The sequence below is a fragment of the Miscanthus floridulus genome, chromosome 11, assembly GCF_019320115.1.
Source record: "Miscanthus floridulus cultivar M001 chromosome 11, ASM1932011v1, whole genome shotgun sequence".
In the NCBI taxonomy this organism is placed as follows: Eukaryota; Viridiplantae; Streptophyta; class Magnoliopsida; order Poales; family Poaceae; genus Miscanthus; species Miscanthus floridulus.
In genome coordinates, this window is record NC_089590.1 from 68,969,816 (window position 1) to 69,041,904 (window position 72,089).

Consider the following 72,089-nt stretch of genomic DNA (forward strand, 5'->3'; position numbering starts at 1 on the left):
GGGCTGCACCGACGCTAGGATCCACGAGCACCGCCTTGCCGCCTCGCCCGATCCCTAAACTAACTAACTAATTGCCTCGGCTGCGCGGGCTGCACCGACGCTAGGATCCGCGAGCACCGCCTTGCCGCCTCGCTCGATCCCTAAACTAATTAAACTATCTGCCTCGGCTGCGCGGGCTGCACCGACGCCAGGATCCGCGAGCACCGCCTTGCCGCCTCGCCCGATCCCAAAAAATAACTGCCTCGGCTCCACGGCGCGCATCGACGCCAGGATCTACGAGCTCTACCTCGTCTGATCCCTAAGACTAACTGCCTCACCCGGTCTCACGTCGCGCACCGACACCAGGACCTGCAAGCTCCGTCTCACACAATCTCTCGAAACTAACCGCCTCGGCTGCGCAACGATGCCTTGGTCGACGACTCCGTCTCGACTGAAAAACACGCACACACGGCCGCTAAACAAACACCCCCAGACGGTTCTGCCCTGAACCACCGGGGGCTCGACGGCTACACCCATGGGTACGCTCGCTTGTTGGTCTGTACTGCCGCCTTCATGCCTGTCGTTTAGGTGTTCGATTAAATGTCTATTCATGTTGTGATCCTAATCCATGGTAATTTAGGTGTCTGTTCAGAGCTACATTGGACCGACTTTACAAGACAAGGAAGGCTTCGGAAGGGTGGGTTTGCACTTTTACCTGACTAGATACTGCTGCTTCATCTACAAAGCTAGCTTTTCCCAGTTTTTTTTCGATGCTAACTGTTAATGTTGTCCTCAGCTTTGCGTCACCAAATTGGCTTACATGAAGTATTATTGGAGTACAAGTCCTGTGTAAGTAGGGCCATGAGGCCATCGTCATTATGTGTGCCATGGAAACATATGCTACCCTGTGCACAGCCATCTTATTTATTACTTCATGACCTCCTACATTAATTTCAGCTGAGGACATTGTCAGCATGTGGCTTGATGCATCATATATATACATAGTGCACAAATCCATTTGCCCATATTTTTTTTGTATCTCCTGGCGCCTACCTGGAGGCTTCTGCTCACAATGATCAACTTCAATCCATGACATCACTTAAGCTTTTCCTCTGGATAGATTTTTATGTTGCGCGAAGAATGTTTATATCGAGCCTCACTGTTTCTTATTCGTGCCAAGTACCACACCTAGGCTTGTATGCTGCATGGATTTTTTCCCTCTTCGAACTAATGGTGGATATTGTTCTTTGCAGCTGAATAACAATATTGGTCAATGTTCTGAATATTTCCATTGGTGCCATATTGGCTGCTCTAACGCACCAGCTGCTCGTGAGGTGGAAATCTTAATTTTTCTTTTTGGCTTACCTCTGTCTCCAAAGCTCAAATTTTATTCTTGTAGTAACTGCTATATTTTCCCCATCTGAAATGTAATTAGAGATTCACATTTGGGCTATCCTAGCTTTCTCTAGGTTCCACTACGTTGTTCTGTCTACTGTGAAAATGCAAAACTGTCTTTCCTTCAGGTATGATGAGGAGTCTTCTAATTCTGCTGTTAACTTAGTGTTTAAGGCAGTTTTCACTTAGGGTCTGTTTCATAGAGCTCTTAGAGCTGTTTCCGGGCTTAATTATAAATTATATGCTCATTATGCCAAGCAACTTTGAATATGTAGTCACATAATTCGTGGATAGGAATTTTCAATATCACGCATATTTAGCCGTGAAACCTGGCTGTCTTTTTAACAATCCCCTTTACAGGCTTATCTGCATATAGCAGGAATTTATCTCTTTTCCATATTTATTTCCTCATTGTAGGATGATAAGAGGTGATATATGCATCGGAAGTGAAGTATAAATCAACTTAATGATTGGTCTTTTATTTATCGGTGTCCATTGATGGTCTGATTTTAAGATATGAGTCTGCAGTAGCTAGGTACAAATTTTGCACTATAATTTACCTCTATACTATCTAACCTGTAAGAAACCTTTATTTCCCGCTTCCAAATTTGAATACCTTATCTTGTCACTTCATATATACCACTTTACAAATGTCCCATCCTTGGATAGTTCGCAGGAATCTATCATGTATTTTGTTTCATGTGCATCAATATTACCCCCACAATAGTTGAAGCTAAGCTAAGCTCTTAACTCTGTTCGACAGACACGAAGATGATAGGACGGCGGTTCTTTACCTTGATAATCTTTGACATGTATCTTTGTCTACTAATGTTGGTAGATGATTGCACTATTTTTGGCAGTAAAGCAGCTATGGTTGACTTTTAATCATGGCACAACAAAGAAATTGAATGATCTCTCTGTGTATCATTAATACTATTTTACATCTTCCTGCTAACTACATTACCTTTTTGTTAAATAATGTTCAGGGATTGATAGTCCTATAACTAAGCATGGCCATGCTTTCAGAAGTATATTTTCTTTTTTTGTCATGAACCCCATCCACAGAAGTGATAGCTGTACAATATATTAATTACACACAATCATTCACAAATTCCTGATTCTGTATAGCCCAGTAATTGGTGTTGATTTACATGTAAGTTTTACATGATTTAGTTTCGAATTAGAAATATTTACCGAAATAAATGTTCTAATTACTGCAACATAGATGATTGAATGGGTTTATCTGAATCAATTGGGTTTTCTTTGTAGCTATCTGTCGGGTTCATAAACCCGGGGTCCCTCAGGGACCGGCTTCCGCGCCAAGGCTCGGTCCAAGAGTCTAAATATAACAGGCCGGAAGGACGGCCCAGTCGCCGACCTGAAGGTCTGGACCGAAAGGAGCGGCGCCCACTCGTCGACCCCTTGGGCCCACCACTCCGATCGGAGCACTCGCTTCGGCCTCCAGCCGCCTCCAGACGCCCTCTCCAATCGGAAGGCCTGACCCAAAGCGCTACTTTCGACTCTGACCCCGCGTCCCTCCGACCGGGGCTCGTAGGAACCCTGCTCACCGCTCTTCTCCGACCGGCGCACTCAGAGCCGACTGGAGCTGTCGGGTTCATAAACCCGGGGTCCCTCGGGGACCGGCTTCCGCGTCAAGACTCGGCCTAAGAGTCTAAATACAACAGGCCGGAAGGACGGCCCAGTCGCCGACCTGAAGGTCTAGACCGAAAGGAGCGGCGCCCGCTCGTCGACCCCTTGGGCCCACCACTCCGATCGGAGCACTCGCTTCGGCCTCTAGCCGCCTCTGGACACCCTCTCCGATCAGAAGGCCTAGCCCAAAGCGCTACTTCTGACTCCGACCCCGCGTCCCTCCGACCGGGGCTCGTAGAAACCCTGCTCACCGCTCTTCTCCGACCGGTGCGCTCAGTGCCGACCGAAGCCATCTGACCAGGGACGCCCGCTCGGTAGGAACCAGAAGACGTGCGGAGAAAGGCAAGGCAAGGCTCATAAGTCAAAACCACTGTACTAGGGACCATACCCTACACGAAACAGTACTCTGCAGCCACCTGACACAAATAGTATTGTAGAAGCCGCTAAAACTCCCATACGATAAGGCCCTCCACGTGCCTCTAGCATCAATAGCGGTATGGACGTCAGGATTTACCGTACCGGGTGAACATAGCGAGACCCCTCACATGCCTCTAAGCATCGAACAATATTTGTAGGTACCGACGTCCACCATCCCTGAAAAAGGCAGCACGACCTCCCGTATGCATCTGACATTCATCAACATTGTTGTAGGCACCCACCATTATCTGGTACCCGCCGGTGTGGGCAACAAGGCTCGGTAGGTGTGGACAACAAGGCTCGGTAGCATACGCACCCTTTCCCTCTCACTTGTAAAGCCATGCCCTTCATCTATAAAAGGGGGTGTGCTTCCTCCAACAAAGGAAGACCGATTCCAGTTGATCAGAGTTCCTTAGATCGATAGCTCTCAACCACAGAACCGCCCGGTTCGAACCTCAAGCACCCACTTGAATACTTAGCCCATAGCGAAGTTCCTGTCACTCTCGGCCCTTCCGACAGGACCTCTTGTACACCCCATCTTTCTCCTTCTCGTTTGTAACCCCACTGCAAACTTTGAGCACCTGGGCTCAGGAATAAAGCCATCGACCGACCCCGACTGGATGTAGGGCACATTGCCCAAACCAGTATAAATCTTGTGTCATTGAGTGCTAGACCACCTTCGATCACAACGTACAGCAAAACTACAAATATTCACTAGTTGGTCACTTTCTGCACCGACAGTTGGCGCCGTCCGTGGGGAAGACGTTGTACGTTCAACACTTTTTGGTCATCGGATGGCCCACTTTTCTGCCACCCTCGCCGTGGCGGGCTTGGGCGATACGATTCGCTTCGGCTCGCTGGAGTTTCCCGCACTCTCACCCGCTGGGATGCAGGTTCCACCCGTCTTCGAGCCATCTTAGGCCTTCCTCTTCGGAAGCCTGAACTTCGTCGCCGATTGGCTCGGCGTGCTACATCTCCACGAGGAGGCTCACATCCCGGCTCCCATCAGAGGAGCACCCTCCATCAACTCCGGGACGCGTGGCTTTGACAACGCGGCATCTGCGCTTCTTTCTGAGCAAACTCTCTGCTCAAACCCCGCTATAAGTAATATACATGTTGTTATTTACTTACTATTCTCTATCTTCTGTCGATTACTCGGCGAAACCCCATTGTCCCCAACGTAACTGCCGTACGGCCGGTTCCCCTATGGCCTCGCGTCTTCCGTGAACGCATACGCCCGGGTGCTCCAAAGGATGCCTGCACCGCCCCCTCTCACATCTGAATTCGTGGGAATGGCGAGCTATGCTCCCACCTGTTTCCTCGACCTCATGGATGACGGTGGTGAGAGTGACGGCTCCAGCATCGACGACATGGCACCTAGCCACCGTCCGTCCTGGGAGTGCGCCATGGCGGATCCTCCGGGACACCCACCGGCGGAAGCGGAGTCCTCACGGACTCACACCTCTTCGGACCCTCATGCAGAGACCCCCCGAGCTCACACATGAGCATGGGGAGGATCTACGATGACAGTGGCCGCATCAGCCACCGACCGCACCAGCGCGCTCGGCGCACCACACTGCGCTCCATGAGCATAGATCGGCGAACGGCGCTCGGGTCGCGCCCACTAGGTCCAGCGCAACACCCTGGTTAGGCGGACCGATCCCCCGTAGTTCGCTCGGGCCAGTCAGAACATTGCCACCGCGACAATGCTTCTGCGCGGCCTATCTGAGCCGAACGACCCTCGCGAACGGGCGATCCACCGGAACCTCCAGACACTGCTGGAGACCGCCACCATTCAACAAGCGGAGTGCTCCGTATCACGACAACGACTCGCGACCTCGCTCCCTGTCCAGGGAACAGGGACGCAGCAGATGGGGCACTACACCCTATCACCGCAACAACCATAGAGTGCGGCATAGGAAGCCGCAATGGCACCTCACCTCGACTTGACGACCGCTCCGTGCGGACCGCCTGTCTACGCGTGGCTTGGGCCAAACCAAGACACGCGCAGCGTCGACCGGAGTCCCAACCCTGACAGCCTGGGACCACGGACCTTTGTCCAACACCTCCAGCAAGCGCCGTTCGCACCACGCTTCAACAGAGGCCGCGGCAAAGGTAAGGCCAAGCGCCAGGATCAAGACGAGGGCCCCTCCACGCAGAGGGGAAAAAGAACAAAAAGGATCACCGCCAACCGACCAACTCTACGTTGGTCGCCGTGGTGGATCACGCGGGCACTCAGCCCCAGCAAGACCCTTCGGACCACTTTCACAAGCTCATGGAGAGCCCGTGCGCCAACCACGACTATCCCGTCAATCATCTCTACAAGGACTGCCAGCTCCTCAAGCGCCTGCTGAGGTAGACTGGCATGCCAAGGAACGAAAAAGGCGGAGAGGCAGCAACCGAAGAAGGGGGCACAATGGGCAAGGATCCAGATGACTAAAGGATGAAGTGATCCAACCAGACGCCTACCAACTAAAGGACAACAATGACGATGCTCTCTCCGAGCACCTTGGAACAACTATGTCATTTTTTCCTAAGTTTCAGTCTTACCTTTGCTTACTTAGCAAACACACCTATAAAAGCACCTCGACCCGAACACTTTTCGGCTCGAGGCACTCAGGGGCTCCACTAAGGGGCTCTACTACCCCTCTGTTTTGTTTTTACTTTGAGTACTCTTTTACTTTCATAGGGTGAAGTTGTTCAACTCTTTATGCATGGCGTTTATCCAATCCGAATCTTGAAGAGCTTCTTCTACCTTAGTAGGCTCAAAGCAAGAGACAAAAGAGTGATGCTCAATAAATAAAGTAAGCTTTTGTGAGCGTGTCATTACTCTCTTTGATGGACTCCCTATGATGAGATCTTGTGGATGAGCTTGAAGTAGAGGTGAATTTCTTCTATCAACCACTTGAGGGGAAGGTTGTGGAGCATCAACATCTTATGCTTGTACCACCATTTGCTCATGGGAGACATGAGTATCTTTATTTTCTACTCTCCTATCTTTTTCACCATCTTGTGGTACACTTGATGAAAAAGGTGGATTGATCACTTGTACATCATCTTCATCATCATTAGGCTTGATGTCTCCAACTCGAATATTCTTTATGGCCTCCCTCAATGGTTCATCACCTACATCATCAGGATTCTCATGTGTTTCTTGGGAGCCGTTAGATTCATCAAATTCCACATCATATGTTTCTTCAACCAAGCCGGTGGTATGATTAAATACTCTATATGCTTTGGACTTTGATGAGTAACCAACAAGAAAACCAATATCACAACGTCTTTGGAACTTCCCTAGGTGTTGCCGCTTCTTGTAGATGTAGCATTTGCAACCAAACACCCTAAAGAAAGAGACGTCTGGCTTCTTCCCATTGAGCAACTCATAAGGTGTCTTACCAAGAAACTTTTAAAGGAATAGACGGTTGAATGCATAGCAAGCGGTGTTGATAGCTTCTGCCCATAGAGCTTTGGGAGTGTTGTACTCATCAAGCATTGTTCTTGTAAGAGTGATCAATGTTCGATTCTTTCTCTCAACTACACCATTTTGTTGAGGAGTATATGTTGTGGAGACCTCATGCTTGATCCCAACTTCATCACAATAGGCTTCTATGTTTGTGTTGTCAAACTCTTTACCGTTGTCACTTCTAATCTTTTTGAGCTTCACTTCAAACTCATTTTGTGCTCTCTTGGCAAACTTCTTGAAGCATGATCCAACTTTGAATTTGTCATGAAGGAAGAATATCCATGTATATCTTGAATAGTCATCAACAATCACAAGACAATAAAGATTTCCTCCCGAACTCTTGTATGTTGTTGGTCCAAATAAGTCCACGTGAAGGAGTTCTAGCACTCTTATGGTTGACATGAAAGCTTTTGTTGGATGAGTTTTTGCAACTTGCTTACTAGCTTGACATGCACTACAAAGCTTGTCCTTCTCAAACTTTACATTCTTCAACCCTCTCATCAAATCATTCTTCACTAGCTTCTTGAGTGAGCTCATCTAAACATGAGCAAGTCTTCTATGCCATAGCCACCCAAGTGCTGTTTGGGTGAATAGGCAAGTCTTCAAATTAGCATTTTCAGAGGTGAAGTCCACTAGACATAGGTTGTTGTATCTAAATCCTTTGAATATCACTTGATCATCATCCTTCTTAGATACAACAACTTCCTTCTCGGTAAACAAGCATTGGAAGCCAAGATCACACAATTGTCCAATAGATAGCAAGTTGAAACTCAATGAAGCAACATATAACATATTTGAGATAGAATGATCATTTGAAATTACCACTTTACCCAATCCTTTAACCTTGCCCTTTGAATTATCTCCAAATGTGATTCTTTCTTATCCATCTACTTCTTCATCTAGTGAGGCGAACATACGAGGATCATCGGTCATATGTTATGTGCAACCACTATCAATAACCCAATGATTTCACCGGTCTTGTAGTTCACCTACACATAAGAGATCAAGCTTTAGGAACCCAAACTTGTTGAGGGCCCTTCACCTTCTCAACAAGTGACTTTGCTACCCAAATTTTGTTAGGCCTATTCTTGTTGGGAGGTCCTAAGAACATGACTTTCATCTTCTCACTAGAATCCTTTCTAAGCATGTAATAAGCATTGAAAGCAAAAGGTCTAGCATGCTTAGGCAAGAGTTGTGGTGGTAGAGTTTGGCACTCATGGGCAAAGTGGCCCTCTTGTCCACACTCAAAACATCTCTTTGGCTTTGGCTTTGACTTGTGTTGTTGTTGAGCTTGAGCCTTCTTCTCTTGGTTTGTCAAGTACCCAATGCCACTTCTATCCATCTTCATGACGGTGTTCATTAGTAGCTCACTTTGAAGATGCTTGCCTCTTGTGAACTTGCTCAATCCAATCTTAAGATGCTCTTTCTCCAACTTGAGCTTCTTGTTCTCTTCCTTGAGAGCATCATTATTTTTCTCTTCCTTGAGCTTCTTGTTCTCTTCTTTGATCTTCTTATTCTCAAGAATCAAATCACTATCATGATCACGAGTTTCTAGTACAATAGTATTGTGGCTTTTGATCTCTTCAAGATCTTTCTTGAGCTTTTCATTGTCATCCTTGAGCTTGACAAACTCATCATAATCTTCGGTCTCAACCACTTGCTTGCCCTTGCTACTAAAACTTTGCTCAATGCTCTCAATGATCAAATCATCACATGATGTAGCTATATCAATCTTAACAACATCGTTAGTAGCATCATGTGGGTCATTGGATAAATATTCTTGAGCAATGACAAGATCATCATGATTAATCTTTAGAGTAGTATATTCTTCTTTTAGCATGTTGTGGCCAGTGATGAGCTCATTGTGGATCATCTCAAGTTTATCATGTTTATCTTTAAGCTCTTTCTTAGAAAATTTGAGCTCCTTGAGTTTGGATGTTATAGCATCATTTGCTTCTTTAAGCTCAACACTAGCCTTTTCCGCTACATCACATTTAGCTAAAAGAGAATTATTCTTAGCTTCTAGCTTGTCATTCTTAGCTCAAGTCTTTCTAATGATCTTAGTATATTGATTTAGCAATTTGACAAGATCATCATAAGAAGGTGATTTATATTCATCATCATCACTATCACTATCATCATTGCTAACATTTTCATCACCACTACTATCATCATCATTTGGTACCTTGCGTTCACCTTTGGCCATAAGGCATAGGTGTGTAGAGGATGATGGAGGTGGTGTCAGTGAAGATGATGAAGAGTCAATCACAATGGCGGCCACTTTCTCATTATCACTATTATCATTGGATGAGCAACTAGATGAATCAATGTCCGTGAGCTAATCACCGATGATGTATGCCTTCCCATTCTTCTTCTTATGGAAGTTCTTCTTCTTGCCATCTTTCTTCTTCTATGGCTTATTCTTCTTCTTCTCATCTTCATCTTCATTGCTAGAATCATCTTTCTTGCCCTTGTACTTGTTCTTGAACCTGTCTTTCTTGGGCTTGGTGCATTGGTGTGCTAGATGACCAAGTTCTCCACAATTGTAACAATCCATCTCCAAGATTGGCTTTCTTCTAGAGCTAGTGAAGAACTTTTTTTCTTGCCATCAAACTTGATGCCACTCTTGTTAAGCTTCTTTAGCATCTTGGCGGTTCTTCTCACCATGAGAGTAATACTTGCATCATCAATTTTATCATCACTTGAGCTCTCATACTCAAGCCTTGATTTGCCCTTCTCTTGGCTAGCTTTGAATGCTAAGTCTTTTTCTTTTTTCTTAGTAGAGGATGAGCCATCTTGTGGCGTGATGTGCATGTACATCTCATGAGCATTGATCTTTCCCAAGATTTATGTCGGTGTAGCGATGGAAAGATCATCTTGATGAAGCATGGTCACAATATGCCCATATTTATCAATGGTGAGGACACTCAAGATCTTTCTTATAACATCAGATGGTTGCATTTGAGTGAGTCTAAACCCATTGACTTCCTCTACAAGAACATTCAAGCGTGGGTATATTTCATTAGCACTCTCTTTAGGAAGCATTTCAAATAAATTTAGCTTTTTCATGACAAGATGATAGCGTTCCTCATGCTTGCTCTTTGTTTCCTCATGGAGCGCACAAATATCCGACCATAGTGCATGGGTGTCTTTGTGGTTCCTCACCCGGTTGAACACATCTTTGCAAAGGCCTCTAAAGATGGTGTTTCGAGCATTTGCATTCCATTTCTCATAATTCACCTCATCGCCTTGTAGGTGTGTGGCATCCCAAGGTTTTGGGAAACCTTGTGAGGTGGCTCTAAGTATTCCAACATCTAGAGCTTCTAGATACGCCTCCATGCGGATTTTCCAATATGGAAAATCATCCCCCTCAAAGATAGGAGGAAGTCTATCCCCGTGAGACATCTTTCTCTAGGCGGTTAAGCCTAAAAATATGAGCACGAGGCTCTGATACCAATTGAAAGGATCAAGATGCCCAATAGGGAGGGTGAATTGGGCTAATTCCAAAATTCTTTGCAATAATTAAATCCTACGGTTAACCCAATTAACCCCTTGTGCCTAGAAAGTGTTTCTATTAATCTACTGCATAAAAGTTTAGCAACCTATGTTCCAATCCTACTCTAGCATGACAATTCTATGAATGTAAATGATAAGAATTGAATTGCTCAAAGTAAAAAGAGAAGGAGGAACACGGCGATGTTTTACCAAGGTATCAGAGAGTCATCACTCCCCACTAATCCTCGTTGGAGCACCCATGCAAGGGTGTAAATCCTCCTTCATCCATGCAAGGATCAAGTGCTCTCTATGGGTTGATTCTTTGATACTCCATCGCGGTGAATCACCCACAACCACTCACAACTCGAGTTGGGTCATCCACAATCTCCGACGGATGATCACCAAACTCCCAATCACCACCAAACCGTTTAGATGATGGCGATCACCAAGAGTAACAAGCACGGACTCTCACTTGACCATGATAAGCCTAATGAGAAGGGTGGATGCACACTTTGCTACTCTTGCTTTCACTAATAAGGGCTCTCTTTAGGATTCACAAATCTCAATCACCTCACTAGGACCTTGCTCTTTTTGGCACTCTCAAGGGTATTTCTCAGCTGTTGGAATGAGCAAAAGTACCCCCTCACATGAATGGAGGAAGTATTTATAACTTTGGTTGAAAAACAAACCGTTATGTGCCTCTGCGGGGTGACTGGACGCTCCGGTCATGTTGACCGGACGCTCCGGTCAGTTCTCCCCAAACTCCAGTGACTAAGTTGTGACCGGACGCTGGACAGCGTCCGATCATGATTTTCTCTCTCTGGAACCTTACTGGAGTCGACCGGACGCTGGGACTCAGCGTCCGGTCACTCACCTCTCAGCATCTGGTCGCACCAGACTAAATCACCTTGATCAAATGAACTGATCGGACTCTGCGCCAGCGTCCAGTCAGCATTTGACCCCCATTCACTTCCAACTCTCGATCATACGTGAATGAAGTTTGCTCCAATGGATCTAAGGGCTTTTTAGGAGCTACCTAGTGCTAAATTTAGCAAGTGTGCACCACACCTAACTCACTAGACTCACCTAGGTCAAGCTACCCGTCCATACCCCCTTAATAGTACGGCCAAAGGAAAAATAAAGTCCTAAACTACTCTAAGTGTCTCTTCAACTCTAATCGACACTTAGAACTAGTCCATCCTTAACCTTGTCGTCCATCCTTTGAAAACTGAAATGAATTCCTTCGTAGGGGCATGACCACCATGATAGCCCAATCGATCTCCATTACCGTGACCTAACTTAATTGCCTCTGTAAAACATACGTTAGTCACAGTAATCACGTATTGTCATTAATCACCGAAACCCTTCTAGGGGCCTAGATACTTTCACACCTATGTCGTGCACCCGAGCCGTTGCCTTCACATATGTAGACCGATTGACGTCGCCTGTCCTCCATCACTCGCCGTTCATGATGTTACACAACCATAGTTCATGATGCTGCAGACGTTCTTGTTATATTGTTAATCATCTATTTTTTCGATATTGTGTGCCTGCACATTTGGATGCCATTGTTTTTAGCATAGTTAGTCCTTTGTTTGTACCAATCTCGTTTCAAGTATCTCGAGCCTTATTTATTTACTGATAGTCTTAATTCATGAGCTTGGTGTACCAATGTTAGATACTTTACTGGTAAAATATATTAGATACTTTTCTCTTGTCAACTTTTTTTATGGCCACTGAATTTTTAGCTTGCTAATTTTTTATTACACTGGATTGTATTCAGATGTTTGGCATCAGGCCTTTGCACCTCTAGACCTCGCTCGCTGAATTGGTGTTCCCGTAACAGCAACACCAAGCCAAGTCACAAAGTTATCTCTGCATTGCAAAATGTCTGTGGATTGATCTTTGTTTATTTTTGAACAATCTGATAGAGGCAGGCAAGAAAAAGAATGGTGATTTCTCACTGAAGTTAAACCTTAAAAAATAGGGATTTCTCACTGAACTTGCCCTGAATTGTTGCAATTTATTGCCATGGCTTACATTTGTAAACTCTAGAGGATGAGTCAATGGTTGATATTGATACATTGATGCTTGATGCAGAGCACAATCAGCTGCCATGTTATTGAGCTTAATATAATGATATTGTAACTAAGGTAACTTTTTATGTCTTGGCATGGCCATGTTGAGTCCAGGTTATAAATATGAAGCTCAGATAATTTTAGTGGCAAAAATAGAAAGATGATAAGCAGTTCAGTTTTCAGGTTATACATATAAAGCTCAGATAATTTTACTGGCAAAAATAGGAAGATGACAACCAGTTCAGTTTTCTGAGAATGTGACAATTCATTAAGGATGGCAACGGATCGGGTTTGGGGCGGATATCCGCGGGTTTCGGGTTCTGCGGGTTCGGGTTTGGGGATGGTTTTTCACCCATGGTTTTCGGGTTCGGGGCCCCGAAACCAATCAGGTTCGGTTTCGGATTTGGTTTTCCACCCGTGGATATCCAATGGATATCCGAAATAAATCATTTGGAATTAAAACTCATGTTTTATAATATACTAATAATAATTTGTTTACTTAGATTATTAAATTTATTTAAAGTTGACTCATAAAAATATTTATTATTTGTTGCCTCTTGTTTATACATGTGAATATGTGTATATATATCCGCGGGTTTCGGGTATCCATTTGGGTTTCGGGTATCCGTTCGGGTTTCGGGTATCCGCGGGTTTGGTTTTGGTGATAAATTTCCACCCGAATTGGTTTTCGGGGCGGATTCGGGTTTCGATTTTGGGTTTCGGTTTTGGGTGCACGGAGACTCCACCCGATCCGAACCCGACCCGTTGCCATCCTTAATTCATAGACATTGTTTTCTTAAAAAAATTATGGTCCTCTCTCTTCAATTGGATTAGTGATGATGTAAAAAAAGTTAAAAACCAACAATGTCTCTCCATCACATGTTTTCTTAAAAAAACACAATGAATAGTCAACAAAAATATGGCGGGGCATTGCTTATTTGTTAATTATCCGAGTTAACAAAAATTTGGAAAGGTCTATATAGTAGAGTCGGTGAGCTTGCGACACCGTGCTTTTCGTGACCGTGTTAATTTTACGAACTTTGCTTTTTGGATTGATGTCATTTTAATGTGGGTATTTAATTTCACAGTATTGTTATCTTATCGTGCGATCCGTGAGCTTTTAGTATAAATTGTTAGTTATCCCATAGCCACGCACGGACACACTACCTAGTTTATAAAAAATGGAGTAACTAGACACACTCGGCCAGTGTTTTAAATAGCAAACTATAGCGGTGCTATAGCGGTTTATCCATTTGCCGCTACAAAGCTGTTGTACTAAATAGCGGGCTATAGCGGCCGAGCAAACCTCTCTGCTAAATGCTATAGCCCGCGATTAAAAACACTGTACTTGGCACATAATGTATATTTCCCCCTTCTGACATTGTGATCTACAATTATTGTGGAACACTTATCTGGATTTTGGTGCCCTATTCACTTGGCTGATAAGCCATGGCTGAAAGTACTATTGACTGATTTGTTGTGATAGAAAATACTGTTCATTAACTGAAAAAGTACGGCTTATAAGTCAAGCGAACAGGGCGTGGATGCTTTGATATGGTCGGTGAAGTTTAGGCAATGACAAAGATATTTGTAACAATGGAATAGAGCAGAACAGATTGTACTGGTTCTTGTTAGGAGAAGAATTATATGTAACATGGGAGGTCCATCAGAGATAGGTATGTGTTACTAGATTTTTTTTCTTCCCTGAAACAAATGCATTGCCATGGCCCTTTTTGTCGATAGGAGCAAGACACAACCTACGTAATCCTAATGTGTACTCGGTCATAGCTTAGTCAGGATTTCTGATAAAACTAGATCCATCGTGGAACTGAACTTCTTGATAAATCGATGTCTCGTGATGACTGATGACTGAACTTGTGTCCCTAGCCCCAGTCCTTTTGTTTGACAGTGCTACTACCTTGTGAACCGTGACTAGAGATGTGCAACACTGATAAATTTAATATAGATGTTTTTTGGACACCAGGGTTTAGTAGATTTCTTACAGATACAGTCCAGTTGCATCTTTTTTTGGTACTCATTCATGTTTCTTCTTAGCTGGCATTTAGAGAAAGCGAATTACGAGTGTTTAGAGGGTACTAAAGATGCTATAGTGTGAAGTACCGTTACTCAGTATATGGAAGGAACTACCTAAGAAGTTACTTCAGCTTCCTTTTCTTGGCAGAAATTACTGGTAACTAGGTATCATACTGAAGTTAGATATCATCTCCATCTTTTTATTTCAAAAAGAAAAATCATGGATACTTGAAAGAGAGGGGGAAGGGACATCTATAGTCTCAGCTATATAGTTTCTACTTTGATGGAAATTAGAACGATTTTAACTGGACAGTCCTTTTTCTGTGGATGAAACCATATTTTCGCACTTATATTATCTCTTTTAATAGTGGCTAGTGGACTTAACTGCTTAGTTTTCCCTCTCTGTAACTGAATGTTGACGCCGCTTCAACATGCTACTCTATAGGAGGCCAAAAAGACCATGCCAGTTGCAGGGAAGATTAATGTCACTCCACTGGAGGAGAAAACAAGTGAAGAAGAACCTGCAGTCTACGCCACTATGATGATGGTAAGATGGCTTGAAAGAAGCAAATTATAAATTGGATGTTTGCTCATGATTTGGCAACCTCATTTATATATTTGATTTGTAGGAAGCAAAAAATGCGTTCAAGTCCCTGCTCGAGTCAGTAAATGTTGAGTCTCATTGGAACTCGTCTCTACTTAACATCAACCGATGAAATGTGTAACACCGTTATAATATTTTCACACTATGAGAGTCGTTATAAATGACAAAAGATATGTGACATGTTCGCTGGAGCTTATTCAGAACTATTTTTCATTCATGAAACAATATTTTTCTCTCACAATATTTTAACATAAACATCAACATAAGCTAAATTTCAGCATCAGCAACAGATGACGGTGCTTTGAAAACTCATCTCATCGCAAAACATCCTCTTTCTGTACCTGCAGTTAGGAAGTAGCTTTTGCTTTACCTAGGAAGATGTGTCACTGAGTTCTTTCTTTGCCATAAGTCCACAGCGCACACAGCATCGAGTGCTTCTGCACTGTCAGACGAGGCCTCCGCAGCTCCTGCAAGCTACCTGACACACTGGACGGTCCTATTTAGCTTATAAACAATATCTTATTAATCAATAAATAGTATTTTCTCTCGTACCAAACCTGACTTATAAGCCAAACTGTCGAAACAGTTACTCTAGCTATTTTTACATTAGAAGGCTTCAACTCTCGGTATATGTGCACCTTTATGTACATTTTTTTATCTCACACCTTTAAGTACTTGCTTACGGAACTTCGTTCCCAAATTATAGAACGTACAGTAATTAATATGCATGGATCCTGAATCCTCGACCATATCTGCCGACAAAAAAAAGAATGTAGTCCTATCATATTGTAGTACATGATCGATCGAATACAGTAACATTTCTTCGACGTACGGACTTTGTCCAAACAGTAACCATACATATTGTAGTACACGATCCTTGTGCTTGAGCAGCTTTAACCGGCCAGCAGTCGCCAATTAAACCTGCTTAATTACACGCCATTGCTTGGCCAAGCAGGAGCAGGAGGTGCAAATTATCTGTGATGTGCATGTGCAGAGAAAGGCCCAGCTCGCTGGGTGTATCCAAATCCAAGGGTCGGCACGCAGTGCAGTCTGCAGTCTGCAGTCTGCAGAACGTCAAAACCCAGCACGCGCAGAGGGGCTGTTCGCTTGAACTTATCAGTCGATGTCTCTCTGCATCGAAACTATTTTTGTTGTGAGAGAAAAATAATATACATTCTAGCTAATAAGGTGATGGATAAGTTCTAGCGATAAGCCGGTCAGTGCAAGGATGGTGCCATGTGGACCGCGTCACGGGTAACTAGACAGTCGAATCCATGTGGACCGCGTCACGGGTAACTAGACAGTCGAATCAAAAGCACACCACCTCGTACGTGCATGTTCTCGCCGGGAGCATGGCGTAGTGGTTCCTAATTCCGTCCTCCCCGTCATGTGGTGCGTACTAGCACTAATAAGCTAGTACAGTGACCAGCAAGTTGGCGAGCAATGCACGTAACATAATGCGATTGAGACGGCCCCTGCATATGCACGAGGAGCCCGATACCAGGCGCAGCTTTTGCCTTGTATGCATTGGTGACGGCGTCGACCCGACGAGATGGATCGGGTCAGCAGTCCGGCCGGCCGGGCGGCGACCAGGCAGCAGGCGCAGGACGTACGTCGGAGATTCTCTCCAAGTGGCTGAGCTGCCACGCACGTACGCACCCGCAGCAAGCTAATGGCCCGGCCGTGCACCGCCAATAATGCGCGCGGGCGCGGCGCGCGTCGCGACACCGCATGGCCCTGCGCTGCGCGGCGCGCCCGCCGGCCGGGCCGGGCCGCCGCGCATGGAAAGGGGAGCCCCGATGGCGTGGGCGTGGCAGCCCGGACACCGGAGCCGGCGCGGTGCCGTACGCGCCGGGCGTCGGTCGATGGAGACGCTTGCAGTTGCAGAGGCAGCCGTAGGGCTCCCTCCCTACACCCTACTGTGTGCTCGCTCAGCCGCTCGCGTGCCATGCATGACGCACCGGCACGGCTCGCGCCCGGTCCCCACCTCACCCGGGCTGCCACCGGTGTACACCGTGCGTATGGCCCGGCCGGCGCCCTTGGGCGCACGTACGTTCAACGCTTGGCCCCTGACAACGATGGTGTGCGCTGTGAACGGTAGCATCGCCGTCACCGGAGAATCTACCAATAAGGATCAACTTTATTATACGAGAAGAATTTGCTCAGATCCTTACGGAGTTTTTGTAAGTAAAGCTCGATCTGATTCTGATTCTATATGAAATCTAATTTCATGAGAGAAGTGATTCTATGGCTAAAAGTGATTTTGTTTGATTATTTAGCTTTTTAGTTCATTTCATAGAACCACTTCACGGAATCAGCAGAAAACCACTTCTCTCCGAAAAACTGTTTGACAGAGCTCCTGCTGGATTTAATAGACAATCAGCTCTAGAGGCTTTGCCAAACAGGGCCTTATTGAATGGATCCCAATTCGCCCCTTAGTTGACAGGGACTCTACCTTTTTATATAATGGAAAATAGTCCATACACACCCAATGTTTAAACTTATTACAAGTTCTAAACTAGAGACTAAGAGGGTACACAAAAGACCATTCATTATATGCAAAAAAAAACTATATGACACTTATTTCAAGTAATTTGCACGCCTCGCGAATATGATCTTTGCAATCATTCGAGCGATGTAATTGAGCCCAGAGCCGAAGCTAGTGTATCCCCCTAAAGACAACCCACAAAAATGTTTTTAGGTGACCATTGTCAAAAACGATTTTGTTCCTTGTGGTCAAATTGCCCAACAAAGAGAAGCATCACCAGCCAATATAGGTAATTATGTTTGTTGCCTCCCATTTTAGACCACCTATGAAACAAATGTAAACTACTTGCTTGCCACAAAAAATGGACATAATGACACTCAAAGAATAAATATTCCCCATCTTCAAGCTCTCCATCTGATTCCGATGTTCTTAACGTGTTTATTACAAACTTGCACTCCCTCAATTTTGAAATATAAAGGGTTTTGGTTTTATCCTAAGTTAAGTTCTTCGAATTTGACTAAGTCTATAAAAAAGTAAGGAAAAAGTCTACATAACCCCTTCAACTATTCATGGTGGACTACTTCACCCCTCAAACTATAAAATCGAATTTTCTACCCCTGAACTTTCCAAAACCAGTCAAATAACCCCCAGACGGTTTTGGATGGTGGTTTTGCTATAGTGACGGTGGTTTTGCCTTTTTCTTTTTTATTTATTTCCGTTGAATCTTTAAAAAATCATAGTAAATCATAAAAAACATAAAATAGAAAATCTAATTTTGTTGGACTCCACATAAGTAGGTCTACACAATGAATATATAATATAGTATTCTTTAGTACAAAGTTTTTGCTGTAGCTTTAGATCTATATTTTTCTATAATTAATTGAAATAATTTATAGCTGCAGCTTCTATGGTTCAATTGTGGTGAATTTTTTATGGTAGGCTAATTATTGTTTGCTTGATCTATAGTAGAAATTTCATACTCATTGAATCATATATAACTTAGTTCCATTAATTTCATCATTGAATATTTTTTTATAGTACATTTGTTTAATGTTAGAAATATTGTTGCAATTTACTTAAATGTGACCAAACTAACACCGAACAAATCTAAAACAGAGCAAGGGATGAGTGGCCTAATGAGTAAGCAAACACCTTTTATGTTTTTGAGCAACGAGTAAGGAAACACCTTACCAGGCCTAAATTAGAGCAACCAACTTCACAGACCCGGCCCAACAACCGTTTCCATGGCGCGGAGAAGTAACGGAGAGGCCTTTTGGGCCCTGACGAAAGGACTGAAGGAGGCCAGGCCACGTACGGCGTACGCAGCTAGAAGCCGGCGGGCAGCAGGATAGGCTGCCGATTTCATCGTCTCCCTCGGCAAAGCTTCAGCTTCCCTTTCGCCGAACCCAACGGCAGCCATGGCCGCTCCCTCCGCCGCCCTCTCTGTCTCTGGTGAGTGCCCCCAGTCTCAGCAGCTCATATCTTGCTCAGATTGCATACGCGTGGAGGCATATTTGGTCATCTCCACTGCCCACAGTCTAAGGAATCACTAAATCGCACTCTGCTAAGGATCTGGTGGCTCGAGTAGCTATCTTGCTAGTTCTTTGTTGTATTGTAACGTCCGGTTTCAACAACAAAACCAGATAAGTATCGTAGTCCAGAAAATCAAATCTCACATATAATTATAAATAAAGGTAATATTAAAAGACAATGTTTAAATATATAACGTATTAGTATAAAGAATATAATCTCAGAATATAGACAGTGGAAAGACAATTTCGATCTTCAGGTGAAGACTCCAATCCACAGGGACAACTGACTGGTTGATCATAAGCCTAATTCCTCAAAACTCTAGCAATCTAATACCCATCCGGGAATTTTATCTAATTATTTGAAAAGCAAAGTAAGCGTAAGTACATGTTGTACTCAACAAATATAACATGGGGTTCATGAGACTCAAAAGGTTGACACTGGTTTAACTGCGATTAGCTTTTAATGAGTCATCTTTTAGCAATTGAGCAGCAACAAGTTTATCACAAGCCCATATGCACATGATTAGATAAATATGAATAATGAATAGCATAAACAGTAATAATTAGTGAGCATCTTCATCATCCATATCGTTAGTGTTCATCATCATTAACCATTAGAAATCATATATTTCGTAAGGGTTCTAAGGCCGCTCATGACCGTGAGCACAGCTAATATATCAGTTTTACACTCTGCAGAGGTTGTACACTTTCACTGTGAGTCGTGATTTACCCTTTCGTCCGAGGCGGCCAACCTCTTGACCCACTACCAAGGAAGGTTGACAGGGTTCACTATAAAGCCTTTTAAATGTTCATCTAACAAGTTAGGGCCGCTAAGGTTTCCCCATCAATAAGCATGAGCCCCCTCTAAGGAGTGACTAATAAAATACCAAGAAACCAAAGTGCACCCTCTTGGCAAGCCGAGATCATACAAACCGGAGCCTCTCTTGCGCTATAAAGGTAACTTCTAACAAGCTAGAAAAGATCCACATACTGAGCTAAAGCCATAGCCATATAACCTTCACAGCTGTACTGTAAGTCCTGGATGATCACTTACAGATAAGTCCTTAGGGAGAGGAATCTAGAGCACCATAAAATAACCCAATGCTCTAGCCCCCTTGTTCCGTATTGCTAAAAAGCATCTTTTAATGTTTATTTCATATTACATTAGTCAAGTTATAAGATCATGGTTATAGTTGAGCACTAGCCAAGCTACCCAATGCATATCCCAAAGGAGTCAAGGTACAAGTACAAAATACTAGGAAATCCTTAGTGGCAGTCAAGGTAGACACATTCAATATGAATTAAGTGATTAAAGGTATATAAGACAATAAGGAAGATCCCATGCTATACTTGCCTTAAACATCGATCCTTCAGTAAGCTTTAATCTTCAACGTTCTTCTTCTTGTTTTTGATCACCACGTATATCTCACTAACTAGACGTAATCATAAAGCACCACATAAGCATCTATACAATCATACACGAAGCAAACAATAGATCTAAATTAGAACAGTACACCAAACATGAAATCAAGATGAAAAGTTTGTAAAACGAATCTACATCTCGTTACAAACACACAGACGCGAAGAGCACACTAATTGGAGCTACGATTGAAAAGATACAACTACCGAAAGATTTACTTTATACGTGAAAAAGAAAACTATAGGCTTTATTTATTTTAACTATATAGAAGCTTATATAAATTGAATTGAATCAAATTTAGATTCGAATTATAAAACTAAAGTAAAACAAATCATATTTTATTTATAAAATCCAGTTGCATAATTATTAATCAAGATATGATTTAAACCATGAAATTTTAGAAATAGTAATATGATAAACACTGTTACTAACACGTAGATCTCGTTGCTATGAATCTAGCACAACTTGAACGGGCTAAAACGGAGTTAAAACATAGAAGATATGATTTAAACAAGATTTCCTTTATTAAAATAATATATTAAATCTAACCTTGAATTTTAAAAGTTGAAAACATACTTAACGTAGTATGAACATATAGATTATGAAATTACAACCTAACGCAAGTTGAACGGGTCAAATCGGAGTTAAAACGGAGAAATTATGGCTAAAACAAAATCAGTGGCAAATATGTAAATAAGTGAAAACGTATTTTGGATCTAAACCGACGAAACTACGCTTTCCAAAGAAGAAAACAGTAATCTGTGATTACGCTTTGGACCGTGGGTTCTATTATTGAAAAGTGCAGGGACTCTTTAGCAAAATCGGCTGGTGAAGAGGTATCAAGCAATATCGGTCCGTTGGATCTTCACTGATCGGCTCAGATTAGAACAGAGAGGGGAATTGAAAAAAAATGGTCGGAACAGTTGATGCGGCGGTGATTTGGCCGGCGTTGGCCGATTGCTCGCCTGAAGCTATGGGACAAAGCGTCTAGGGGCTCTAATTCGACTCAGCTTTGGCACAGGGAGATGGATAGGAACATGGCGAACTCGACTATGCGACTTGCAGCGGCTATTGCAGAGCAGAGAAGGCGGGCGACGGGCTATGGCGGCGGCAGAGCATCGGCAACATGGCGTAGGTCATAACAAAAGGGGACAGAGGGAATTTAAGAGTTCTACGAGTTTGAGAACTTAACTAGAAGCTCTAGGATGTTCTTACTGTAACGGAGGAGCGTCTAAACGGCTCGGCGACGATGGCTCCACGCGGTGGGATCCACACAGCGGTGCTTGGCTAGCTTGGAGCGAGGCGGTGCGAGATAGGGCGTGGGGATAGGCAGCATGTCATGGGGATCACTATTTATGGGGCTAGCGCGGCTTGGGCGCACGCCAGAGCAAGGACGGGGCGAAGACGGACTGCTCGATGAAGTCCGGGCCGGCTACGCAAGGTAGAAGATGAGCCTGACGAGGTGGATCCACCGGTCAGTGAGAGCGGGCGTGGGCCAGGGATAGCAGCCAGAGAGGGAATGCGTGCGAGCGCTGCTGCCGCTGAACTGGGCTACGGCTGTGGCCTTCGACAGGGAGAGGAAACTGGGCCGCCCCAAGAGCGGGCGCGCTGCAAGCAGGGAAACGGCCAGCTAGGGCCGAGCAGAGAAGCAGGGCCGCGCGGGAGGAAGAGAGAGGAGTACTTGGGCTGGCTCGAGAAGGGCCTGAGGGAGAAGGAAAGAGCAGGCCAAGCAGACCAGCTGGGCCAGAATGGAGAGAAAAAGATTTTTTTTCTTTTTTATTTTGTTTTTCTATTTCCAAACCACATTCAAATATGAACCAAATGCAACGTCAAATAAAGTTTTGAATATACTTTTCAACTCAAATAAAATGAACAATTTTAGTAAGTTTTCAAACATAAATTTCCATAATTCTTTTATTTTCAAATTTTCTTTTCTTTTATTTCAAAGCCATTTTTTATTTCATTTGCAAAAAGAAATTTAAACCATTTTGAATTTCCAGTCAAACCACTCAACCAAATAAATCAAATGCAATGGCATGTATGCTCAAACATGTTGCTACCTTATGATGAATTTTAATTTAATGATGTTTTATTTTCTATGTTTTAATGAGCACAAAAATCCAAAATTAAATCTTTTAACCCTATTTCAAAAAGAGCAATTTTTAGGGTGTTACAATTCTACCCCCTTAAGATGAATGTCGTCCTCGAGATTTGGAAGATAGTGATAAAAGGGATATGGATACTCTGCCTTTATTCGATCCTCATTTTTTCCAAGTTATATCTTTCATTAAGAGCCATTCTAAGATCCTGGTTGGCTAATCTGAATAAGCATGATCATCTCTCGTATTGAGATCCTCCAATGGTGTTTGCTCCTTTACACTGACATCTGAAAACTCACAGTCCACTTTACTATCCTCACAGGATTCACCTTCTAATAGGTCATTCTCGTATTCCTCAGGTGCAGGTTGAATACCTTCATACTCAATTCTTTCTCCTGATGGTGTGGTTAGAAGCACCGAACACTGGGCATACTTAATCACTCCTTTACAAGCAGATAACCATCCATTTCCAAGGATAACATCAATGTCCATTAACTCCAAGACTATAAGATTTGCCTCGAAGTTCTTTCCTTTTATGTTAAGACTAACTTTTGGGCATAAGCGGTTTGCCTTCTTTTCTCCCCCTAGAGAGTTAACTATTGGGGGTTTCCTCATCGGAAGCATAGTTATCTTATGTTCTTCCACATATTCCCTAGAGATGATTGAATGTGATGCACTGGGGTCAAATAACACCATAGCAGTGTCTGAGCTCACTGTAATCAAACCATAAACAACCTCCTTAGCTCCATGAGTGGTAATCAGATCCACATTGTTCAGCCAGCCTTGAATGTAGTTTCACTTTAACTTATTGCCTTGCACATGCTCCTTATGGATGTTCTATTCTGACTCCTACTGTTGTTGATTCTGGCTTCGATTACTCTCAGCAAACTTCTTAAAACAATCGTTCTTATAGTGTTCTATCTCACCACAATCATAACCTTCCTTACTAGTAGAAATATTTGTCATTATCAAGGTGATAGTGGGAGATGACAGACATGGCTCTTGAAAACTAAAATGCTGCACTTCATTATTAGGTTGATGATACTGATCTTGATCATTACTTTCAAGCAGATTCATAGGGTGTGACTAATATTCTAGTTGTGTAGCGAAATGGAGACGAGTATTTCTTAACTAGCATTGAAGATCACGTTTCTCTTCTTCTCTTCCATCTCTCGATGCTTGCTCTCAATTACAATTGCTTTGTCCACCAATGTTTGATAGTCGGCATATACCACGGTCATTAGCTGTAGTTGCAAACCATCATTCAGTCCTTTCAAAAAGCATTTTTTGCTTTTTGGCATCACTATCCACCTCTTTTGGAGCATAACATGACAATTGAGTGAACCGGTTATGATACTCACACACTAACATAGATCCTTGCTTCAAGTTGAGGAACTCTTCTTGCTTAAGTTCTACCTCACCTAACGGGACATGGTAGGACCTGAAATTCTCCTTGAATTCATGCCAGGTGATAGCAGGAGCATTGTCGGGACGCCCATACTCAAATGACTCCCACCAATCCTGGGTAGTTCCTTGCAGTTGACCGGAAGCATAAAGCACCTTTTCATGGTCATCACACTGAGCTATGTCCAATTGTCGCTCCACAGCTCTAAGCCAGTCATCAGCTTCTAGTGGTTTGCTTGTATGAGAGAATGTCGGTGGATGTCCCTTCATAAACTCACTACGCTTGTTAGTAGGTGGCGCTTGATGTGGGTTATTCAACACACTTTGAGCAATGGTCTGTAATAACTGAGTCTGCGTCATCAAAGCTTGCTCTATAGATGGGAAATTAGAGGCGGTGGATTAGAATTGGCAGGATTCCTTTCAGCACCTTGTGAAGCACTTCTCCTGGTAGCAATCATCTGTTTTCAACATGTATGAATTAGAACTCAGTTGTTCATAACATCCTTAATTGTAGCTTCAAAAGATGCCAAGATAGGATTGATGGCAATTGAGACAAGAGAACACCAAACCCCAGAGATAACTAATACTTCCAAACAAAACGCTAGAATGTAAGAAACTTCATCTTACAAATCCTTCAACTTGGCTACCTCTCTTAAGAAAAGATCAACTAGGGGACACCAAAAAGGGTAGCTTGCACCATCTTCTAGATGATCTAACTAGTATCAAGACGTTCTGACACCCCAATGATATTCTTGTGTATGGGCAAGAGCAAGAAATCTGAAATTCCTCGCGAGATGAAAACAACAGCGTGGTAAAATAACTGTAACTCTCATTCCGTTAATCCAATGAAGTTGTATCTTATACCGTTGGAAATCTTATAAAATTATCCATGACTTCCTTATAGAACACTTTTCCAAATTCTGCAGTTAACTTGGTCAAAAATGGTACACAACAGAAACTACTCTAGATTTCCGACAGCACGGTTGCATCGTCTTGTGTTTTTCATATCTCCATAATCAAAATAGCTATCAGGCTAATTCTTACGCCCAGAGAAAGATATTGAAGTCTACTATTGTCCAGAATTTCCTCATGATTTTTTGATTACCCAAGATTAGAGATATAAGCCTAAGAGTATAGACCGCTCCGAAAAGACATGATAGGGGAAACAGAAGAAAACCATAACCTAACTATTTATTTCACTAATCCTTATACCTTGGGCCTATGAACTAAATGAAATTATGAGAACACCCAACAAGATAATTGCAATCATTACAAAGATCCAAAACAAGCATAAACATAATGACAAATCAACAAACAATAAAGGTGCACAACTCAATCATTGACTCAACTTGCGATACTATCGTCCTCGTTGTACTAGGGGTAACAATCCTAAGACTCGTCTTCCGATTATGCAAGAAGGTGGTGAGAGATAGTTCTAAAAGCATATCAAACCAAGGAGTGAAGATGAGAACAAAAGCTTAAAACAAGCATCAAGGAGGAGTTAAATATCAAGGATAGATATATAGTAGAGAAGAAAATATCAAGATTTATAGAACAAGGATTTTGTAGCAATTTCAAAACCTTAAGATGGCTAGTTTCTAACTAGGCTTGCGTCCTACAGTTAGCATTGCTCTCATACCACTTTGTAACACCCGGTTTTAAGAATAAAACCAGATACACACCATATGTGAGCCCAGGAAGTCAAATCTCACATATAGCTACAAATAAGGGTAATATCAAAAGACAATGCTTAAATACATAACATATTAGTATAAAGAATATAACCTCAGGGTATAGACAGCGGAAAGACAACTTCAATCTTTAGGTGAAGACTCCAATCCACAGGGACAACTGACTGGTTGATCATAAGCCTAATTCCTCCAAACTCTAGCAATCTGGTACTCATCTAGGATTTTCATCCAAATATTTAAAAAGTAAAGCAAGCGTAAGTACATGTCGTACTCAACAAATATAACATGCATGAGGCTCAAAAGGCTGACACTGGTTTAACTACGATTAGCTTTTAATGAGTCATCTTTTAGCAATTGAGCAGCAACAAGTTTATCACAAGCCCATAAGCACATGATTAGGTAAACATGAATAATGAATAGCATAAACAGTAATAATTAGTGAGCATCTTCATCATCCATATTGAAAGCATCTAGGCCCCTAGTTGGGTTTTGGTGATTAATGACAATACGTGATTACTATGACTAACATGTGTTTTGTAGAGGCAATTAAGTTAGGTCATGGTAATGGAGATCGATTGGGCTATCATGGTGGTGATGCCCCTACGATAGAAATCATTTTGGTTTTCAAATGATGGACGGTAAGGTTAAGGATGGACTAGTTCTAAGTGTCAATTGGAGTGGAAGAGACACTTAGAGTAGTTTAGGACTTTGTTTTTCCTTTGGCCGTACTATTAAGGGGGGTATGGACTGGTAGCTTGACCTAGGTGAGTCTAGTGAGTTAGGTGTGGTGCACACTTGCTAAATCTAGCACTAGGTAGCTCCTAAGAATCCCTTAGATCCATTGGAGCAAACTTCATTCACATATGATCGAGAGTTGGAAGTGAATGGAGGGTCAAATACTGACCGGACACTGGCTCCGGGGTGACCAGATGCTGGCGTAGAGTCCGGTCAGTTCATTTGATCAAGGTGAAATCGTCTGGTGCGACCGGACGCTGAGAGATGAAGTGACCGGACGCTCGGTCCCAGTGTCCGGTCGACTCCAGTAAGGTTCCAGAGAGGGAAAATCATGACCGGACGTGTCCGGTCAATGTTAATTGGACGCTGTCCAGCATTCGGTCACATCTTAAACACTGGAGTTCGGGGAAAACTGACCGGAGCGTCCAGTCAACATGACCAGAGCATCCAATCACCCCGTAGAAGCACATAACGGTTCATTTTTCAGCCATAGTTATAAATACTTTCTCCATTCATGTGTGGGGGTACTTTTGCTCATTCCAACAGCTAAGAAACACCTTTGTGAGTGCCAAGAAGAGCAAGGTCCTAGTGAGGTGATTGAGATTTGAGAATCCCAAAGAGAGCCCTCATTAGTGAGATCAAGAGTAGCAAAATGTGCACCCACCCTTCTTATTAGGCTTGTCGTGGTCAAGTGAGAGTTCGTGCTTGTTACTCTTGGTGATTGCCATCACCTAGACGGCTTCGTGGTGATTGGGAGCTTGGTGATCATCTAGCGGAGCTTGTGGATGACCCAACTCAACTTGTGAGCTGTTGTGGGTGATTCACCGTGACGGAGTGTCAAAGAATCAACCCGTAGAGAGCACTTGATCCTTGCGCGGATCAAGGGGGAGCTACACCCTTGCGTGGGTGCTCCAACGAGGACTAGTGGGGAGTGGCGACTCTCCGATACCTCGGTAAAACATCGCCGTGTTCCTCCTTCTCTCCTTACTTTGAGCATTTACTTTGAGCAATTCAATTCTTGTCATTTACATTCATATAATTGCCATGCTAGAGTAGGGTTGGAACATAGTTTGCTAAACTTTTATGCGTTAGATCAATAAAAACACTTTCTAGGCACAAGGGGTTAATTGGGCTAATCATAGGACTTAATTATTGAAAGAAATTTAGAATTAGCCCAATTCACCCCCCTCTTGGGCATCTTGATCCTTTCGATTGGTATCGGAGCCTTGTGCTCACGTATTTAGGCTTAACCGCCTAGAGAAAGATGTCTCATGGGGATGGACCTCCTCCTATCTTTGAGAGGGATGATTTTCCATATTGGAAAATCCACATGGAGGCGTATCTAGAAGCTCTAGATGTTGGAATACTTAGAGCCGCCTCACCCAAAACCTTGGGATGCTACACACCTATAAGGCGATGAGATGAATTATGAAAAATGGAATGCAAAGGCTCGGAACACCATCTTTAGAGGCCTTTGTAAAGATGTGTTCAACCAGGTGAGGAACCACAAAGACGCCCATGCACTATGGTCGGATGTTTGTGTGCTCCATGAGGGAACAAAGAGTGAGCGTGAGGAACGCTACCATCTTGTCATGAAAAAGCTTAACTCTTTTAAGATGCTTCCTAAAGAATGTGCTAATGAAATATACTCACGCTTGAATGTTCTTGTAGAGGAAGTCAATGGGCTTGGACTCACTCAAATGCAACCATCCGATGTTGTAAGAAAGATCTTGAGTGTCCTTCCCATTGACAAATATGGGCATATTGTGATCGTGCTTCATCAAGGTGATCTTTCCACCGCTACACCGACACAACTCTTGGGAAATATCAATGCTCATGAGATGTACATGCACATCACACCTCAAGATGGCTCATCCTCTAACAAGAAGAAAGACAAAGACTTAGCATTCAAGGCTATCCAAGAGAAGGGCAAAGCAAGACTTGAATATGAGAGCTCAAGTGATGATGAAGTTAATGATGCAAGCCTTGCTCTCATGGTGAAAAGAACCACCAAGATGCTAAAGAAGCTCAACAAGAGTGGCATCAAGTTCGATGGTAAGAAGAAGTTCTTCACAAGCTCTAGAAGGAAGCCAATCTCGGAGATGGATTGCTATAATTGTGAAGAACTTGGTCATCTAGCACATCAATGCACAAAGCCCAAGAAAGACAAGTACAAGAACAAGTACAAAGGCAAGAAAGATGACTCAAGCAATGAAGAAGAAGATGAGAAGAAGAAAAACAAGCCATACAAGAAGAGAGATGGCAAAAGAAGGACTTCCACAAGAAGAAGAAAAGTGGAAAGGCATACATCATCGATGATTGGCTCACGGACATTGATTTATCTAGTGGCTCATCCGATGATGATAGTGACAACGAGAAGGTGGCCACCATTGTTATTGACTCTTCATCATCTTCACCGCCACCACCACCATCATCCTCTACACACCTATGCCTTATGGCCAAGGGTGATCGCAAGGTATCAAATGATGATAGTAGTGGTGATGAATATGCTAACAATGATAATAGCGATAGTGATGATGATGATGAATATGAATCACCTTCTTATGATGATCTTGTTAAATTGCTAAATCAATACACTAAGATCATTAGAAAGAGTAGAGCTAAAAATGAAAAACTAGAAGCTAAGAATGATTCTCTTTTAGCTAAATGTGATGTAGCCGAAAAGGCTAGTGTTGAGCTTAGAGAAGCAAATGATGCTATATCATCCAAACTCAAGGAGCTCAAATCTTCTAAGAAAGAGCTTAAAGATAAACATGATAAACTTGAGGGGATGCACAAAGAGCTCATCACTAGCCACAACAAGCTAAAAGAAGAATATACTACTCTTAAGATTAATCATGATAATCTTGTCATTGCTCAAGAATTTCTATCAAATGAGCCACATGATGCTACTAACAATGTTGTTAAGATTGATATAGCTACATCATGTGATGATTTGATCATTGAGAGCTTTGAGCAAAGTTCTAGTAGCAAGGGCAAGCAAGTGGTTGAGGCCGATGATTATGATGAGTTTGTCAAGCTCAAGAAAGATCTTGAAGAGCTCAAGACCACCAACACCATAGTGCTTGAAACTCGTGATCATGACGGTGACTTGATTCTTGAGAATGAGAAGCTCAAAATAGAGAATAAGAAGCTCAAGGAAGAGAAAAATAATGATGCTCTCAAGGAAGAAAACAAAAAGCTCAAGTTAGAGAAAGAGCATCTCAAGATTGGATTGAGCAAGTTCACAAGAGGCAAGCACCTTCAAAGTGAGCTACTAATGAACACCGTCATGAAGATGGATAGAAGTGGCATTGGATATTTGGCAAACCAAGAGAAGAAGGCTCAAGCTCAACAACAACATAAGTCAAAGCCAAAGCCAAAGAGATGTTTTGAGTGCGGACAAGAAGGCCACTTTGCCCATGAGTGCCAAACTCCACCACCACAACCCTTGCCCAAGCATGCTAGACCTTTTGCCTTCAATGCTCATTACATGCTTAGAAAGGATTCTAGTGGAAAGATAAAAGTCATATTCTTAGGACCTCCAAACAAGAATAGGCCTAAGAAAATTTAGGTTGCAAAGTCACTTGTTGAGAAGGTGAAGGGCCCTCAATAAGTTTAGGTTCCTAAAGCTTGATCTCTTGTGTATAGGTGAACTACAAGACCGGTGGAAGTCATTGGGTTATTGATAGTGGTTGCACACAACATATGACCGGTAATCCTCATATGTTCACCTCACTAGATGAAGAAGTAGATGGACAAGAAAGAATAACATTTGGAGATAATTCAAAGGCCAATGTTAAAGGATTAGGCAAAGTGGCAATATCAAATAATCATTCTATCTCAAATGTGCTCTATGTTGCTTCATTGAGCTTCAACTTGCTATCCGTTGGACAATTGTGTGATCTTGGCTTCCAATGCTTGTTTACCGAGAAGGAAGTTGTTGTATCTAAAAAGGATGATGATCAAGTGATATTCAAAGGATTTAGATACAACAACCTATATCTAGTAGATTTCACCTCCAAAGATGCTAACTTGAAGACATGCCTATTCACCAAAACAACACTTGGGTGGCTATGGCATAGAAGACTTGCTCATGTTGGGATGAGCTCACTCAAGAAGCTAATGAAGAATAATTTGGTGGCAGGGTTGAAGGATGTGAAGTTTGAGAAGGACAAGCTTTGTAGTGCATGTCAAGCTGGCAAGGAAGTTGCAAATACTCATCCAATAAAAGCTTTCATGTCAATCACAAGAGTGCTAGAACTCCTTCACATGTACTTATTTGGACCAACAACATATAAGAGTTTGGGAGGAAATCTTTATTGTCTTGTGATTGTTGATGACTATTCAAGATACACATGGGTATTCTTCCTTCATGACAAATTCGAAGTTGCATCTTGCTTCAAGAAGTTTGTCAAGAGAGCACAAAATGAATTTGAAGTGAAGCTCAAGAAGATTAGAAGTCACAATGGGAAGGAATTTGACAACACAAATATAGAAGCCTATTGTGATGAAGTTGGGATCAAGCATGAGGTCTCCGTAACATATACTCCTCAACAAAATGGTGTAGTTGAGAGAAAGAACAGGACATTGATCACTCTTGCAAGAACAATGCTAGATGAGTACAACACTCTCGAAGCTCTTTGGGCAAAAGCTATCAACACCGCATACTATGCATCCAACCGCCTATTCCTTCAAAAGTTTCTTGGTAAGACACCTTATGAGTTGCTCAATGGAAAGAAGCCGGATGTCTCCTTGTTTAGGGTGTTTGGTTACAAATGCTACATCTATAAGAAGCGGCAACACCTAGGGAAGTTTCAAAGACATCGTGATATTGGTTTTCTTATTGGTTACTCATCAATGTCCAAAGTATATAGAGTATTTAATTATGCCACCGGCTTGGTTGAAGAAACATATGATGTGGAATTTGATGAATCTAACGGCTTCCAAGGAGCACATGAGAATCTTGATGATGTAGGTGATGAACCATTGAGGGAGGCTATGAAGAACATTCCGGTTGGAGACATCAAGCCTAAAGATGATGTACAAGTGATTGATCCACCTTCTTCATCAAATATGCCACAAGATGGTGATAAAGATGGGAGAGTAGAAAATGAAGACACTCATGTTTCCCATGATCAAATGGTGGTACAAGCACAAGATGTTGATGCTCCACAACCTCCTCCTCAAGTGGTCAATAGAAGAAACACACCTCTACTACAAGATCATCCACAAGATCTCATCATAGGGAGTCCATCAAAGGGTGTAATGACTCGCTCACAAAAACTTACTTCATTTATTGTACATCACACTTTTGTCTCTTGTTTTGAGCCTACTAAGGTAGAAGAAGCTCTTCAAGATCCGGATTGGATAAATGCCATGCATGAAGAGTTGAACAACTTCACCCACAATGAAGTTTGGACCCTTGAAAAGCGACCAAAAGGTGCAAGAGTCATTGGAACAAAGTGGGTGTTTCACAACAAGCAAGATGATCAAGGCATTGTTATGAGGAACAAGGCAAGACTAGTTGTAAAGGGGTTCTATCAAGTTGAAGGTTTGGATTTTGGAGAAACCTTTGCACCAGTTGCAAGACTAGAAGCCATTCGTATCCTCCTTGCATATGCATCACATCATGACATGAAACTATATCAAATGAATGTGAAAAGTGCTTTTTTAAATGGCTTTATTAATGAACTAGTCTATGTTAATCAACCTCCCAGGTTTGAAGACCCTAGATATCCTAATCAAGTTTATAGGTTGTCCAAGGCGCTATATGGGCTTAAGCAAGCCCCAAGAGCTTAGTATGAGCATCTTCGGGACTTTCTCATTGAGAAGGGCTTCACCATTGGGAAGGTCGACACCACACTATTCACCAAGAAGCTTGATGGGCATATCTTCATTTGTCAAGTGTATGTTGATGATATCATCTTTGGATCATTAAATGAAGATTCTTGCAAAGAGTTTGGTGAATTGATGTCAAATGAGTTCGAGATGTCAATGATTGGAGAGCTTACATTCTTTCTTGATTTTCAAGTCAAGCAAATGAGAGAAGGGATTTTTATCTCTCAAGAGAAATATACAAATGATCTTCTCAAGAGATTCAAGATGAATGAATGTAAGCCAACCAAGACACCAATGTCAACTAATGGACATCTCGACCTAGATGAGGGAGGTAACACGGTTGATCAAACTCTCTACCGCTCTATGATTGGTAGCTTGTTATATTTAACCGCATCTAGGCCCGACATCATGTTTAGTATGTGTATGTGTGCTAGGTTTCAAGCTAATCCTAAGGAAACTCATTTGATTACCATTAAAAGAATCCTTAGGTATCTTAAGCACACACCAAGCATTGGCCTTTGGTATCCCAAAGGAGCTATATTTGAATTAGTTGGCTATTCTGATTCGGACTATGCCGGTTGAAAAGTGGATAGAAAAAGCACATCCGGAGGGTGCCATTTGCTTGGTAGATCACTTGTGTCTTGGTCCTCCAAGAAACAAAATAGCGTGGCTTTGTCCACCGCTGAAGCGGAATACAATGCCGCGGGTGCTTGTTGTGCACAAATTCTTTATATGAAACAAACTTTGCTAGACTATGGTGTAGTTCTAGAAAAAGTACCTCTTTTGTGCGACAATGAAAGTACGGTAAAACTTGCGAATAATCTGGTTCAACACTCTCACACCAAGCACATAGATATCCGCCATCAATTTCTTAGAGATCATGTTGTAAAGAATGATATTTCATTAAAAGGTGTAAGGACCGAGGATCAATTGACGAATATCTTCACTAAACCGCTAGATGAGGTGACTTTTTGTCGATTGCGGAATGAGCTCAATGTTCTTGATTTTTGTAACTTCACTAAAAAATGAGCTTGTGTTGTCCATTGCATTGCATTGTAATATACAACATGTTTACTTTCTATGGTAATGCATATAGGGCTTGTCTAACATGGTTAAGATAACCGCCGAAAAGTGTGTGAAGAAGCTTAACCTTGGATCAAACTTGACAAGCAACTAGATTTACTTTCAAGTATTGCATTGCATATGCATGAATGTTGCTTTGTCGTTTATCTTAAATTGCCCTCTTATTGCCTATTTTCTTAAAAAGAATTATAGCCTAAGGCAAAATATTTTGAAAATTTTGAGGGTTTAAGAGAGGTCACCACATCAGTCCCAATTGGTGTTTATTTGAATCTTATTGAAGTTGGGACTTGATTGGGAACAGGCAGCACGAAGGACTTTGAAGATTTGCTGGAAAAAGAGTGACCGGACGCTGCACCGGACTCTAAAGTCCAACATCCGGTCAGTTCACAGGAGGTGAACTGCTGCTGAGAAGGAGTGACCGGACGCTAAAACAGTGGTTTCCCAGCGTCCAGTCAGATGGCGATCCAGCGTCCGGTCGATCGAAGATGAAGGAGACTGCTTGCACCGGACTCTGGCTGCGTTCGGTCGGGGTTCACCGGATGCGTCCGATCATGATTCCAGGGGTTTTGGACCTCTCTAGAATCGATCGGACGCTGGGTGGCAGCGTTCGGTCGCTGCCACCAGAGCGTCTGGTCAGTAGAAAACGTGCAGGATCCGGTTTCTTCTCTGTTTCCTTATCTATTCCATCGGGGGCCACCATAAATCGCGCCGCGCCTCTTTTGCCCGGGCCCTAGCCACCAAATTCACACCAGCGCCACCGCTCGCTACACCGCCTCCCGCGCCATCGTGCTACACCACTGTCTACCCGCAGCCGTGCCTATGTGCCACCACACCGCACCGTGCCCTCTCGAGCTCGTGCGCCGCCGTACACCATCGCGCCGCACCGCCGTAGTGTGCTCGCGTGCCACCATGCCGCACCTCGCCGTCTCGAGCCCACGCGCCGCCATCTGCTCCGTGTCGCTGGCCCATGCTGCTCCGCATGCCACTGAGCTTCCACAGCAACAGCACCGCCTCACTAGCACAGCCCTCGTGCACCAGCGCCGATGCCGTGCTTTCTACTCCCATGCCCTAGCTCCAGTGCCGCCGCTGTGCCCTAGCCCTGCCTTGGCCCTGCCCTACTTCAGTGCCACATCTAGTGCCCTCATTGCTTTGCTCGGTCACCGAATTTCGCCGCAACCCTAACCCTAGTCGTTTAGTTGCCGACCCGGTGGTTCCCCGATTCGTTTCTCTTCTCGTCGATTCGCTAGTTCATAAGGTAGCACGCCCTCGTTTCCAAATTCATATCCATTGCTTGTTTTCTTAGGGTTTCGTATCTCTAGACATATTGTATTTATTTATATATCCTATGTATTCTATCGTGTAGCGAGTCGGTGCCTTTGTGGTCCCATTAGCAGTTGTCTGTTAACTTGGGGCCAAGCTCACGAGTATGGATCGAGGCCAAGCCTTGGAAGTGACAGTTGGTTGTTGATATTCGTCAGTGATAGTTATTCTTTTCAGATCCATCAGATGGCTCATGTCAAGAATGTCGGAGGTGGTCCTGGTGATGAGGATCCGAGGCCTCCGCCTCGCCAGCCTACAGATGCAAAAGGCAAGGTGACAAAGAAGCTAGCGACGAGGAAGCACAAGTACCCTGATGCAGATACAACAAGAGCAGCCACAGTTGTAGAGGCCGCATAGCGCATAGAGAGAGGAGGTGCTCGGAGTGGTGTTGTTATTATAGATTAGCTTTCTCCATCTACGAGAGCTACACTTGAGCAGGTTGAGCACCGTCATGGTGGTCCAGCTAGGACTCTCATGGTTGGAGGACGATGTGTCGCTATTGATGAGAGTCAGTCTTAGAGGGAGCCTCAGCAGCAGCCACAGCCAGCAGAGCAGACTTCGGAGGGAGAGCAGGCCGAGGAGACAGAGCAGGCACCTCAGCCACAGCTTCATCGCTCTGGTCATACCCATGCTCCAGTCACACCGAGGTCAGAGACGCAGCGGAGGGTTCTCGCCCACCGCCTAGACCACAGGGTCCGCCTCCAGTGACTCACTTGGATTTGAGGGTCGTCACGGCCAAGCAGGTTCAGCAGCTCAGATTTGTGGACTTTGAGCAGTGGTTCCCGCCAAGGTGGGATGAGCGTGCTTCAGAGGGTTTCTACACACCTCTGTAGGAAGATTTTTATAATGCATATCTTAACAGTGGGGCAGTATTCAGATCTCAGAGGGTGTGCAACATTGAGACCATTGTAGCAGCAGCTGGAGAGCATACTCGCCCTTACCTATCTTACCTACCAGGGCTGACAGATTTACTTGGACGGACAGGCTTATATGTTCCATCTTGGGTCCATCAGTTCTATGCTACACTTTGGATTGACCCGCAGCATTGATTCATTCACTTTGCTTTCAGAGGTAGAGATTATAGGCTGATGAGCACTAGGGTAAGAGAGATACTCAGACTTCAGGAGCAACCTATCTGGCTACATGAGGTTTGCTATGGACAGATAGCGCCTCCCAGATACCCTCACGGTGGTCTTGTGCCCCCTATAGATCTAGTCCGCCATTGCTTTATAGAGCCATTCGGCGAGGGATCGAGTAGGACACCCAGTGATCTCACTCCTACAGCTAGAGTGCTAGATGTCATTATGAGGAGGACACTGCTTCCGAGGATGGGGTATCACGAGGGCTTGACTCGCATACAGTTATGGTTACTGAACTCTATGATGCAGCAGACAGTGTTTGACATTTGGGATCTCCTTCTATCAGAGATGGAGGATACTATTGTAGAGGGGTTCAAGGGTCATAGGCAGTTGCCATATGCTCACTGGATTACATTCTTGATCCATAGGGCAGTTACTATGAGGCCACCTAAGATGCTGTAGAGTATAGTGGTGCTACTATAGAGTTTCCTACATACAACATGACTCAGATGATCCATCATAGTGCAGTGAGGACACCTAGCCAGCCGAGCCGATGTCTAGAGGTGCTAGAGACTACAGCTCAGCAGGATGAGACCATCAGGAGCATAGTAGCTATAGAGGAGGAGCAGCTTGATGCTCAGCAGGAGGGGATTGTCGCGAGCGACCCCAGCGACAGCTCAGATGATGACTACTAGCCTATTCCTCAGATGCCTCCACATCGATATGACCATAAGGCCGGTAGTTCTAGTTTAGCTCCACCTGCACCGTAGACAGACCCCGCTCTACTTGCCATACTTGAGCAGATGAGGCAGGATCAGGCTCGCCAGGCTCAGGAGACAGCTACCACTTTTGCTTAGTTTTAGACTAGGCAGGATGAGTTCCAGCGACGACAGCAGGTAATCCAACAGCAGCAGCAGGCTATACAGCAGCAACAGGCCATGCATTAGCAGCAGCTTCTCATGCAACAACAGCTACTTGGGTTTATGTAGCAAGTTGTGACAGCTATTGGGGCTCCACCGCCACAGCCTTCACCGTAGCTTGGTCAGCCTGTCACCACTTCTATGACTCCAGCTTTATAGCCTAGTGAGCTTCAGAGTCAGGGACAACCACCAGCATAGTTTGCTTTACCTATAGAGCAGGTGTCCCAGTGGTTTGCCTTACCAGTGCTAGCCCCATAGTTCACACCTTTTCAGATGGGTTTCACACTGGCTCAGACTTCTTCGCTGCTAGTGCTAGATACCTCAGTCTCCAGGAGCCTTGGAGCGACTTTCAGTGAGTTGACCGGGACTATAGAGACACTCCCTTCTTCTGTTGCATCATCAGAGCCGCCTGCTTCAGTGATACCTGCACAGTCTACGGCCGCTCCAGTCCCTGATCCGACCTAGACCGCTTCAGCATCGCTTTCAGCTACACAAGGTCAAACAACTCAGAGCTCAGGGTCAGATGATGATGGCACACAGTTCCAGCTCGCTCCTTGTACCTCAGCGCCCGACTTGTCCGCTATAGCCCCACTGACCGACCCATAGGTTTTGGTGTTTGACGCCAAAGGGGAGAGGGATCGAGTATGCTAGATTTAGGGGGAGCGACTTAGGGGGTGCTTAGTATTCTATTATATTTGATTTTTATGTGTGATACACTATTATGCATTTGTGTGTTTACTTTTATGCATCAAACTATATTTATGTGATAGTGATATCTACGCGATCGTGATATGTGACATGTGTGCTCTCTACTTTGAATCTTTTATATGTCATATCACTTGTGTTATGCTCATTTGCTTTGCTTCCGCGTTTTACTCCGATGCAAATGAGCTTTATTACTTATACTCATGCTTATTTCATATCTTTTGAGTACATCATATTGGCTTGGGTCATATAAGCTTGCCTAGCTTCTTTGTTCTTATTGTCAAAAGCTTATATGAACCAAGCATGTTAAAAACCTCAACTCTTTCACATACTCGAGGTGGTATTGTCATCAATCACCAAAAAGGGGGAGATTGAAAGCATCTAGGCCCCTAGTTGGGTTTCGGTGATTAATGACAATACGTGATTACTATGACTAACGTGTGTTTTGCAAAGGCAATTAAGTTAGGTCATGGTAATGGAGATCGATTGGGCTATCATGGTGGTGATGCCCCTACAATGGAAAGCATTTCGGTTTTCAAAGGATGGACGACAAGGTTAAGGATGGACTAGTTCTAAGTGTCAATTGGAGTGGAAGAGACACTTAGAGTAGTTTAGGACTTTGTTTTTCCTTTGGCCGTACTATTAAAGGGGGTATGGACTGGTAGCTTGACCTAGGTGAGTCTAGTGAGTTAGGTGTGGTGCACACTTGCTAAATCTAGCACTAGGTAGCTCCTAAGAAGCCCTTAGATCCATTGGAGCAAACTTCATTTACATATGATCGAGAGTTGGAAGTGAATGGAGGATCAAATACTGACCAGACACTGGCTCTGGGGTGACCGAATGCTGGCGTAGAGTCCGATCAGTTCATTTGATCAAGGTGAAATCGTCTGGTGCGACCGGACGCTGAGAGATGAAGTGATCAGACACTGGGTCCCAGTGTTCGGTCGACTCCAGTAAGGTTCTAGAAAGGGAAAATCACTACCGGACCCGTCCGGTCAGTGTTGATCGGATGCTATCCAGCGTCCGGTCATATCTTAAACACTGGAGTTCAGGGAGAACTAACCGAAGCGTCCGGTCAACATGACCGGAGCGTCCGGTCACCCCGTAGAAGCACATAACGGTTCGTTTTTCAGCCATGGTTATAAATACTTCCTCTATTCGTGTGTGGGGATACTTTTGCTCATTCCAACAGCTGAGAAACACCTTTGTGAGTGCCAAGAAGAGCAAGGTCCTAGAGAGGTGATTGAGATTTGAGAATCCCAAAGAGAGCCCTCATTAGTGAGATCAAGAGTAGCAAAGTGTGCATCCACCCTTCTCATTAGGCTTGTCATGGTCAAATGAGAGTTCGTGCTTGTTACTCTTGGTGATCGCCATCACCTAGATGGCTTGGTGGTGATTGGGAGCTTGGTGATCATCTGGCGGAGCTTGTGGATGACCCAACTCAAGTTGTGAGTGGTTGTAGGTGATTCACCATGACAGAGTGTCAAAGAATCAACCCATAGAGAGCATTTGATCCTTGCGCGGATCAAGGGGGAGCTACACCCTTGCGCGGGTGCTCCAACGAGGACTAGTGGGGAGTGGTGACTCTCCGATACCTTGGCAAAATATCGCCGCGTTCCTTCTTCTCTCCTTACTTTGAGCATTTACTTTGAGCAATTTAATTCTTATTATTTACATTCATAGAATTGCCATGCTAGAGTAGGATTGAAACATAGTTTGCTAAACTTTTATGCGTTAGATCAATAGAAACACTTTCTAGGCATAAGGGGTTAATTGGGCTAACCATATGACTTAATTATTAAAAGAAATTTAGAATTAGTCCAATTCACCCCCCCTCTTGGGCATCTTGGCCAAAGTGCACCCTCTTGGCAGGCCGAGATCATACAAACTGAAGCCCCTCTTGCGCCATAAAGGTAACCTCTAACAAGTTAGAAAAGGTCCTCATACTGAGCTAAAGCCAGAGCCATATAGCCCTCACAGCTGTACTGTAAGTCCCAGTTGATCACTTACAGATAAGTCCTTAGGGAGAGGAATCTAAAGCACCATAAAATAGCCCAATGCTCTAGCCCCCTTGTTCCATGTTGCTAAAAAACATCTTTTAATGTTTATTGCATATTACATTAGTCAAGTTATAAGATCATGGTTGTAGTTGAGCACTAGCCAAGCTACCCAATGCATATCCCAAAGGAGTCAAGGTACAAGTACAAAATACTAGGAAATCCTTAGTGGCAGTCAAGGTAGACACATGCAATATGAATTAAGTGATTAAAGGTGTATTGGACAATAAGGAAGATCCCATGCTATACTTGCCTTAAACACCAATCCTTCGATAAGCTTTAATCTTCACCGTTCTTCTTCTTCTTTTTGATCACCACGTATATCTCACCGACTGGACATAATCATAAAGCACCACATAAGCATCCATACAATCATACACAAAGCAAACAATAGATCTAAATTAGAATAGTACACCAAACATGAAATCAAGATGAAAAGTTTGTAAAATGAATCTATGTCTTGTTACGAACACACAGACGCGAAGAGCACGCTAATCGGAGCTACGATTGAAAAGATACAACTACCGAAAGATTTACTTTATACACGAAAAAGAAAATTATAGGCTTCATTTATTTTAACTATATAGAAGCTTATATAAATTGAATTGAATCAAATTTAGATTTGAATTATAAAACTAAAGTAAAACAAATCATATTTTATTTATAAAATCCAGTTGCATAATTATTAATCAAGATATGATTTAAACCATGAAATTTTAGAAATAGTAATATGATAAACACTGTTCTTGACACGTAGATCTCGTTGCTATGAATCTAGCACAACTTGAACGGGCTAAAACGGAGTTAAAACGTAGAAGATATGATTTAAACAATATTTCCTTTATTAAAATAATAGATTAAATCTAACCTCGAATTTTAAAAGTTGAAAACATACTTAACAGTAGTATGAACATGTAGATTATGAAATTACGAACCTAACGCAAGTTGAACGGGTCAAATCGGAGTTAAAACGGAGAAATTATGGCTAAAACAAAATCAGTGGCAAATATGTAAATAAGTGAAAACGTATTTTGGATGTAAATTGATAAAACTACGCTTTCCAAAGAAGAAAACATAATCTGTGATTACGCTTTGGACCGCGGGTTCTATTATTGAAAAGTGCATGGACTCTTTAGCAAAATCGGCTGGTGAAGAGGTATGAAGCAATATCGGCCGTTGGATCTTCACTGATCGGCTCAGATTAGAACAGAGAGGGGAATTGGGAAAAAATGGCCGAAACAGTTGATGCGGCGGTGATTTGGCCGACGTTGGCCGATTGCTCGCCGGTGCTAAGGGACAAAGCGTCTAGGGGCTCTAATTCGACTCGGCTTTGGCACATGGAGATGGATAGGAACATGGCGAACTCGACTATGCGACTTGCAGCGGCTATTGCAGAGCAGAGAAGGCGGGCGACGGGCTATGGCGGCGGTGGAGCATCGGCGACATGGCGTAGGCCGGAACGGAAGGGGATAGAGGGAATTTAAGAGTTCCGCGAGTTCGGGAACTTAACTAGAAGCTCTAGGATGTTCTTACTGTAACGGAGGAGCGTCTAAACGGCTCGGCAACGATGGCTCCACGCGGCGGGATCCAGGCGGCGGCGCTTGGCTAGCTTGGAGCGAGGCGGTGTGAGATAGGGCGCGGGGATAGGCGGCACGGCATGGGGATCACTATTTATGGGGCTGGCGTGGCTTGGGGCGCACGCCAGAGTAAGGACGGAGCGAAGACGGACTGCTCAGTGAAGTCCGAGCTAGCTACGTGAGGTAGAAGATGAGCCTGACGAGGCGGATCCACCGGTCAGCGAGAGCGGGCGTGGGCCAGGGCTAGCAGCCAGAGAGGGGATGCGCGCGGGCGCTGCTGCCGCTGAACTGGGCTGCGGCTGCGGCCTTCGGTAGGGAGAGGAAATTGGGTCGGCCCAAGATCGGGCGCGCTGCAAGCAGGAAACGGCCAGCTGGGCCGAGCGGAGAAGCGGGCCGCGCGGGAGGAAGAGAGAGGAGTACTTGGGCTGGCTCGAGAAGGGCCTGAGGGAGAAGGAAAGAGCAGGCCAAGCAGACCGGCTGGGCCAGAACGGAGAGAAAAAGATTTTTTTCTTTTTTTATTTTGTTTTTCTATTTCCAAACCACATTCAAATATGAACCAAATGCAGCATCAAATAAAGTTTTGAATATACTTTTCAACTCAAATAAAATGAACAATTTTAGTAAGTTTTCAAACATAAATTTCCATAATTCTTTTATTTTCAAAATTTCTTTTCTTTTATTTCAAAGCTATTTTTTATTTCATTTGCAAAAAGAAATTTAAACCATTTTGAATTTATAGTCAAACCACTCAACCAAATAAATCAAATGCAATGGCATTTATGCTCAAACATGTTGCTACCTTATGATGAATTTTAATTTAATGATTTTTTTATTTTCTATGTTTTAATGAGCACAAAAATCTAAAATTAAATCTTTTAACCCTATTTCAAAAAGAGCAATTTTTAGGGTGTTACATGTATTTTATCGGCAGTCCTCACTGGTGAGGAACAGATGCACAGCGAAAAAGTATTGTGAAGGGGGGAGGGAATCAGGGAGGGAAAGGGGTGGGGGGATTTTTCTTTCGTGGTTTGTTAAGAAATTAAGTGCAATTGATTGAAGCGTGTGCTACTCGGGCCTGTTTGGATACAAAGCTAATTGCTAGCTAGCTAAAAGCTAGCCAAAATTAGCTCTAGTGTATCCAAATAGGAGGGCTAATAAGTGGACTAATTTAATTAGTTGTTAGCCAACTTGCTAGCCAACCTAATTTGAGCTAATTTTTAGCCCCAACTAGTATCTACTAGCCATGTGTATCAAACAGGCCCTAAAGTGCCAAAATATGTTATATATAGAAGGTTAGCGAATCGCTATTTATTTTTGGGGAACTTTCCAGAAAACTATGAGTGTAAGTAATATGAAGTGATAATTTGACCCATTCTGAACGAAATAATTCAAGATGTTGTGTTTGTTTGCTTAGCGACAAGGTGGAGCTTGTTGCTAGATATTGGTTTGTGAGTTGTATTGAATCCGTGGTGCATTTGTTGCATGCTCTTATTGTCTTTAACTTTTCATTCCTTTTGTTGTGTTTTGTCCAAGTTACGGCGCATACAAATACATTCGTCTGCAGGAACAACAAGCTAAAGTCAAACAGAAATAGTTTACATCTTGCAGTTCCTTCAAGTTCTGAGAGTACAAATTATTGTAGAAAGTTAACCATCTGCAGAGCACAGAGGTTGTGTTTTTAATCCATCGCATTTTTCTCTTCATATATGCTTGTAGACAGAATGTAGGCATAGGCACAGAGGCGACAGAGTTACCCTTAATTTCCGTCTTTAGATACAACATTTTGTGTTACAGTGTTACAGAGCACAAGAGTTCCCAATCCAGTTATCTTTTTTTTAGCTGGAATTAAGCCTGGTCTGTTTAGATTTGATGGCTTTAAGTGTTCATTTCCATCTACTCGCACAACAATCGAACATTATTTGATCACAGTGCCCAGTTCAGTTGTCTTTTAAGCTGAAACTACATGTGAGTTGATTTCAAGTGTGACTATCAATGCTCAATTTTTACTCTAGTCACATTTCAATTGAACGCCAACTAGCAATTGAAGTTTCATTCTAATTGAACAGTTCATGACAGGCTAAAATGTAAGCAATCTTGAAGATAGCTAGCTTGGATCCTGGTATAACATTAGAACATCTTGAATTGGTTCAACATTCACTTTCAACTAGGTCTGATTAATTACTTTGTAACATTTTGGCAGAAGTATTGAAAGCATCTTCCTGTATGACCTTTTCCCTCCTTTTCACTTTGTCTTTAGATCAGGTCCATCCAAATCCACATATAGTGTGCAATACATTTTCAGCTTCATGCTTATACTATTTGTGGAACTATCCTGTTATACAGTGAAGATTCTAAAGGTGGGGGAGGATTTTTGGCTGGGTTTCTTATAGGGGGAGCAATCTTTGGAACACTTGGATATGTCTTTGCTCCTCTGGTATTACCCAATCTTCAAGTATTTTTCACTGGTGCATGTACAGAAAATCCCTGTAAAAGATGCCTGTAGAATCACCATATTTGCTTAGCAATGCTCGAAGTAGCCAACAGAAACCTATAATGCAATGTCTTCCTGAAGGCAGAAAGAAAGTTTCTCAATTTCTGATCTCGACAAACTCAAATATATGCTTCTAATTCACCATGGCAGATTTGTAACTAAAATATTGTGCATATGAGCTACTTACTAATAGTTGATAACTGACGAAAGAAATATCTGTGTTGGTCTACACTAATCTTGCTCTAGATGCTATTTTTTCCAGATTTTCTTGTCATATAACTACTAATTTGAAAAGTGGTTGCTAACTGCTCAACATACTTGAGCAGATCAGCAGAACATTGGGTTCTTTGTTGGATGAAAATGGACAAGATAGCGAATCTGATGAAACTGGCCTCCAGAGGGTGCCAAGACGGCAGGGTCAATATTATGATGAAGGTTTAGAGGTATGGACCCAAATGCACTTACTTTTTTTTGTTTGACAGGTAAGTTTGATAGCTAATATGCTGAGTGCATCCAGAAAACTCGTCAAACTCTGGGCGACAAGATAAGCCAACTGAACTTGGCGATTGACAAAGCTGCCTCGCGGTTGAAACGCGTCACTGGCAATGGGGAAAATGAGGCTCTGAAAGACAAAACAGAAGTAGAACCATCCTAAGAACTTGTACCTTTTCAGTTTTCTATTATCTGAACTTCTATTTATATAATTCAACTCCCTGAACACATAGTATTTGAGTTATGATTTTTGCTCGCGAGTTTCAACTCTACACAATAATTTACAAGTTGCTCATTTGATTAAAAAACAGCTGCTCAGTAAATTCTGCAGTTCTGTTGTAAATATTTTCGTGTGGGATTCTGTTAGAAATCAAATCGATTTAAAGGGATGCATGTATCTTTTAAAACTTTTGATGTCAACTAATTGGATACTCATTCAAATGAACTTGCAGATTGGGATTTCCTCATTGAGCGATGATGAGCATGTGGTGGAAAACTTGAACGAACATGGTTTTGTGCAAGGTGAAAGTGCTACATGATCATCATCCAGAAAAAAAAGGTGCAGCAATAAGGTTGCAGTTTCATCAGGTGAGACGGAATGCACCGTTAGAATTTTCAAAATTTGCTGAGTTTCAGATCAAGAAGTGTTAAGATAAGGCATGGACTTTTTTTTACTTAAGTCCAGGGAAAAAGTCTGCATGCAAACTGGAGAGATGAAGCTGGATGGTATCTTTAACCAATTGTAGCAAGGAAACGAATCGTATTAGCAACTAGTATCTTTTTCTACTAGTGCGATTTTCTTTAAAAATTTTAGCCGTCGTGTTGAAGTCGTAGTTCTGTGATAAGCAGAGGAATCAAAGGACTTGTATGGATTAGCTTGATGCAGTCAATATACTTTCAATTTGTTTGCTAACGCTAAACGCTTCGTGATTCCAGATGTCTATCGCCTTGCAGCTTCGTGTTGTGTCTTGTGTGGTGCCCTATTTGGCCCGAAATGAGTTTGTGGGTGCAGAGTCAGGAGGGTGCTACAGATTTTTTTTTTCTCGAATACGCAAAATTTTGCTTGTGTATCATTGTATTAAGAAGAAAGTTTAAACAGACGACGCGCTTCTATCGAGCGCCGATGGAGGTCGACCTAAAACAACAGAGTGCTAGAGATTAGAGAATACTACTGAAACTCCTCCTGAAAAATTGTCAAATTGTCAAATAACAGTTTCGTTTACATCATCAATTCATCATACGTATCGAAACTGACTTGTTAGTTTTTTCCATGAAATGAAATATCCAGCTACCATCGAGGTTCCTGAAAACTTAAGACAAAATAGGAGGTTACTTGAGTGACGAAGGGTGTGCCGCCATGACACCACGAAGTGAAATTGAAATAAAAATATACAGCTATTACATATAAATACCGTTTGTAAGTTACATGAATGTTAAACAATTCAAGATGCGCTGGGCTTCTAGACTTCATAGTTGGCAGCCGGCCTCAAAACTGTCGGAAATCTATGCAACCACACCAGCCTGTTGATGACTATATTAATTATTGTAAATAAATATATCTGATTAAATCGAGGCAACCAGGGCCTTTTTATGTTTGACTGGTATTTGAACTCCAGCCTCTCTTTCCTCTTGTCTCCGCCATTCGGAGGCCTGTTTGTCCTTCTCTTATCCCCTGTGCTAAAACGCCGGGCATTCGTTTCCAATCAATGGCAACTCGCAAAACCCATGCCATTAATTATTCGATGACAAATAATTATGAAAGAGAGCAAAAAAAAATCACACATCATCACGAAGACAACCAAAAAAAAAAAAAGCTCCCCATGATGTTTCGATCACGGCCACCAGAGGCGCAGCTCCAGGTCGACGCCCTTGTCTTCCTCCTCCTCCTCCTCGTCATCGTCGCTCACGTGGCACCGGTCGTGCGCGGGCGCCAGCGCCACCGGCCCGGAGAGCAGCACGTCGCCGCTGGGAATGAGGACCGCGCCGGCGGCATTGGAGTTCAGTATCGGGTACAGCACCGCGTACTTCGCCGCGGCCGTGGTGGCGTGGGGCATCTCGTCCGTGGCCGGCGACGTTGCGGCGCCTCCGAGCTGCAGCTGAGCCACGGCGCTGCCGCCATGGTGGCCTTCGCGCATCCTGGCGCGGTCCCGGCGGTGCACGTTCATGTGCCCGCCCAGTGCCTGCGCGGACTTGAACTCGCGGCGGCAGAACGCGCACGTGTACGAGCGCGGCGGCCACGCCCCGCCGAGCGCGTCGTCGTCCTCCGCGACGTCCTCGGGCACGTGGCGACTGATAGCTCCCGCCGTCGCTGGCCCGCCCCACATCACGGCGGGCTCCAGCCGGTGCTGCAGCAGCTGTTGCTGCTTCAGGAACTGGTGCAACGTGATGTGCTTTACGTGTGCATGTGCATGCTCTGTGCTGCTGGCAGGAGCCATTGATGGAGCTAGCTCTCGTGCTTTCTTCAGTTCACACGGCGACGAGACATGCGGGCGGTTTCGTTGCCGGGTATTTATACTACTAGCACAGGGTGGCTGGAGTGAACAAGAGACAACAAGAGGAGGAGAGCTTTGGTTGTGTCACCGTGTTATGTGCTTTTGTTCCTGTCTGCATAGGTGAGACACGCAGAAGGCTGTGCACAACTGCCATGGGTTGTATCACCTGTGGATTCTGGGGGCTCAGCCGTTGGAAGTTGGAATAGCTAGGGTAGGAGCTCCAGGTGCACTGCCTTCTTCGGTTTGGTTGCAGTACGCTTTTTGCATGTGTTGGGATCAATGAGGTCTAGAATCTCGGTGAAAATAAAGTACCATGATCGGGGACAGTACCCGAAGAGGAGGAGCTAATGATCGTCAATATTGATTCATCCGCGCGATCGAGAGCGCGACTACACCGCTTGCCGGGTCACTCCTCGTCCGTCCACCGAGACCATAGCCCCCGCCTCAAGCTGACCCCCGAGGGCTGGCTCCGCCTCGCCCGACGTCTGAGGGTTGACTCCGCCTCGCCCGACGTCTGCATGCTGCTCCTTCATAACTACACGCGTAGATAAGGCAGGGCACTCAAGTCAACTGTAATACCGAGGACCATACCCTGCACGCCTACAGGAAAGTACCGTCAGGATATGACAAGACGAGCGCTTTAAGCCCTTCCAGGCATGACAGAGCCCAAACAGTGTTGTAGGCGCCGATATTTGTCTTACAGTGTTGTGGGCGCCGCCATTTGCCTTCGGGCGCGGATCCTAGCGGAAGGATACGACAACCACTATGGTCCAGGAGAAAACTCGCACCATCTACAGTAGCGGACGTGCGGTCACTGCGCCGTCTGCTCCCCGTAGGGCCGTAGATCAGCACCCTGGTCCGCCGCGCCACCCGCCGGAGCGGGATAGGACGTGACATCTTGCTGACAATGCCATGACATGAAATCATCAACAGACAGACGTCCAGCGCGGCCCTATCAGGATCAGCGAACATGCACCCGGCGTAGAGCTATTCCTGGCACCGCCTGCCATGACAGCGGGGCCCGCATAGAGGATAAGGAAGACATGACATCTTTGAAGGGCCTCCTTGGCCTCTAGTTTTCCTCTTTTCTTCCATCTGTAATCCCTGCTCTCCCTTGTCCTATAAAAGGGAGGACAGGGCACCCCACTAAGGAGGGGGGATCGATTCAACACATCACACATAGCTGAGCAACAACCAAGCTCTCAGCATCCATTTGACCTTTTTATCAGAGACTTGTGACCTGTCCCTCTCTCGCCCGTTTGTAACCCCTACTACAAACTTTTCGGTGCAAATAACACAAGCAGCAGCCACGAACTGGACGTAGGGACATTCTGACTGGACCAGTATAAACCTTGTGTCTTTTTAGCTCACCATCTGGGCCAGACGCGCAATAACACAAATTTACTCGTTGGTGTTTAATTGAAACACCGCCAGTTAGCGCACCAGGTAGGGGACCTTTGCGTGTTTCGACATTAACATTGGGCCACGGATGGCTAGCCACGGTATCAGCTGGGTCCCAGGCACACACGTACGCTTCGGGGACCTAGACTTCATCGTCACGGTGGGAGGAGAGTTGGCATTGGCTCACGCCACCATCCAACCTCTCTCCTCCATCGACCTCGACTACGAGAGGCTTGAGCACCAGCTCGGCGTCTCCCTAGGACCCCAACCATCTAGGGAGGACCCACGTCGCCTCACCTTCTCTGACGCCAATGACATGGTGTGGCTCGCTGGAGGGGAACCCTTCTCTCCGGAACACCTCATACAGAGCGCCCCGACAATGCTTCCATTCGGTCTTCGCAACGCCGCGATGACCGTTAGCCACCTTGTGACACAACACATGGTTCCACCTCCCACGAACGATGAATTCGTGGGGGTGATCGAACACGTCGTGGAATCTTTCCATGACCTCCTGGCAGAGGAGCTAGAGTCGCCCTCTGGCTCTGACTCCAGTAGGGGAAGCCATCACCCCTCTCGTGAATGCTTCATGATGGGTACCCCCGAGGGGCACGTTAAAAGCGTCCACGAGGGGGAGGCTACCCCAACAAACAACCTCAACAACGAGGCCGAGAGGGAGATAGCGGCCCCGCCACGCATGTCGGTGGAGCAGCTAAAAGCCCGACCCTGAGAGATCGAGGAAGCGCGACTCCAACTCGAGCAGGAATGCGCAGAGCTCGATCAGGAGATAGAGCGCTGCGGAGACGGTGGGCACGCACGTGCCATGGCCTGTGATGTGAATCGGAGAATCATCGCCGATGATGAAGCCCTCCCTCGCTTCGTCCGGGCAAGCCAGAACATCGCTGCCTCAGCGGCCTTGCTCCGTGGCCTTCCAGAGGCCACGACGCCTGAGGATCATCAGGCTCACCGTGAGATTCGCACGCTACTCGAGCGTGCGGTGGCGCAGTAGGCCGAGAGCTCGTTGTCTCGGCAATGCGAGATCGACGCCAGCCAGCGCACGCTCTCAGAGCGTCCCGGTAGGGATGCGTCTATCCACCAGGCGCCACAAAGCGGTGGGCAGCGCGCCGTGGTCCCGGTGCATCAGTGTCTCGACCGCAACCGGGACGCACACAACACCCTTGACGCTCGCAGGTGTACCCACGATGATCCGAGAGAGGGAGCTAGCCGCGGCTATCACCCTTGCCGTGGCGGATGGTACGACAGCGGTGAGGACCGAAGCCCAAGCCCCGGCCTACCGGGGCCTCAGGCCTTCAGCCGACACATCCTCAACGCTGCCTTCCCGCCAAGGTACCGACCACCAACCAAGATCCTGAAGTACTCTAGGGAGATGAACCCCAGACTATGGCTCGAGGATTATTAGCTTGCCTACCAAGTCGGTGGCACGGATAATGATGATTTCATTATCCGCAATGTTCCACTGTTCTTGGCCGATTCGGCACGGACATGGTTGGAACACTAGCTGCCCAACAGAATCCAGAGTTGGGTGGACCTAGAGGAGATCTTTGTGGGGAACTTCTAGAGCACATACAAGCGCCCTAGGGACCTCAAAAATTGCCGATAGAAGGCCGGTGAGACCCTCCGTGGGTATATCTTGCATTTCTCCCAGCATTGCAACGAGCTACCTAATGTCGTCGACGCCGACATTATAGGGGCTTTCCTGTTCGGGACCACCTGCGAGTCTCTAGTTCACAAGCTGGGATGCAAGGGTCCACGAACCACCAAGGAACTCCTTGACATCACCACTAGCCACGCCTCGGGCGAAGAAGCAATCGGAGCGATCTTCGATCACCTTAATGGCAAGGCGAGGCAGGACGAGGACACTGGTGAAGGCACCTCTAGCCGTCCCGCCAAAAAGAAGAACAAGAAGCAGCGATGCGAGGGCTCTCTCATGGCCGCCGCTGACCATAGGGGTGGTCGAAAGCCCACGGAGGGCACTCCAAACTACTTCAAATAACTACTCAAGGGGCCATGCCCAAACCAGGCCTTCCCCGTCAAGCATCTGTACAAGGACTGCTCCCTCATGAAGTGGTTCTTGTCTAGAGGCTCCAACAAAGGGGGACATGGGAAGGACCCTGACCCTACCACGGATGACGCTGAGGGGGAGGACGATGGCTTTCCAACACCGGATGATTGACTCATTATTTTCAGAGGATCGGAGGCTTACAACTCCAAGCGCCGCCAGAAGATCACGCATCGCGAGGTCTATGCAACCGAACCGACCACGCCTGCCTTTCTCCGGTGGTCAGAGTCTGCTATAACCTTTTATCAGACCGATCACCTAGAGAGCGTCCCATGGCTAGGGAGATACCCGCTCATGGTCAACCTAATCGTCGGCACGAAGAGGCTCACCAAAGTACTGATGGATGGAAGCAGTGGCCTCAACATCATGTACACCGAGACGCTCGACGCTATGGGCGTTTATCGAGCACGCATCCGGCCAATTGGAGCGCCTTTCCATGGCATCGTGCCAAGAAAGCAGGCCATGCCTCTCGGACAGATCGATCTGCCCGTCACCTTCGGGGGTCTATCCAACTATAGGACGGAGACCCTTACCTTTGAAGTGGTTGGATTCCACAGAACTTACCACGCCATCCTGGGATGACCATTTTACGTGAAGTTCATGGCCATCCCCAACTACACCTACCTCAAGCTAAAGATGCCAGGCCCTGGCGGGGTCATCACCATTGACACCTCCTTTCTGCGCGCCTATGAGTGCGAGGTCGAGTGCTGTGATCACGCCGTGGCAATCATCGCCTTCGGAGAGCTCGCGGACATAAAAAAAGAGGTAACCGAAGAAGCGCCAAACCCGAAAAGGTCGATCGGGTCCTTCGAGCCAGCGGAAGGCTCTAAGGAGGTTCTCATAGACCCTGGGAGCACCAAGGAAAAAATGGTGCGCATTGGTACCATGCTTTCCTCCATGCCAATAGAGACATCTTCGCGTGGAAACCCTCGGACATGCCAGGCATCCTGAGGGAAGTCACTGAGCATGCCTTGAAGATCCGCCTAGGCTCCAAGCCGGTGAAACAACGCCTATGATGCTTCAACGAGGGGAAACACAGGACCATCGATGAGGAGATCGCAAAACTTTTGGCGGCTGGATTCATCAAGGAAGTGTACCACCCAGAGTGGTTAGCCAATCCCATTCTTGTACGAAAGAAGAGTGGGAAATGGAGGATGTGCATTAACTCTATGGGTCTCAACAAAGCATGCCCAAAGGATCCATTTCCTTTGCTGCACATAGACCAGATAGTTGACTCTACCTCGGTGTGCGAAACCCTCTGCTTCCTTGATGTGTACTCCGGCTACCATTAAATCGCGATAAAAGAGTCCGACCAGCTTGCGACATCTTTCATCACCCCCTTTGGATCATTCTGCTACGTCACAATGCCGTTTGGTCTGAAGAACGCTGGGGCTACATACCAGCGTTGTATGCTCAAGTGTTTTGGAGACCACATCGGGTGGACCATTGAGGCCTACGTTGATGACATCGTAGTCAAGTCCAAACGAGTTGACCACCTCGTAGCTAATCTTGAGCAGACCTTTACAAAACTTCGAGCAAACAGCATCAAACTCAATCCCGAGAAGTGCATTTTTAGGGTCCCGAGGGGCATGCTGCTTGGTTTCATCATCTCCGAGTGTGGCATCGAGGCCAACCCGGAGAAGATCTTAGCCATCACTAGGATGGGCCCGATTCAAAACATAAAGGGTGTACAACGAGTTGTGGGGTGCCTCACCGCACTTAGCCACTTCATCTCATGCCTCGGCGAACGAGGTCTCCCCCTTTATCGACTTCTGAAAAAGGCCGACCACTTCGAATGAACATCTGAGGCCCAAGAGGCGCTTGATATGGTCAAACTACTTCTGACAAAGGCCCCAATCCTAGTTCCTCCTACCAATGGTGAACCGCTTCTGCTCTACATTGTGGCCACCACACAAGTGGTCAGCGCTGCCCTGGTAGTGGAGCGGGAAGAAGAGGGGCACACCCTCAAAGTATAGCGCCCTGTGTACTTCATTAGCGAGGTCTTGTCCGACTTAAAGACCCGCTACCCCTAAATCCAGAAGCTTTTATACGCCGTTCTCATCACCAAGAGGAAACTACGCCACTACTTCGAGTCACATCTGGTGACAGTCGTGATGTCCTTCCCCCTCGGCGAGGTCATCCAAAACCAGGATGCCATGGGAAGAACCGCAAAATGGGCACTCGAGCTAATGGGACAAGGCATTGTGTATGCCTCCTAGATAGCCATCAAGTCCCTGGTCTTGGCTGATTTCATCGCGGAATGGACCGAGGTCCAAATGCCACTAGCAGTCGTCGATCAAGAGTACTGGAAGATGTACTTTGACAGATCGCTGATGAAGAAGGGCATCGGCATAGGGCTGGTCTTCGCATCACCCCTTGGGGTACACATGAGGTACATGGTCTATCTCCATTTCCCCTCCTCCAATAATGTGGCCGAATATGAGGCGCTCATCAATGGCCTATGCATTGCCATCGAGTTGGGCATCCGATGCCTCGACATTTGAGGAGATTCCTAGCTGGTCGTTGACCAAGTCATGAAGGAGTCAAGCTGCCACGACACCAAGATGGCCACATACTGTTAAGAAGTCCACCGGTTGGAGGACAAGTTTGACGGCCTCAAGTTCAATCACATCCCGAGGCGCCTCAATGAGGCGGCCGACGCAACTTGCGAAAGCAGCCTTCGGCCAAGAGCCAGTGCCAATGGGCGTCTTCACCAGCGACTAGCACAAGCCCTCGATTCACTACGAGGGTTGGAACAAGCCTATGAGGGTCCACCTGTTCTAGGCTCTGAGGCTGACCAAATGTTGGCTCCATCTAGCCCCAAAGTCATGGAGCTTGAAGAGGGCCTAGTGATAGAGCCCGAACTTCTGGTCGACTCGAGGACACCCTACCTCGACTACCCCGTCTGTGACACGCTACCAATGGACAAGATGGAGGCTCGATGGCTCACATGTCATGCTAAGTCCTTTGTTCTTATGGAGGGCAAACTCTACAAATAAAGCCACACTAGGATCCTGTAGCATTGCATCCCCATCAAACAGGAAAAGCATTTGTTGGGCGACATCCACGGTGAGGTCTACGGTCACCATGTAGCACCTAGAACCCTGATAGAAATGCATTCCGATAGGGCTTCTACTAGCCTATCACGGTAGCTGACGCTGAACAGATCGTACACACCTGCGAAGGGTGCCAGTACTACGCTCGATAGACTCACCTACCGGCCCAAGCGCTCTAGACAATCCCTATCATGTGGCCATTCACGGTCTAGGGGCTTGATCTGGTCGGACCCATCAAGAGGGCGCTCGGAGGCTACACACGCTTACCTGTCACCATAGACCGGTTTACAAAGTGGATAGAAGCTCGGCCGATCTCTGCGATCAAGTTCGAGCAAGCCGTGCTGTTCTTCCTTGACATCGTCCATTGTTTTGGAGTCCCAAACTCCATCATCACAGACAACGGCACGCAGTTCACCAGAATGAAGTTCCTTCGATTTTGCGATAAATACCACATCTAGGTCGATTGGGCCACCATCGTGCACCCCCGAACAAACGGGCAGGTCGAGCGCGCAAACAACATGGTCCTACAAGGCCTCAAGCCTAGGATCTTCAACCGATTGAACAAGTTTGGCGCATGCTGGGTCACCGAGTTTCCTTCAGTATTCTAGAGCCTTAGGACAACCCCTAGTCGAGCCACTGGCTACACACCCTTCTTCATGGTCTATGGTTCTAAGGCTGTCCTCCCAACCAACCTCAACTATGGAGCGCCAAGGATCAGGGCGTACAACGAACAGGGAGCCAAGGCATCCCACGAGGATGCCATGGACCAGCTAGACGAAGCGCGTGATGTCGCCCTCCTCCGCTTGGACAAATACCAACTGGCCTTGCGATGGTACCATAGCCGATGAGTGTAGGGTCGAGCCTTCAACATCGAGGACCTGGTCCTCCACCTCGTATAGAGCAACAAGGACCGCCACAAGCTCTCCCCACCATGGGAGGGACCGTATGTCATCATGGAGGTGCTCCGGCTAGGCACCTACAAGCTGAAGACCATCAACGGCGAAGTCTTCACCAATGTCTGAAACATCGAGCAGCTACGTCACTTTTACCCTTAACAAAACATATGCTTTCTCTTATCAGTTTTGTTATCCAACTCCCTAATTTTTAGTAACATCTGACCCCCGCAACGGCAAGGGGTCAGATCTCACTCAGGGGCTGATATGAGCATATCTATTCGGCAAACATTTTCTATGCCTGTCCCTATTTTTATGTTAGGACTTAGGAGCTAGGTTTATGGGAACAAGCTCTGAGTATAACTGATCGAACTATGGGATACCTATGCCTCAGCGGCTACGGTGTCTTTGCTCACTAGCATAATCAGAATTGGCTCGCCCGCACTCTGAGCTTTTATGACCTTAACTATGGGAAGGGTCGGAATACACTAAACCTCTTTTACAAAAAGAGGGAGAAGAGCTAAAAAGATGTTTGCTATAACGAAGAGCTCGTCCATTTTGCACAAATTCGACGCTTGGCTTATCTGCCTAACTAAATTCTTGCACGGGATGTTCTCGTCCTCTATTTCCATAGGAAAATCTTGTCTCGATAGGTAACGCGAATCGTTCAGACAGCTTGGCCACTAACGAGAAATAGATAAGGAGCAGACATGATCACGCTCATATCCGGGGGTGGCTTTCTGAACCCATCACTCTTACCATCGAGGTAAAACTGGTGCCCAGGTCGATCGAACGGCTCAAGACCGCTGCCAAAAGATAAGCATCCTCACTTACTTTACGTATTAATTTTTTTACCGAGCCTCCGACCCTAGCAACGGCAGAGGGTCGAGAATTGCTTGGGGGCTGGCGAGGGTGTCTATTCGCTAGACATTCTCTTTGCCTAACCCCTCCTTACATTTAAAAAACTAGAGGCACGGTGTGCGGGCACAAACTTTGAGTAGGCCTGGTCAGACCGCTAGGACCCTACGCCCCAGCGGCTATGGCATTTTTTGTCCACCAGTGCGTTCGGAGTCTTTGTCTTCGCACTCCAAACCTTAACCTCCACCTTCTCGGAAAGGGTTTGGAGGGACCTACCTATGGAATCTCCAACAAGGAGAGGCTGTCAGGTCACCCAAAGTCGATCAAACGGCTCGGGTCGTTGCCAAGAGACAGAGACGGAAGACTAGGATGCTCGCACAGGCTACGCCGGCCCCATCATGAACGTCGGACCTGGACCCCGCACAGACACATCTGGTAAGAGCTTCCAGAACTCATCAATCATATCATCGAGGTAACATTACCGACCCCCGCCTTTTCTTTATATGATCATACATTCATGCCATACATCCAAGCATGGCATATGCGATTGCCGCATCACAATGCTTTGTGTCGCGTCACAAGGTGGTAGTCGCCTCATTCGATATGAGCGACAACTGATCGAGGTTCGAAGGCTGGCACGCGAAGGGCTCGAGGCCACCTCACATCAAATAGAGCCTAGGGAGAAAAACTAATATGAGCCCTAGTGGCCTTGCCCGACCCCGCTTAGAAGCAGATAGGGACATCTCGGCATTTCTTGTTCGATTCTAACCTCAAGCCAAGCCCATAGAATCTCCATTGAGGAGAGGCCAACGAGCCACCCAAACCTATCGAACGGTTCGAGCATCTACCGGGAGGCAGGTTAAGAAGTAGTGGAATGCCACATGAGGGCTCTACCGACCCTGCCAGCGGATGACGGACCTAGATTTTACTCGAACATGCCCGTTAGCGAGCTCGCCGAGTGCGACACTCGAGCCATCGAGGTAAGTGTCATTAGCTCAGTTCCTCCAGTTGCAAAAACCGAGGATGGGGTGACGCATGAATTACAGCCAACCCCTACCAAACCCCATGGGGTCGGGGGCTCAAGCCGCCCGATCCTAGATCGAAAGACTAAGGTTCGAAGGTTGGCTCACAGAGGGCCCAAGGCCGCCTCGTGTCGAACAAAGAGCTAGGGGGGAAAATGCAGATGAGCCTCAGTGGCCTATGCCTGTCCCGCTTAGAAACGAACAAGGTCATCTCAACCTTTTCGTTCGATCCTAGCCTCTAGCCGAGCCCATAGAATCTCCATTGAGGGGAATCTATTGGAAGGCGGGTTAAGGAGGAACGGAATGCCACATGAGGGCTTTGCCGACCCCATCACAAGCGATGAAACCAGATTCTATTCGAACATGCCCGTTAGCGAGCTCATTGAGCATGTCACTCGAGCCACTGAGGCAAGTAACATTAACTCAACCCCTCTAGTTGCGGAAACCATGGACGGGGCGATAGTCACAAAAATGAGCCGGCCCTTGACTGAATCCCCACCACGCATGGGGGCTCAAGGAAGGTTGGACTTGTAAGGATACCTAATGCACGGCCGCAGAATGATAGCTAAGATCCTTGGGAGAGGGTACGTGCGAATACAAGAGATGCATTCTCCTAAGTTTTGCTATCATCCCCTCGATTTTTAGTGACATCTGACCCTAGCAATGGCAAGGGGTTGGATCTCACTCGAGGGCTGATAAAGGTATAGGTACACCTTTTCTGAAATAGTTGCCGCATCAGACCTCTTCCTCATGCTAAGCCTAGCGGCAAGGTTTGCAGAAACAAATAAACTGATCATCCCTGGTCGAACTGCAAAAAGCCTACGCCTCGGCGACTATGGTGTCTTTGCTCACCAACGTGATCAAAGTTCCATCCTTTCACCTTAGGCCCTATGGTCTTAATGAACGGAAGGGTCAGAATACATGAGCCCCTTTTTCACATACAAAAAGGAAAGAAAACAAGTTTAATCAGACAAAACAAAACTACGAATTTGTTTTTAAGATACAAAAGGGTCGGCACTTGTCCATAGATTACAATAATGCTCCTCCAACCTATTTGAATAACTATCCCCTCTGGGGGAGAACTATGTCTTCAACTTTGTCTACCAGGTTTCACGCAAGAGGAGCCACCGCCGTCTCTATCTCATCCAGCTCGGAGGCTTCATAGCTAGGCACAAAGCCAAGGCTCATTGTCTCCAAGTCAATACTATCCGCATAATGAGAGCGGGCAATGGCAAAGGCTTGGGTGATCCCAGAGTGAAGAGCTTCCCTCTTGAGTTGGCGCACCCACGCCGTGATATCTACAGCACGGGCCGCAAGCGAGCTAGTCCCATCCAGTTGTAGCACCTCTAGGTTGTCGCAGACCACTCTGAGGTAGGGCTTAGGAGATCATGCTCGTCGCTCTCCGCCTGTAGGGTCCTTCGCACCTCAGCGAGCTTTGTGGCTAGCCTGGCGGAGACGCTCTTGACCTCTAGCCTCTGGGTTGTCACGGTTCTGAGCTCGACCTAGAGGAAGCTGATCCTCTGCTGCACCTCATCGCGCTCTTGGATAGATTGGTCACGCTCCTCATGGGCTATGCCACGCTCCGAGTGGAGCCTCTCCGTGATCTAGCATAGCTCATCTCGCTCCTTACGCAGCTAGGCAACTGCCTTGGCATCTAGGTTTGCCCTCTACTGCTGGGCCATGAACCTCTCCTCAGCTCCCAGCTTGAGCTCCCGCTCCTTCTCAGCCTTGGCCAGGAGGTCGATGATCCGCTGGTGGGTCTCAGCGTCCCTCTAAAGCAGCTGGTCCCACTCCCTCCTCACTTTGGCAGCCTCCACCTCATCCTGTCGCGCCATCGTTGATAGTTCCTCAAACGCCTTCTCGGCCTCCTCCATGTCCCGATGGTCCTCGGCCTCCCGTAGTCGAAGATTCTCTACCCCCTCGGTGAGGGGAGTCAGCTCAGCCATCCTCTATTGGGTGGCAATGAGCTAGGCAGTCACATCCCCATGTAGCCGGGCCTCTTCAATGAGGCAGTCCTAGCTCTCCTTCTGCTCACGAAGGAATCGAGATTTCTCCCGGCTACGAGCGATATGGGACTGAAACAAGATGATGGTTAGAACACAAAAATACATGAAGAAAGAAGAGGGAGAAAGACAAGATTAAGTGAATACCCGGCCAGTGGGAATGACAACGTTGTGTAGGACGCCCCTGGCCTAGTTCAGAGCTTCCAGCACGGCCGAGATCCCCTCATTGAGACTCTCCTGCTCTATGCTCTCAGTAGCATCATCGAGCGAGAAGAGTGTCGACGTAGGGTCTTGTGGATCTATCCACTAGAGCAGAGGCTCACCCCGCATGGGCGAGTGCTGCCTCCTAATGCCAGGGCTAAGGGCAACCCCCCGCTGGTCCTCTCCACCACCGCCACGACGCCCGGGGACCCCTCGTCCATGTCACCCTCTGTCCGACCCATGTTGAGAGCCATCATTTGGGCCACCGGAGGTGCGGGTCGCGCCGCTACCTTAGGCGCTGCCACGGTGGCGTCCGACCGTGGCCTGCCTATCACAGCTACCACCACTTCCACCTGCCTCGATGGGGCCTTGTCTGGCTATGTCGTGCCCGTTGGGGTCGGTGCCACTAGCGCGGTTGGAAGCTCCGACCGACCCGTCATCGGCGGCGGCACCACCTCCATCACCGGTTCTTCTTCAGCAACCTTCGAGGGCGTCCTTTGAGCCCCCGCACCCGCTTGTCCTGCTGAGGGCACGGGCGCCACCACGAGCGGTGCCTTACCTGCCGACGAGGCAGTAACACTGACGCCACTCCCGCCCGAAACGGGTGCGACGTCAACCGACGGCCACCGCCTCGCCTGAATGGCGACGCTCTTCTTGGGCGCCAGCGCCAAAGAGTTGCCCCGTCTCAGGACGCTGCAAGAAACAAAAGATGTAAGTCACGCTAAAAACAGAGAAAAACAAAGAAAACAAAGGAGTCAATGACTTACATCGGCACTGTTGGTCGGAGGAGACGTTTGGGGGATGAACCCCCCGGTCCTTGCTCCACCTCGTCGGGTGCGGGGCTATTTTAAGCGTGCTAGGTAGGGGTGTGCGTGCTATTTCCATGTCAAACAAGATGGTATGTTCCACAAGCTCTTCGTCCTTCCCAGGCCCGGCTAGATCTTCATGGTCGGATCAATCTCAAGGATCATCAATGCTGATGGAGTCAGAGAGCTCATTGAGCCAGTGCAGATCGATACTGTGCTAGTCACCCCAACACCTACGACTGCAGATCCAATCTCGGAACCACCTCTGAGGTTGCCTTCATCAACAACTCGCCACCCGCTTCCTCGCTACCAGAGGAGGTAAATCAACAATGACGATCTGATCACATCCATTGATCAGGTTGGTCAGAAGCTCACTGATTGTCTCTCCATCGCAGAATCAGCTCTAGACACTCTGGTTCAGCGTCGACCACCCTCCGATCTAGATCTGTCGGAGGCTACTCGAGAAACTCTAGGGGTTGCGGCTCTGCCCTTCAGGCTCACCAACATCGTCGCTACTTATCAAGAGGTCCTATGGGGCAAATTCACCGACGAGGTTGGAGATGTCCATCCTCTCACCGACTAGATTGTCGACCAGCTCCTGCCGTCCGTCAACATGCTACACATCGACCGACGCCCTGGAGCATCCCTCCAAACCATCCTAGAGGAGAATCTAGACTCTAAGTCCCAGGGCTCTACGGAGACCATCGCTGAAACCACCACCACACAACCTCCTTTCCTGCCCTTCTGTGGAGGTACAATCTTCAACATCAGCGTCGACAGCCCCTCTCGGAATGGGGAAACCAAGGAGGAATGCGCCGCTCGTGTCAACAAGAACGCCAACCGTGCATAGCACCGAGCAAACGAGGCTACCCTTGCGATGGCTGAGGCTTAGCTTGACTCGCAAGGAAGGCCACGCCAACTTCAACGCAACCTCGACGACGAATTCATCCATGTTGATGGCCACGACATCTACAAGACCCCAAGCGCCAACCTAGCCGTGGCCGCCAATGAGCTCACCAGGCTCCCACAGACTCCAGAGGTTGCCAAGGTCACCACCATGCTCAAAGTGGCGCATTGCCAGGTCAATGAGATCCACCAAGATCAGAGGCCTTCATATTCCACAAGCTCAATTCACCGATCAGCCGTGCCAAGATCCAATTGCTGCCCAAGTGGCTTCACCGACTATCACCGCGATGATAGGCAACCCCTCTAGGGGGGAGCTAGGGGCAACCACGTCGAACATCACCGCCAACATGACTAGGAGGTTGACCACGACGTCTGAGTGCACCTCAATAATCTCCAAGATGCATGTTGACATATCGACGAGCGCCGCTTTGGTCACCATGAAGAAGAAGTATGTTGTCGCCAAGAATATGAGCAAGAGTATGGTAACCCAGACTCAGCTCTCGAGCCGCTCAACACCGGCAACGCTACAGATCAAGGTGTCGACAACACCGAAGGGCCCCCAGTATTCACAAGGGCACTCCAAACACTTCAGTGGCCCCGTGGTTTCAAAATCACTAGGGTCGAGCTCTACAAGGGAAGGATGAACCCTACACAGTGGCTACAAGCTTAAGCCACTGATGTGCGTGCCACCAGAGGAGGCACCAGTGTCATGGCGAATTATATTCCCATCATGCTCATGCCAACCGCCATGAACTAGTTCACAAGTCTTGCCCCAGACTCCATCGAATCCTAGGAAGAGCTAAAAAAAGTCTTCACCGACAACTACATGGCTATGTGTACTTGGCTAGGCACCAAGCACGATTTGAATCGCATCTACTAGAAGCCGTCCGAGCTCCTTTGTAGCTACATCAGACGCTTCTCTGAGATGAGGATTTCTATTCCTAACATCACGAAAGCTGAGGTCATCACTGCCTTCGTCCAAGGACTCCATCACCGTGATCTCTGTTCCAAGTTCAACTGCAAGCCGCCCATGGGGATTGGCGAGATGATTATGACTGCCAACCAGTACGCCGACGCTGAAGAAGCCAAGGTGCGCTTCAATGAGGATGTGGGCACTCATTGCCCAACTCATCACAGCGACGATCGCCCCGACGATCGATGCCATAGCGACTGCCACTACGACGACCACAGTCATCATCGGGACAGCAATCGTGATCAGCCAGAAGGATCCAAGTCTAGTCAATATCACCACCGCCGACCAGACCACATCATCGCCGCCGTTGATGAACCTCGTGCCAAGCGCAACTACGACGAGTAGTACAAGAAGATCCTCAACGGCCCGTGCCCTCTCCACAAGAATGCCAGGCATAAGATGAAGGATTGTCTCAGCTTGGCTAAGGAATTCTAGGCCAAAAAGCTGAATGACGACAACAACAATGGTGCCAGAGGCCGCCGACCACCTGGGGGCAATAACAATGCCTTCCAGGATCATGACAAGGTGGTCGCCACCATCTTTGGGGGCCTCGCCTCCACCGAGAGTAGAAGAGAACGAAAGCTCGCCACCCGCCGGGTGCTCGTCGTCACTATGGAAGACACCACCGCCAACCCTAGCTATCGTCCTTGGTCCGAGGTCCCCATCACCTTCAGGAGGGCTGACCAGTGGGCGGATATCCCCTACATAGGGCGTTTCCCCCTCGTCCTTGATGCAACCATCTAGAAAGTGCTTTTCAGAAAAGTGCTCGTCAACGGTGGGAGCGCTCTGAACCTCCTCTTCACTGGAGCCCTAAAGGAGCTGGGCCTCAGGATAACAGATCTCACACCCTCTGGGTGTGGTACCTGGTAGGGCATCCAAACTGCTTGGAGAGATCACCCTACTAGTACAGTTCGGCACGGCAAGCAACTACCACGTCGAGCATATCAACTTCTACGTTGCTGACTTCAACACCACCTACCACGCCATACTTGGTGATCCAGCTCTAGCCAAGTTCATGGCTGTATCGCACTACGCTTATCTGGTGCTGAAGATGCCTTCCCTTGTAGGAGTCCTGACCCTACGGGCCAACCTCTACATCGCCTATGCCTGCAAGACAGAGAGTCTCACCCTCGCCGAAGCCACCGACCTCTCCATCTAGATGGCTAGTGTGGTCACTGATGCCAAGACGGTGCCCACCGATGACTTGGAGATCCCATCACTGGAGCCTCCTCGCGCCTCCGCCAAGTCCAAGGAAACCAAGGAGGTCGGCCTTGGCCTCGACGACCCCTCTAAGCCCGTGAAGATTAGGGTTCACCTCGACCCCAAATAGGAAAGCACACTCGTCTCCTTCCAATGTGCCAACACTGACGTGTTTGCTTAGAAACCTACAGACATGTCGGGGGTACCACAGGAGAAGATCGAGCACTCCTTGAATGTCTCACTGACCGCCAAACCGATCAAGCAGAAACCCCAATGATTCACGCTAGACAAGAAGGAGGCTATTAGGGTAGAAATAAAATGACTCCTAGCTACCGAATTCATAAAAGAAGTGTATCATCCTGAGTGGTTAGCAAACCCTATTCTGATTAAAAAAAGAATAAAGAATGGAGAATGTGTGTTGATTACACTGATCTTTACAAACACTGCCCTAAGGACCCCTTCGGTCTGCCTCGGATAGATGAGGTTGTAGACTCCACCGCTGGCTGTGAACTACTCTCCTTCCTTGACTGTTACTTTGGCTATCACTAGATCTCCCTCAAGGAAGAAGACCAGATCAAGACGTCATTCATCACGCCTTTCGGTGCATACTGCTATACCACCATTTCCTTTGGACTCAAGAACGCCGAGGCGACCTACCAAAGGGCCATCCAGATGTGCCTCGATCAACAGATAGGCCGCAACGTCGAAGCTTACATCGATGATGTAGTCGTCAAGTCCAAGACAATCGATAATCTCATCGCTGACCTCAAAGAAATGTTCGCCAACCTGAAAAGGTACCGATGGAAGCTGAACCCTTCAAAGTGCATGTTTGGTGTTCCATCCAGTATACTCTTGGGCTACATCGTCAGCGCCCGTGGCATCAAACCCAACCCTGACAAGGTCTCCGCCATCACCAACATGAAACAGCCAACATCCATCAAAGACATACAGAAGCTTACGGGCTACATGGTTGCTCTAAGCCGCTTCATATTGCGCCTCGGCGAAAAGGGACTACCGTTCTTCAAACTCCTCGAGGCCTCCGAGCACTTTTCCTGGTCGGAGGAGGCAGATATAGCTTTCGAGTAGCTCAAGCTATTTCTAATGAAGCCTTCGATCATGACGACGCCTCGACCAGATGAAACTCTACTGATCTATATCGCCGCCACTTCTCGCGTTGTTAGCACAGCTATCATCGTCGAACGCGAGGAGGGCGAGCATGCCTATAAGGTGCAATGTCTAGTCTACTTCATCAGTGAAGTCCTTAATGAGCCCAAAACTCATTATCCTCAGGTCCAAAAGCTGCTATACACCATTCTAATTACATCACGCAAGCTCCGCTATTATTTTGAGTATTACAAGATCGCCGTGGTCACCGAGTTCCCTCTGGGGGACATTCTCTGCAACAAAGAGGCCAACGGCTGCATCATCAAGTGGGCTGTCAAGCTTGGCACTTACTCCATCGAATTCAGAAGTAGGCCTACCATCAAGTCACAGACGCTCGCTGATTTCATCACTGAGTGGACTGAGATCCAAGAACCCATCGCTGCTACTTGCCCCGAGCACTGGGTGATGTACTTCGACAACGCCCTCAACATCAACGATGCTGGTGTAGGCATTCTGTTCATCACACCGACCAAGGATAAGCTTCTATATATTCTTCGAATACATTTTCTGGCCTCCAACAACGTCGCCGAATACGAAGCGTGTCTCTACGGACTCCGTATAGTCATTGAGCTCGACGTCAAATGCCTCATGGTATACGAGGACTCCACGCTGGTCATCAACTAGCTCAACAAAGACTGGTCCTACTCTAGTGAAAAGATGGATGTATATTGCGCCAAAATCAGGAAGCTTGAAGGGAAGTTCTACGGTATCAAGTACCACCACATGGTATGAGATCAAAATCAGCTCACCGACCACCTATCCAAGATAGGCTCCTCTCGTGCTATGATTCCGTCTAGGGTCTTCGTTCAAGATCTTTTGGTGCCATCCATTAAGGAAGAGAAGGAAGTTCAAGACGTCCCCCCCCTGAGCAGCTGGTATTTACAATACCTTCGCCAACCACTGGTTGGAGGGAACAGTTCATCAAGTACCTCACCAGCGTCGAAGTACCCGCCGACAAGACTGAAACCGAACACCTAATCCATCAAAGCAAGCATTACGTGCTGGTGGACGGCAACTTGATGAGGAAAAGTGCCAAGGAAGGGATACTGCGAAAATGCATCACCCAAGAAGAGGGAGTGAAACTACTTCTTGAAATTCACTCTGGTTCCCGTGGCAACCATGCGGCCTCAAGAAACCTGGTCGGCAAGGCTTTCTAAGCTAGTTTTTATTGGCCCACGGCCATCTTAGATGCAGAAGACCTCGTCCGATGTTGTGAAGGGTGCCATTTTTTCGCCAAGCAAATACACGTGTCGGCACAAGAACTGCAGACCATCCCAACTTCCTAGACCTTCGCATGCTGGGGACTGGATATGATTAGGCCCTTCAAGCCAACGCCAGGTGGTTTCCGATACGTGTACGTTGCCATCGACGAGTTCTCCAAGTGGATCAAATACAAACTGCTTGTTTCGGCTACTGCAAAGAAAGCAGCCGAGCTCTTCGAAGATATCATCCACAGATTCGGTCTCCCGAATAGCATTATCACCGACCTCAGAACTACATTTATTGGTCATCATTTTTGGGACTTCTACAAAGATCGATGCATCTTCATCAAATATGTCTCTGTTGCCCATCCTAGAGCCAACAGCCAGGTCGAATGGGCGAATGGCATGATCCTTGATGCCCTCAAAAAGAGGCTATATCAGAAAGAAGAAAAGCATCCGGGTAGATGGCTTAAAGAGCTACCAGCTGTGGTCTGGGGACTGCGCACTCAATCTAGTCGCAGCATCGGTGTGTCTCCACATTTCTTGGTCTACGGCTCAGAAGCCATACTACCAGCAGACATGGCCTTTCAGACACCTAGGGTGGAACATTATGATGAAGAGCAAGCCACATCTGTTTGGATAGAGGACGTTGATAGGGCCAAAGAAGAATGCCTAATCACCTATGTCCGGACAGCCAAATAACTAGAAGGCTTGTAGAGTACTACAATCAGAACATCAAAGGTAATTCATTTGCTGTCGGCGACCTCGTTCTCCGTAGAAAGCAAAAAACTAAAGGTATGCACAAGCTCTCCTCCCCCTAGGAAGGCCCTTACATCGTCAAGGAGGTTACCCGACTAGGATCTTATTGGCTATGTGACTTGGACGGAATCAATATCCCTAATTCATGGCACATCGAGCACCTTATACCTTTCTATCCTTGAAACGCTCTACATATGTATTCTCCACTCCATGATGAATAAAGTTTTGGTCACCATAATTTGTCTCAATTATTTCTCCATTATGATTTAATCTCCACTTACGGTCTCTGAGCTCTAGGCTACTCCTTAGCGAACTCCAATACGAGATCGCTAACATATGATCACCATTTTTCTCCATATCTTCAACATGTGATCGCTATAAACACTCCGCCGTGTTTCTCCATGTCTCCGAAATGTTTCGCCAATCACCGAGCAGCACACGTTTTGTTCTGTGCTCTATGAAGAAGACCCAGTCTCCGATCTCTCTCTACACGTGCTACAGGCTCTATGCTCTGCGTTATGGGTGGTCGACTGTGGTTCCTTGGTCACGCCTGTTCCTCCTACATGTGCACGGGCTCCGCGCTCGACATTATGGACTATGGGCTAGCCAAGGCAAAGGGCATAGTAAAGAACTAACTGCTCGGACGCCACTTATACTACATATATCTCCAAGTTAATTCACCAACCGCAGAGCAACACACGTTCCGCTCTGTTCTCTATGGGGAAGACTAAGTCTCTGATCTCTCCCTACACATGCTATGGGCTCCACGCTCTGCGTTATGGGTGGTCGGCTATGGTTCCTTGGTCATGCCTGTTCCTCCTACACGTGCACGGGCTCTGCGCTCGACGTTATGGATTATGGGCTAGCTAAGGCCAAAGAGTTTAGTAACGAACTAACTGCTCGGACGCTACTTATACTACGTATAATTGTGTTAGGGTTAACACTACAATGATTCTTCAATGAAAACTGGCAAATTGCATAAACATGTGCATGTCACTTTACAGCATTTCTACATACAAATGTTTGTCTACGCCCTTGTGTGTTTTAATTACTCTCTCTAGTTATTACAGACTTTCCTCCAAGAAGATCATCGAGCTTCGCCATCGCCGTCCATCTCGCCGAACAGGTCAATGTCACCAGCCAGCTTCTTCGCCGTGTCTTCCACCTCATCTTCCAGCTACTGGTGCTCCATCGCACCTGATCCTCTAGCGAATCCAGACCCTATGGCTTGAAGGTCAATGGTAGGGTAATGGGACCGGACCACCGCCAAGGCATGTGTAACGACAGTGACGATGGCATCATGGTTAAAGCTCTTGAAGTTCTCCCACCCACCTTGCACCTTTCGATGATGGTGTCCAGACATGGCGGCCTACTGTCGGGCTGAGGAACCACCTCTATGTCAACGCAGTCGAGCACCGGTTTCACTTCGGCGACTACGGCATCAAACTTGTTCCTCTGGGTCCTAGCCTCTTGCTCTAGCACATCAAACTACGCCTTGACCCTCCGACGGTAGGCTGCAAGAATTGCAAGGCTCCATCAGGCAAGGAAATTACTCCAACAGTAACTCTGACCAAGAAGTACTCACCTTTCAGTTGCTCGGCCAGTTTGTCCGCTCGCCCTGACTTCTTTGCCTTCTCCTCTTGGAGTTGCTTGATGGTTTGGCATAGCTGGCCGAGCTCCACATCTTGCTCTACAAGCACAACAGTCATTAGCCACAATATGGCTTTTCAATAATGCAAAGCACATTTGCCAATATGCCATACTTGCTTTCTGCTCAGAGACGCCTCTGAGCTGCTCAGACTTTCGCTCTAGTTGCTCAAAAGCACTCGTCAGCTGCTCAAAGATAGTGGCTAGCTGCTCGGACTTGCCCCACAGCTGCCCGAACATGGTCGCTAGCTGCTCGAATAGGACGCCCTTCTGGTATTCCAGGTGCTACGCGTTGGACTTAGCAAGGTCTCGCTCGTGCTGGGCCCTCTGGATGTTCTTCTCCATAAACTTCATCGCCTCTTTGAGCTTTTCATTCTGCACAGCAAGGGGCTCCATCCTCTTGATCAGCTGGCGGCGTTGTTCGGCTGTCCCAGTTATCCCCTACAAAAGCACCAAGATTATGAAGAACTCTGATCTCCATCGACAAAGATGAGCATTCTAGACATAGTACTAACCTTGATCTGCTTCATCACTCCAGCAAGGGCGGACTCCAGTCTCCTGAGCTCCCTGGTGGTGTCCTCCTCCTCAACAACCACCACCTCGTCACCGTGCTTGCGGAGGATTTAGATAGGTTGGGGTCGAGATTCCTCACATTTGATCTCTTCCACATCATCATCCTCTGCCACAGCTGGAGGCACCACTAGGGGGCTCCGTGGCCAGACAGCGTGTCCGACCACACCCTTCGACGCCTTAGGGAGCGTCGTTTGCTCCTCGGGCACTATAGGTTTCTTTGCTTAGGACTCCGACGCGCCGCCGACAACTCTAGCCTCCGCTCCTAAGGACCCAACAGTTTTTGCCGTTACCCCGAGCGCTGCCGCTGGCCTGCCCGCTGTCGCCGCCAACCGTTCACCACTGCCAAGTACATTAGTAGCGGTGGCCGTCTCCTCCGTAGGCCGCCGAGCACTCGGGGACTCCGAGACAGGGTCTACCGGCATTGCCTTAGCCCTGGGACCAGCCCTCGGTTGCTCATCAGTCTAGACGGGTGGGGTCAGATCCTCCGTACGCCTCGCACTGCATCAGATCAGCTCGTTAGTCACCAAAAGAGATGAGGATACGACACCAAGATAACTCCAAGTCATGGATACTTACGTATTGGCCTGCCGGTAAACTTTTTTGAACCAGTGATGCCTACCCGAGCCCCTAGGCGTGGCCCTAGGGTCAACTCCCGTGCCCTAGGGCAGAGGTCTTGCGGCCTCCGCCATCAGCCTTGCCTCCTTCTATCGCTCTGGAACTCTAGTTGCCTATCGCTTGGGGACTCCCTCCCCTCCCTTCGATTGCTCCTCCGCGCGCGTGTTGCGCAGAGGCGCCTTAGTGCTCGGTGGAGGAGCCACTAGCACTTCGTCGTCATCCAACCACTCAGATATCATGGCGCTCCTCGTCCGAGTGGTACCATCGCAACCAAGTGAGATGCCGCTCGGCTTGCGGGGGACAGCACCCACCATCTTCCTCTTCTTCTGAGCTGGCTCATCTGCCGCTGCCCTCTTCCCTCAGACTTTCTCTGACTCTAGGGGGTACTCTCCATCCAACTAGCGTCTGCACCTCCAGATTCTGATGAGGCGCTGATGGCACCTTCCTTAGGCTACGTTGATGGCTGGGCATCAACTGCCTACGGCCAATCACCCCTCGGCACGCTCGAGAAGTACACCGATCGTTCCTACGAATGGATCTTTCCATGAGTGCATCAACTCACTGCTCGACAAACGTAAAGGACAAAAAAGGATTAGGAACACAAAATTGAGATGTTTACCTATGGTGGTGGGTTCTTGCAGTTAAAGGGTCTCGTCATCCCTAACATGTTGAATGAGGCAAATGGAGCAAATAGCTCTATGGCTCGCTCTTGCACATCATCGCTCGACAGCATCTCCGTCCTCTCCCGGGTACCATCCATGTCGCCCTTGAAGTCATAGCCCATGTGGGCCCTCTCCTTGCAGGGATGGATATGACACACTATGAAGCTTGTTGCCACCAGTCCACCATTGGTTCTCACGCCCTTTATTAAGTCAAGGAGCTCCCTCACCTGCTCCATATCAGCACTGCTTGCCCTCTCCGACCAGCTTTTCTGGCTCTTCGGGATGTGGTCGGTGTTGCAGCGAACGGTAGGGTGGCTCTGCTTCATATAGAACCACCTGGCGTTCCACCCCTTCAGCGATGTGTTCAATGGCATAGTAAGGTACTCGCCCACCATTCCATCGCGCTGCTGAAGATACACACCGCCGACCACCTTGGAACCACCGCCGCCCTTCTTCTTCAGCTAGAACAGGTGACGGAAGAGGTTGAAGTGGGGAAGGATTCCGAGATATGCCTCACAGAAATAGATGAAGATAGATATGTGTAATATGGTGTTTGGGTGGAGGTTGCACAGACTGACTCTCCACAACTCCAACAAATCCCTCAAGAATGGATGAACAAGAAATCCCAACCCACGCCAAAAATAAACCTTAAATACTATAGCTTCATCGGCATGAGGCATTGGGCAGGGCTAACCAAGGGCCAGCCGCCATCCAGCGATGACGCGGTCTGGAAGAATGCCTGCCTCCACCAATCTGTTGAGCTCCGCATCCCCTGTGCGCGACGCCACCCACTCTTCGTCATGGCTGGCTCCGACGCTCGCCTTCTTTGGGTTCGTAGCTCCCCTCTTCGACGCCATCTCTCAGATCTAGATTGGGGCTGGTGGCGGAAGCGCGCGTGGATATGAATGTGGAAGTGCAAGAGCCGAGGAGGAAGATGAAATGGCAAACTAGCAAAGGTGGGAGTACGGGGTGCGGCGGCGCAGTTATAAAGCACTCCCCCCACCTTTCGCATTTGAGGGTTTTTGGGAAACCGCTCTCGTGATTTGCGCCTCTCTGAATTCTCTGCAACACTGTGGTGGGCTGTTACCTAGGCTTTCACGTAACAGCGGCTCATATTGCCCATTTATCTCTGCAATTTGTTACTGTTCACCGAATATTCGCCGACTTCTCCACCAACCGTTATGGCTCAGTAATTACTACTGTACAGCCATTACTCTAGTTTTTTCTCCATAGTTTGTTTTCTCCAAAATTCCCACTTGTGGCTTGGGGACTACGTTAACAATATGATTTGGATCCTCACCACACTGGAGACTTTCTTCTGATGACTGCTGTTTCTGACCCTGGAACCACGTGACTACGTCACCTACTGCTAGGCTCGGGGACTAAGTGGGCACACTTCACCTTGTGGTGAATGTGCTTTTTCTTATTTTGAGGCTACACCTAGGGACTAGCTGTCTGCTCGGCTGGTCTTCTACTTTTCTCCTACTATGGACCCTGGCACCACGTGACTGTGTCACCTACTGTCAGGCTCGGGGACTAAGTGGGCACACTTTACCTCGCGGTGAGTGTGTTTGCTTTAATCTGGAAGACTCTGCGCCTCTTGAAGCTGAAGAAGATTATCTCCCTTTCTCATGGTCGGACTCTAAGTGGGCACACTTGGTCCACTACGAAGAAATTTTCGATTCTGAACTTGAGCTCCTTACATCCTTATAGCAAGCCGTACTTGGGTCACACTGCTCGGCGACGGTTCACAGTGCTCGACGATGGTTCACACTGCTTGGCAACGGTTCACACTGCTCGGTGATAGTTCACGCTGCTCAGCAACTCATCACGGTGGTCGGACTATGAGTTTGACTGCTCGACTTTGCTCGCACCTGCTCGGACAAGCTCAAGATGGTGTTGCACAACGAATACAAGGCACTTGGGGACTAGCTGTGGGGGGTATGACCTCGGATACCCACAGTAGACCACATGGGCTACGCCCCCAGGGGCGGCCCAGCCCATAAGACGAAGCCTTGTGGGGGCATGACACTGCTCGGCGCCTCCCGCAAGGCACCGAGAAGATATCCTAAAGATACTATGAGATCTGTTAGGATACGTATGATCCCATGATTCCTGTAATCTGTTATTACTTTCTGGTTATCTCCTAAATCTAACCAACTTGTAACCCTGCCCCTCGGACTATATAAGGCGGGCAGGGACCCCCTCCAAACACACGCAATATCATACGATAGCCAATACAATCCAACAGACCATATGAGTAGGGTATTACATCATACTGATGGTCTAAACCTGTCTAACTCATGTGTTTCTGTTGCCTTCTTGTTCTTGATTACACGACTCTCTATCGATCAATCTACCTTCGTGGGATACCCCTCAGAGGACTGCCGACGATATTCTATCGACACCGCCCCCTGCTCCTAGGCAGAGGGGCTTGCCTCCCTTACATCTCGGGGCACGGCGACAGAGCCACCCCCTCCATTGGCACCTCGGGCGTGGTGGTAGATCTGCCCGCCCCAGTTGGCTCTTGGGGCATGGCAGCGAAGCCACTCCCCTCCACCAGCACCTCAGGCGTGGCGGAAGATCTGCCCGCCCCCACTGGCTCTTGAGGTGCGGCAGCAGGGCCACCCCCTCTGCTGGCACCTCGGGCATGGCGGCAGATCCACTTGCCCCTGCTGGTTCTGAGGGCGAGCCGACGGTCCGGCCCACCTCCTTCGGCCTCACAGACGCGTCTTGCCGTGCATGAAATGGGAAGGGTCCCTACAAGGACGAGCGGATACCTATCAACATATCCTCACTCTTCAGGTCATCCCACTCGGTGTCGGCAACTACCTTGTGGTCCTCCTCCTCATCATCATCGTCACTATTTGTGTCCTCCCCTCGTTCCTATGCCCGCAACTTCTGCTATTTCTTCATCCTCTCGTCCTCCTTTGTCTTCCTCTATCGCTTGGCCTTGGCATGGTTGGCCACCGTCATGGACGGGTCCTTCGGCAGTGGAGCCGGGTGATATGTAAGGACGAGTTTCTTTGGCTTGTCCCCCTATCTCGATATCAGGATCAAGGGGTCAGGAGTTTGATTAAAAAGGAGGCACGAGGAAAGAAAACTTACGAAGACGATGTACCCCGGTTCTGGCTGCATTGGTGGGTGCCCCGGCACTGGATACACAAACTCGAGGACAACACTGACTTCATCCTGTGAAGGCTCCATCACCTCCTTGATGCGTTGTGCCACTTCAGAGGGGGAGAGCGCTCCCTCGGCGAGCGCCGTCTCATCGAGTGACGCCCCGGGCGCCATCATGTGCAGGGAAAGCGCGCGCCTCATCAGCGGCGCCGCCCTCCGAGTGTGGTAGGCGTCGATGATCCCCGACCCCTTCATGCCCCTCTCCTTTAGGATTCGGATGGAGGTGAGATGGTCCTAGATTCTCTTCTTGTCTTTCTTCGGGACTCCCCACTTCGATGAGGCGTCCGGTGAACTCTGGCAAGGGGGCGGCTGCATCATTCTTGACATAGAACCAATGTAAATGTCACCCC

The 72,089-nt window shown here is 46.8% G+C and overlaps 2 protein-coding genes across 3 annotated transcripts; one reads left to right on the top strand and one right to left on the bottom strand.

Annotated features, from left to right (window-relative positions):
* Window positions 1-18,917: 18,917 nt before the first annotated feature.
* Window positions 18,918-44,607, top strand: LOC136494786 (uncharacterized). 2 transcript variants are annotated; one of them, XM_066490969.1, is made up of 6 exons: window positions 18,918-19,055; window positions 42,600-42,735; window positions 43,410-43,500; window positions 43,884-44,000; window positions 44,075-44,197; window positions 44,502-44,607. In XM_066490969.1, the coding sequence occupies exons 1-6, from the start codon at window positions 19,022-19,024 to the stop codon at window positions 44,586-44,588; spliced, it is 588 nt and encodes a 195-aa protein (XP_066347066.1). In that variant the 5' UTR covers window positions 18,918-19,021; the 3' UTR covers window positions 44,589-44,607. The 2 variants fall into 2 exon arrangements, with proteins under 2 accessions (XP_066347066.1, XP_066347067.1); XM_066490970.1 differs by having other exon boundaries at window positions 44,075-44,257; window positions 44,502-44,586.
* Window positions 44,608-45,881: 1,274 nt separating this feature from the next.
* On the bottom strand, window positions 45,882-46,484 carry LOC136493182 (zinc finger protein 11-like). The gene has a single exon (XM_066489232.1). It carries the CDS (start codon window positions 46,482-46,484, stop codon window positions 45,882-45,884), a length of 603 nt encoding a protein of 200 aa, XP_066345329.1.
* Between the last annotated feature and the right edge of the window lie 25,605 nt (window positions 46,485-72,089).

Bases quoted from the DNA above. Each gene is read 5' to 3' on its own strand.
- LOC136493182 (XM_066489232.1), bottom strand. From the start codon at position 46,484: ATGGCTCCTGCCAGCAGCACAGAGCATGCACATGCACACGTAAAGCAC.
- LOC136494786 (XM_066490969.1), top strand. From the start codon at position 19,022: ATGGCCGCTCCCTCCGCCGCCCTCTCTGTCTCTG. The intron at 19,056-42,599 runs GTGAGTGCCCCC...GTTTTGTCCAAG, and splicing joins CGCCGCCCTCTCTGTCTCTG to TTACGGCGCATACAAATACA. The intron at 43,501-43,883 runs GTATTACCCAAT...ATACTTGAGCAG, and splicing joins GATATGTCTTTGCTCCTCTG to ATCAGCAGAACATTGGGTTC.